A 72,089-nucleotide genomic window follows, 5' to 3' on the forward strand; every position below is an offset into this window, starting at 1 on the left:
AGCGGCAAATTTAGTAGTATTAAGAAACTACACCGCATGGTTTGTTGCGCTGCCTCATGCCTGAAAAGGTATGCAGCATGTAAGCTGCGCTGCCAGTGTGGGACAAATGGGTCTCATTCCAGTACAGAACGTACTGGTTCAAAAATATCAGTGAAATCAGCAATCGCAGAGATTTCTGTTATTCTGTCAACAAGGAGCTCAGATGGAGAGATGACAGGAAAAGATAAAGATGAGCTCCCAGAAGAATCACAAAGCCATATAAAACCCACTGCAGAAACACAAAGTATCCAGGCTCCAACCCCAGTAGAAATGGTTGCAGTTGACATCGTAGGTGAGATACTTGCTAACATGGATTCAAGCAGTGAAGAGCTCTGTGAGAAATGTAACTTACCCAAACCTGCCTTTAATGCAGGCTTAATTATCCACAAGGTGAGACACTTCTTCTCCAAATGTGTGCCATCCACCTCACACGCCAGGCTCAAAGCACGCAAACACAACTTTTCCATGTTTGCAAAAAAACAATTTGAAAAAATGAAAACAGAGCTGAAAAAAAGAATAAAGGCAAACAGGAAACATTTTGTTTGTCTACAAAACATTTGCAATCACCCCAAGAAGGAAACTGCGCCCTCCAATGAAAGTATAGTTTTCATTCTCCCAGGGTCAGTACCTGAAACGGCTGCTCCCCAGAGTACAGAGGCTCATCGCTCCCCTTCTCCACATACGGCAAGCCTGGGAACCGCAATTAAACGTTCTTCTTCAGTCGACTTTAACGTCATTAGATCAGACGTTAATCAGTTATTTGACAAATTAACAAAGAAAGAAGAACTCTTCCTCATCGATAAGACCTTGGGGGACTTTAAAAATAGTGGGCATATCAGGAATTTTACGGAGGACTTAGTGGCAAACCTGTTTGATCTACTTACGGTGGATCGAGGCTATCAAATCCCCATACCTCTAATGGGTAGGTCCCTCTCAGACACGGTCATCTCCAGGACTCCGAAATCAGTACAGGGCTCAAAGCGTCGCATTTCTGCTGAAGTCCTCTATGTCCTCATAGATGACACAGTAGAAAGGTTTTTGCAGAAGCTTTTACTCTTCTGCAATGAAGAGAAAGATCAAATGATTCAAATGGACAAGATTTCTGGGGCCCTGGAAGACATCCACAACTTTATTAAAAGAGCACAGACCACAACACAGGAAAAAAGCCCTGATTCAGATGGCAGAGGAAAAGAATCTGGTGCATCACTTCCAACACCAAAACCTGGGAGCATTTCTCCAGATAAATGCTCTGTAGCATCTGACAAGTCACCTCGAACGCCACAACCTGGGAGCATTTCTCCAGATAAATGCTCTGTGGCATCTGACAAGTCACCTCAAATGCCACAACCTGGGAGCATTTCTCCAGATAAATCATCTGGAGCCTTGAGCCTGAAACACTCTCTCAAAGATTCCTCCAAAATATCAGAGATGGATTCTGTGTCAGGTTCATCTTGTGATGTTGAGAAAATTTCCAATGACCTTGCGTTGCTCCTTATCATGAGAGTCATCTATAAATCTAAACCTGAGACCCAAAAGTTTGCTGCTCGGATCGCAACTACTACAAAAGAAATAGACACGGTCATCAACCGTCTGAGCAATCTAATGCAGCCTGAACTCAGCAGCACAGCGTCTGCCACAAGTCTGACAAATGACAAGACAAAGTTCATCAAGAAAATAGCCAAACGCCTCATCAAGGAGTTTGGCTCCCCAGACAATGTCTTAAAGGCTTTGATGGCAAATGATTCATCTTTTGATGAGGCTCTGATTAGACATCTAAAAATCACTCTCGGAGTCATCCCGGGTCCCCCAAAGACGTCCAAAATATCCAGGTTTTTTTCTGCGGTGGGAAAAACATTGCTAAAACCCTTCAGGTGGTTCACTAAAGCCAGAGATCATTAAAATGACCATTTTGGCTTTTCCCACTGCCCTGCTTCTTTTAAAATCTTGAAGCAGACTTTTAGCACCAAATCCTTTTTTTAAAAACATCACCATAAAATTTTGGGATCAGCCCTCAAATCCAAATTTTAGAACTGTAGTTCACGCCATCTCGTCTCCTTTTGATTTCCATCCCCCCAACCGGTCGCAGCGGATGGCCGTCCCTTCTGAGCCCGGTTCCGTTGGAAGTTTCTTCCTGTTAAAGGGAGTTTTTCTTCCCCACAGTCGCCTCGCGCTTGCTCAGAGGGGGATCATTTGATTGTTGGGGTTCTCTGTAGTACAGTAGGGCTTTGACCTTACAGTACAAACAGGGAGGAGACTTTGGCTTGATTTTTAAAATATCTAATTCGGCATGAAATAAAAAAAATCCAAATTAAAAATGCATTCCAAGTTTGTTTGTGTTTTTCTTCTGTTGTCAAATATGTAGAAAGTGTTACACGTGTGATTTTAGTCATTTTGCATCAGTTTGTAGCCGACGTGTCTGTTTGTGATCATCCTGCATCTGTTTTTGTCTGATTTGTGTCTTAGTTTGGTCAATTTACATCACTTTTGTGGCCCAATTTAGTTGTTTTGCATGTATTTGTGGCAAAATGTGTGGACGCTGTTTGACGTTGCTATGTTTTGTCTTAATGCTTCACTTTGGTTGTTTATGTATGTGCTCATTTTGATTCTAGATGTAGACCTGACATCTGAAAATTAGCACCTAGTCCACTTCGAACATTTTTTTTAGTCCAAATAAAAAAATTTGGACTAATAAAAGTCCAAATAAAAAAATGTTAATACATTTTTTTTTATTTCGCCAACCTTGTAGAGCAGTGGTTCCCAAACCTTTTTTGCTAGGCCCCCCTTTGTTTTACAAGAAAAATGTTCGCTAAAAAATATTATTAGCCAAAGCTTTCACTGGAAGTCAGTTACTGGTGTCAGGCCAGCTCCCACTTCTTCTTTTGTGTTACTTCTGCATATAAGTATACACAAAGAGACATTGAGACCTGAATCACAAATAAAAGCCACCTTCAAGATTAACAAACACTGTTTAAAGAGCTCCGTATAAACTTCTGTGTGCAACAAGGCCTCTGTAGCATCCAGACCACACTGATCTAGGTCTTCTTGGTAGAAGAAGGTGTTTCCTTTTTCCAGATGTTTAAATGCCAGCCTCCCCAGATTCAGAAGAAATTTCCTTTCAGCCACCTCACTTGTTTCATGTCCCCCCACATGTTTGTTCCCCTTCTTCATCTGAACCAACAAGAAGTGTGAGTACATGTCAGTCAGGGTCTTGGGCAGCTCTCCTCTCTGCTCTGTAGTCAACATGTGCTCCAGAACTGTAGCAGTGATCCAGCAGAAGACTGGGATTCTACACATGATGTGGAGGCTCCTGGATGTCTTCATGTGGGAGATGATTCTGGACAGCTCTTCATCACTGAATCTCCTCCTGAAGTACTCCTCCTTCTGGGCATCAGTGAAGCCTCGTACTTCTGTTACCCTGTCAACACGTCTAGGAGGGATCTGATTGGCTGCTGCAGGTCGGGGAGTTATCCAGACGAGAGCCGAGGGAAGCAGATTCCCCTGGATGAGGTTTGTCAGCAGCTGGCTGACTGATGACTTCTCTGTGACATCAGACAGCAGCTTCCCGTTGGTGAAATCCAATGATCCAAGTCTGCTTTCATCCAGGCCGTCAAAGATGAACAAAAGTTTACAGACAGCGAGCTTCTCTGCTGTGACCTTCTGTAATGTTGGATGGAAAACATGGAGCAGCTCCAGAAGACTGTACTGCTCGTCTCTGATCAGCGACGCTGTTGGTCAGAACCACTCTGATGGGTCTCTGTTGGTCAGGTAAGGCTTTAAAGGTGTCGTGACACCTGACTGTAATGTCATCAAGAGCCTCCATCTTGGAAGCTGTCTCCAGCTGCATCACCTCATGTTGGTTATGAACGTCTTCATTCTGTCCCTCTGTGATGTAGAGCTCAGTGTAGATCCTGTTCGGGAGGGTTCCACTTACTGTATTATCAGTTTCTTCAGTCACACTTTCAAACCTCCTCCTCAGACTGATCTTATATTCTTCTAAAACCTCTTCCAGACTCGCATCTGCTGATTGACAACAAGAAACCAAAAAGAATGAAATGTCTTTAGTGTGTGAAACTGCATGAAAAACAGACTTTTATCTTTTGACGGGAGGGATGGGAATGGTGTTAAGCATTGTAAATTGTAAATAAGCTTCAGAAAATAGTAAATCGTGTAACATGACATTTTCGGCATTAAGTTATAACCAGTGTGTGACTTATTTAAAACATTTTGATTCATAATCAGAACCTTTTTTTGTCACAGCAGAGACAAGAAGCAACTGTTAAAAATGTTCCTAATGAGACATTTTAAGAGGAGGGAAAATCCCCCTCATACTGGCTTCACATCATTGGCTCCCTGTTAAATCCAGAGCTGAATTCAAAATGCTTCTCACATAAAAAGGGCCATAATAAAACAGCCCCATCTTATCTGAGAGGCCTCACAGTATCATATCAGATAGATGGAGCACTTTGCTCTCAGCCTGCAGGTTTTATCCTGCCCTCCTCCCCTCATTCCAACCAGTCGTGGTGGATGGCGGCCCGTCACTGAACCTGGTTCCGTCTCAGTGTTCGACTGTACAAAGAGAGAGTTTTTCTTTCTTAATGTCTCCAAGTCGTTGCTCGTAGGGAGTTGTCTGAGGCTTTATTACTGAGGCTTTACCTAACACTATAAAGTGCCTTAAGGTGGCTGTTGTGACTTGGTGCTATATGAATAAAATTTAAGCGATAGCAGAAAAGCAACAAAAACTGTTAACCCAAGAAAATAATGGAAGGAAATAGTTCTGAATATGCTTAATACGCGAATCCTCATCTTATATAGTTCATGTAATCTGCTACATGTAATTTCATTCAGTGTGATGTTATATGTAATCTGTGTGGGAAAAACGAGTTATTGTCGTCTTAGTGAGCTCTGTGGGTCAGACGTTTCTGGCTCTGTACGAAGAGAGGGCTCGTGAGCGCGCTCCATTTGTTCTCCATGTGGTCCTTTACTCTCTCTGTGCTACTGCGTCTCTTTGCCTGCTGTGCTACACCCTGGGATTACTGTTGCTGTTGTTTGGCCATTTACATGATTCTGTTCTTGTTGTACAGTAGCTGCTTAATAAAGTGTGTACATGAACTCTGCTCTTCTTTAGATGATCTTTTGTTGAGTGTTTTTTTTTGTTTTTTATTTCATCTAAAAATCTACAAATGACCAGCTAAACTTTTGGCCCAGCAGCACACGCAGCCATACAAACTATTTCATTTTGAGCTGCTGCTATGAAATCAGAGCCAAATGGAAAAGCCTGCTGCAGCGTTTTTTACTCTGATTTTCTGTTTGTATTTGGATTCAGCCAGTATCCAGTATTTTGATCATTTATTTCCAACAAACAATTGAATCCTTTCGTTTCTAACACATCACCCAGTTTGCATCAGTATTGATCTCCAGCATGTTTTTCTCCGCGCGAGAGCCATTATGTTTTCAGTGTGTTCCTCTGATTGTTTTGAGTAGTATATATTGAGGATTGCCTGATATTGTGAGCAGGTGGGGAACATGACAGCTGAACTTTAGCAAACCAGGTGAAAAATAATTAAGACAATCACAAAGCAGGAAGTAAAACTAACGTGAGACATGAAAGGAAACAACATTCAAAGTAAAACAGGAAAAAAACCTATACCATAAAAAATCGAATGAAATCTTTTTCATGCACCTACAAAACAAGAAGTCAAGTTTTCAAAAATGTGTTCATCAGCACACGGATACCGACTCTTACTTTGGACAGAGATGCCACAACTGGTAGCGACTGAATCCTCTGAGACATCTTGACCCAAAGCACAGCAGGACAACTGCTCCTCCTCCTCCACACCAACATCACTGTTCTCTCTGAGGACACAAAGGGAAAATTATTATTACCAGTGCAACTGTCAAAGTGACCAAAGTGACTCACACGCAGGTGTTTACAGTGCATTCATCTGTAGTGAATAGTGAAGCACAGTTCAAAAAGACAACAGGACGAGTTGATGCAGGAACTTGCCTTAGTTAAAGGTACAGCTGCACAAACTAAGTTCAAACCTGATCCTTTTCTATGCAGAGCTCTTCTCTAAGGTCAAAAGTGTTCTCCTCAAGGTTTCCCACCCAATGACTGCTTTCAGTTTGTCACGTTAGGTGCAGTGTGGAAGATTATTCCACGATCAATGGTGTTGGTTATATTGTAGTGGTTTTCTTATGGGGAGGGTTTTGTTTCCCTTTGGTTTGCTGACCCCCAGACTTGGTCTATTCCAGATGCTCACCTGAATCAGGTAGAGTATAACAGGAAGCCATTTGCTTTTCAGAAGGGTTGGATTCTTTGCTGTATCACCATGTGTTCTCATTAATAAAGTACATTTTACTCCAGTCTCGTGCTATTTTAGTGGAAGTGACCCATGACCGTCGGCCAAAACTGACAATATGACTATTAAAAGTCTGAGTAATACTGTAATTTTCTGCTGCTCATTCCTGTGCAATATCCCATCTGACCTCCCGTCATATTTCTTTTCAAGATTTTCTTATTTAATCACTAGTGTACATATATTTATAGATACATATATATATATATATATTTAGTCATCTTTTCTCTTTTACCACGTCTTTCAAATATTTTGCTCTTTACTATTTTTCTATTTTTTATTTTATTTTATTATATTTTATTATATTTTCTTCTACTGTACCATGCTGCTGAGTGACTGCTGCTCGTCAAACACATTTCATTGCAATGTTGACCCTGTGCTAACTTGCATATGACAAATAAAACTGAAAACTGATAAAACTGAAAACAGTAAAGGCAAAGGGAACACATCAAGTAAGGATTTCACACTCCCACTCACAACGGCACTTTCAAAGCATAAAGCCAAATGCTTCAAAATGAAATTTTGAAGCATTTTAAAAATGAATGTGTTTGAGTTTCATTGCTCCAAAGCAATGTTTTCATATAAGCAAGATAACAACCAGTTTGCAACCATGTAAGTACAGTCCTCTATTGTGAACAGACGTGTTGGCAATCTGTCTGCGTTTATAAATTAGACAACAGTTATTTGCAGATCTTCATCAATCTGCCTGAGAGTGATTGCAGTCGGTCTGAGTTGGACTGCAACTGTTTTGAGTCAGGTTGCCTCCAAGGAGGCAGTTTATTATTTTCCTTTCCTAGTTGGACAGATGGCTGTTGTTTTGTTTTTACTGTAGTGTGCTGGGCCATTAATGGCTCAGGGGCTGCAGCGTATCCGCGCCAACACCTAAGGCCAACGTGGAATCACCGGTCAGACTAACATAAAGAAAGAATCTGTTAAATTACACATTTGTATTCATTAAGTCACAGACAATGAAAACAAGCAGAAATCAAGATGTAATATTTTTATAATTTTATTGATGTTAAATTAAAGTCCCAGCTTAGTTATGTTATCAGTGCAAGTCACTTCAATCTGTATAGCACCAAAGGAAACAATGGTGTTTTCAAGGTGCTTCACACTGTAAGGTAACAACTTACAGTATTAAAAAGAAAACCCCAAAAGAACAAACCCCTCTGAGCAAGCACGAGGCGACAGTGGGAAGGAAAAACTCCCTTTTAAGAGGAAGAAACCTTCGACAGAACCAGGCTCAGGGCGGGGTGGCCATCTGCCGCGACCATTCCTGGGGATTTCAAAAATGACTTGATCTGATCTAAATGTAAAACTAGCTCATTTAAAGTGTCCAGTGAGTTTTAGAAAATATTTTGCTGTTGATATCACGATGTCACTATAAAGTGGAAACTTTGTTTCTTCCCTTACACCTCCCAAAAAATGCCCGCACCGATGAGAAGCACTTAGATATGCAACTTGGTTCTGTGAATATCTTTCTTTTGAAAGTTTTAACAATATCTTCATCAAGATCTTGGAAGTTTAATTGCCAGAATGTCACCAAAGATGCATGCTTCCATCTTTTACAGAGGGATTTGAAAACCCTCTCGCTGAGTTTCTTGAACTTCTCTGGTGGGATTTTGTCGTATCTGGCCCTGATTTCAGTCCAGATTTTCATGGTAAGCCGGTTGGAGATAGCTTCAGCACTTTCAATGCTGAAGACTGTGCCTGATTTTTTTGAAACCTGGGAAATCAGTCCTTCCACAAAGATTTCCACTGAAAATCTGCATCTTTCTTTCTTTTCATATGATTCCAGTCTATCAGTAACTGTTACTGCCAACAGGTGTTCTTGGAATACTGAAGTAGTTATGATATTAAATATTGGTTGTTCCATTAAATTCATTGAATCCTCCTCCCCACTCCTCCCCATTTTCAATGATATTAGTGACAATTTATGTAATTTGTCACAAATATCAGTGAAAATCGCATTAGCAATGCAGTCAAAATAATTCTGCACTTTTCGGTCTAAATGCAAATCCATCCCCTTGAATTTGTCCAAGAGTAGATCCAACAAACGTTTTTGGTGAGAATGAGGGCACTTTAAAAGTTTACCAAGCTTTGAAAGCACAGCCTGAATTAATGTCTCTAACCATCTTTCAAAGTCTAAGGTTTTTTCAGGTGGCTCACAGTCTACAGAAGATCTGTGATGCTGTATCTTTTTATATGACTCCGTTTGACTTACGTTTGTTAACGGTGGGATGCTGGCTTCATGTTCAACACAGGATTTCTGCTGCTGGGGATCTGGAATTGGATTGTTTTCTGGTTTTGCAGCACTGTGTTGGTCAGCATTTTGACAGCTTTCTTCTGTGTTAGCTGTTTCTTGGCTGTTAGCATCTATATTCTGTGCTGTATCAAACTCCTGCTCAGCAGAATCGTCCAAAAATTTCACACGTGACAAAACCGTTTTGCCAGTAGTGGTGTGGACAGAACAGTTTTCATGTACAGGGGACTTCTGGGAAGACCTCAGTGGTGATACTGCTACTGACTGTGCACACAGGTCCATTACGTCCTCTACAAAACCTACAAGCCGCTTAGCAGTGAAGCAATCCGGATAGCCTGAGATAAGCTCTCCCCACTGCTTGATCGAATAACTACTGAACAAGTTATTCAAGAGGGATACCAAAGCATGTACTGTAGAATTATCCCCATTGGTCTGAACTGTTTCATCATTTGTCATTGTGTTACAGTTCGAGCTTGCCATTTCACTTTTTTGTTTTTTATGTCTAAAATGTTGTTTTGTGTTAAACTCCGTGTTTGAACGTTTAAAGCGCTGCTGTCCCGCTGTGTGAATGCGTTTCAACTGAACAGCCAGGTCTATATATAAGGTCGGTTTAAGGTTTCTTTGTAACGTCACCTGACGTTTCTTTGTAACGTCACCAGTCAAAGGACTGGCCCGCCCCGTCATAACGAAAGGGGCGGGACAAATCTGTTGCTTAGCAACTGAAAAAAAGGCACACCGCGCTGAATGTGTTGCACCCTCAGAGAGACATGACTCCATTCTCCTTTTTCTTGCAACTTTATTCTCCTCAGTTCAGGTTTGGAGTTTACAGGCAGAATAGCGTATCATCAGCAAAACATCGCTCCCTCACGTCTCAGACACTGTTTGTTTTTTTTTTTCTCTGCGCTTACTGATGACATCACACATCTGAACTCTGACCTCCTGGAGCCAATAAACTACAAAAATTAACTAGAAATGTGTCCAAAAACAAAACACAATTAAATAAGAATAGTCTTTAAAGATTTTCCCCACAATTCAGAAAAATTTAAGTTTTATAACTACTTTTAGAGCGCAACACCCTCCCCCACAAAAGAAAAATGTTGCCACACATTTTCTTTCTAATCTTTGACAATTTACCAAAAATAGAACATTTAACCAAAGATGAGTGAGCAAACAAGTATTTTCACACATATTACACATTACTGGGTGAGAGGCTATACCATCTCTTAGTATCTCAGGACAAGTCTCTCATGGTCACGATACAAAACTAAATGTTCATAGTCCTTTTGTACTGAAGGGACAGCTGGAGCTTCAACCTCCTCCTCCAAACTGCGTCTCTCCTCCACCTGTTCCTCTTCAGGATGCCCCTCTGCTCTGAAAGCAGGCTCAGACTTCTCTCCGAGTGCGTCACTCCGGGGGCAGAAATCCTCTGTTTCTGGATTGAGGGGTGGATCAGCATATCTGAGTGCTGTCCACATGTGACAGTCGTCTTCACTAGAACTGCCTGTGTCTGTTTGGTCAGTATCGGGCTTGGTCTGATGTCTTCTTGCTGACTGTCTCCGTTTGTTTCCACGGCTTTTCTCTTTCAGGCTGCTTTCACACACCCCAGACTCTTCAACCAGGTAAGGACACGGCAACAGTAGGTTACGGTGTAACACTCGTCTTCTTCCTGTTCCCTGCAATGGCTCAACCACATACACTGGACTATCAGGACCTTTCCTCTCGGTGATGACATGAATCATATCCTCCCAATAGCTGCGCAGTTTCCCAGGACCTCCTCTGGGTGTGAGATTTCTCACCAAGACATGGTCACCTGGCTGAAGCACAGAGCTCCATGCACGTCGATTGTAGTTTTTCTGTCCCCTTCTTGCACTCTTTCTCATGTTCTGCCTCGCAATTGTATATGCCTCTTGCATAACTCCTCTCCATTTCTCTGCATAGCCACTGTGTGACTGACTCTTCTCTTCTTCTCTTTTTGGGAAGAGCAGGTCGACAGGCAAGGTTGGTTCACGGCCAAAGAGAAGGAAGAATGGAGAAAATCCTGTTGCTTCGTGCACAGTCGAGTTGTAGGCATGAACTACTTTGTTCAAATGGTCTTTCCATCTTGACTTCTGAGATTCATCAAGTGTCCGGAGCATACCTAGGAGGGTCCTATTGAAGCGCTCTGCGGGATTGGCCTGTGGGTGGTACGGGGAGGTACGAGAATGGCTGATACCGCAGTAGCCTTGAAGCTTGCGGAAAAGATTGTTCTCAAATTCTTTCCCCTGGTCATGGTGTATTTTGGATGGGAAACCGAAGCGCATGATAAAGTCATCAAAGAGCTTTCTTGCCGCAGTCTTCCCAGACTTGTCCCTTGTCGCATATGCCTGGGCATATTTGGTGAAATGATCCACAACTACGAGTATGTATTCTTCACCTCCTGTGCACTTGTCCAAATGCAGATAGTCAATGGATATCATCTCAAACGGCGCAGAGGTTTCAATGCTCTGAATTGGTGTTCTGGTTATTCTGTTAGGCTTCTTCTTCTTTATACAGCGACACACCTGAGTGACATAGTGCTCCATTTCCTGCCTCATTTTAGGCCAGAAGAAGCGCTCCCTGGCGAGAGCAACCATCCTGTCTGCTCCTAAATGTCCCATCTCCTCATGTAGATGTTTATAGACCATGGGCTTTAATGAGTCAGGAACAACAAACTGTTTTCTCCTGGTGGTCTCACGCCTCAGAATGCCATCTCCATCAATCTGCAAATGGGGCCACTGCCGAAGAAGGTACCTAACTGCCTCACTCTCCGCCATCTTTTCTTTATGCTTCAGGTAGGTGTGTGTTCTTTTCAGGGACAAAACTCGGTTTATGGCTATGTCTGCATCCTGGGCGTCTCTGATGTCGTCAACTGCAAACGGCTGAATTGGTTCTGAGACGATGCATCCCTCTGGCAGCGCGTTGACATTACAGGTGACAGCTGAGATCCAGTTCATTTCTCCTGTTTTCTCTCTCTCTAGGGCTTTCCCAATACATTCAATGTCATCTTGCTGATATTCCTCTGTGCATTCCTGCATGATGTCTTCAATGGGCTTTCCTCTTCTTGATAAGAAATCTGCATCTCGATTCGCTGCCCCTGGCCTGTACTTAAGAGTGAACCGATAATCTGCCAACTCCGCCACCCAGCGGTGTCCAGCTGCATTAAGTTTCGCTGACTTCATGACGTATGTCAGCGGGTTATTGTCACTGTACACAGTAAAATGAGGCGCATGAAACAGATAATCACGAAAGCGTTCTGTTATGGCCCATTTCAGTGCCAGGAATTCCAGCTTGCCTGAATGTAGCTTGTAGTTTTTTTCTGCAGCTGTCAGTGTCCGTGATCCATAGCCTATGACTCTCAGGGCAGTCCCTTGACGCTGGTACAAGACTGCACCCAAACCATCCTCAGAGGCATCTACATGAAGAACAAATGGCTTCTCTAGATCTGGATATGCCATGATTGGTGGGTTTGTCAGCTGGTTTACTATTTTGTCCAATGTCTCTTTGTGAACTGTCATCCACTGGATTGGGTGGGATGGTGGCAGCTGGGCAGATTTGCGGTGGCACTCCTTACCCTTTCCACGCTGCTTGTGTTCAGACTTAGGCTTTGCTAAGAGTTCATAGAGGGGTTTGGCTGCCCTTGAGAAGTCCTGTATGTAGGGTCTGTAGTAGCTAAGGAAACCCATCAACTTTCTCACCTCTCTCACGGTCGATGGTTTCTCCTGTTTCAGTGCTTGCACTGCTTCAACTTCTTTGGGGTTCATCTTGTATCCCTTTGCTGAAACCACTCGCCCCACATAGCAGACTTCACGTTTGAAAAAGTCACACTTCTGTGGCCTTAATTTGATACCACATTCTCTTTGTCGCTGTAGCACTCTCCTCACATTTTGGATGTGTTGTTCGAAGCTTGAGCTAAAGACGAGTACATCATCCAAATATGGGACACACATTTCATCCCTGAGGTCTCCCAGGCATCCCTCCATGTAGCGCTGGAATGCTGCTGGGGCATTAGTAAGGCCGAATGGGACCCTCACCCACTCATAGAGTCCCCATGGTGTTATAAATGCAGTACAGGGTCTGCTGTTCTCACTCATGAAACCCTGGTGATAAGCCTTTCCCTGGTCCAATACTGTGAACCAGGAGTTGCCCCCAAGGTTTTCCAGGATCTCCTGTATTCTTGGGATGGGATGTCTGTCGGACAGTGTCTTTGCATTCAGGAGCCTATAGTCTACACACAAGCGAAGGCCACCATCTTTCTTCCTGACGCATACCACAGGCGAAGAATATGAAGAACAAGATTTTTGGATCCAGCCCTGATTCAGTAAGTCTTGTATGTGTGCTTTTACCTCCTGATAAAGGTGTCTGGGGATTGCATTATATGTCTTTTGCACAGGCACTTTGTCTTTTAGCTGTATCTCCAGCTCTAGATCTTTAATGCATCCTGTGTCCCAGTCATCTTTTGCAAAAACATTGCATTCCTCCCTCAGCATCTGTTTTACCTGCTGCTGTTGGTCACTTGTCAGATGGCTCAAATCCACTGGTGGGTCCCAGGGCTCAGTTTTTGTTGTCTGACTGGACTGCACTGTGGGTAAGGAAGTACTTGCATCTGATGTCTTAGAAAGCTCACCCTCCATACATTTTACATGTGGCATGTAGATAGCATCAACATTGTGCAGCCACCCCAGTGTAGTGCGACCATAGAGGGTGATATCATGGTCAGTCATGTTTTCCACAGTCACTGCAACTTTAGCATCACCTTCTGAGGGGAGCTGAATTAGCTGTTCTCTAACAACTAGGCCTGCTGGCCATGGTGTCTCACAGTTCGGCTCCAACACTGCATGTGACCCACTCAACACACTCTTATTTAGCCAACCACATTGCACTGTCATCATGTTACGCTTCGGGATGGTCACAGGTCGCCTTCCTACTCGGGCTATGTGGGGATGGCTGTCAGGCGTTTGTTTCTTTAGGACAGACAGGACAGCTCTTGCAGTTTTGCGCCCCACCTCGAATGCTGAGCACAATCTGTCCAGCATATGCCCTGGGGGGATACAGTCTTTGCTGGTGTCATTTCTCAAAGCTAATTCTTCTATCACATTAAAGCCGATGATGGGACATTCAATGTCACCGCTGGCGACTAGGATTGGAACTTGGACGGGCCTGTTGGTCATCCCAGCAACAGCATTTTTGGACAGGCTGAACTCAGTCTCTATCCATCCTTCATATGGAATACTGGTCCCATTAGCAGCTGAGAGCTCTAAAGCTCCCTCTTCGAGCAGCTCTTCCACTGACCTCATTTCAGCATCAGGCAGGTGTTTCTTTCTCCAGTTCGTCCCCACTATCGATACTTGTGAGCCGGTGTCCCACAATATTGTGGTGTCCACACCTCCTAAGAAGCCACGGACCTGGCATCTTTTGCCTACCAGCTTCGCCATTTGTTGTTGTTTACCAGTGAGGGGTGCTTTGAGGCTGAATGGGTCGGTTTGGTGCTTCTCCCCTTCAGGGTTAAGTATGATTTCGATCTTACTTGAATTAGCTGAGCACTTTTTCCTACGACAACCTGCTGCCCAATGTTCCGTACTGCCACATTTGTAACAGTGGTCACATTTGTTTCCTGTATTGGATGATTGACACTGCTGGCACTGTCTAACGTTTGTGCTCCTAGGTTGTGATTGGTATTTCCGGTCAGGTGGTTCGGCCATTCTCATGTGCTGAGGCTTAACGGTCTGCTGGAGGCTAGCAATGTGAGTGGTGAGGTTCTGCAGAGCCTCACATATAGCCTTGTTGCCTTGATCAACTTTATCCATTAATGTGTCTCGTTTGACCGCTCCACCTTGCTTGATCTTACTTTCTGATGTGTGCATACTGCTTTCTTTCTCCACCTCTTGATCTTCCCCACTTACTGCTGCAACTTTGATAATCTTTGCTCTTGATGCAGCTGACAGCTTATTCTTTCTTTCCATTTCCAGACTGTATGCCGCAGTCATTTTTTCCAGAAGAACCTCATCTGTGATTTTAGGATTTTGCAGGTATAGCTTCACATCAGCTCGGATGGTGTCATCATGGAGGCCAGTGAGTACTGTCTGAAGAAACTGATTTTGGATCAGCTCCGAACTGTACTCTGAAGCAAGAACAAGTTGTTGTCTCAAATCCATTGCTCGCATCAAAAACTGGATTGGAGTTTCTTTTGGCTCCTGTACAGCACGTGTGAGCGAGTGATACAACTCTGTGGCATCTTTCTCAATGTAATGAGTCCGTAATATTTGCCTGAGAGCTTGCAAAGTCAAATCTACTCTACTCTCAAGGTAGCTTTTCAGTTTTGTTCCTGGGGTTATAGCTTGAATGATGGCTTCAACAATGTCTCCTTCATCATATCCCCTCTTCAATGCCCTCTGGATTTGTCTTTCCAAGCTAGTGTATGTTAATTTGTCCTTTTGGTTTGGTTCTCCAATTTGTCCCATTATTTTCAGATCCCGTCGGTACAGTGGGTGTACAAAAGGGACACTTTGAGTAGCGACAGGGGTGACTCGTGTAGCATTCAGATGAGAAACAGTTTCTCTCTGCTCGTCTGAATTACTGGGTGCTATCACATTTTCAGCCACAAGGTGGTGCTCTTGTACCACTTGTTGAGACAACGGGGCATTACTTTCGCATCTCTTTTGCTTCACTTCATTAATTTTGTCATCTAATCCCAACAACAGAGACATTCCTTCATCTTCTCGTGCAGTAACATCCTCTCCCTCTAAGTACTGCAGAATACGCCACCTCAGTTTACGAGGTAAGTCTTTTTCACTTTCATCCACGGCTAAACTGAGGGCAGCACAAATCTCATTCAAATCCGGTGCTAGCAGTGTAAGTAACTTTTCCTCTATCTCCTCAAGAAGTTGCTCCCAATCAGGAGACATCTGCTGTACTTTAGACATGACGAAAAACTTTTACCTTCACTGCCTTTTCTTGGAGGGATGGCACTGCGGTATGAGTTCAGGTGGGGGGTAATGAGCGAGGCTAGTCACATGTAGCTCGTCCTTCTTTGCGGTATAAACTCCAAACCGGGCGGAAACACCAAGATTATGTTGCACCCTCAGAGAGACATGACTCCATTCTCCTTTTTCTTGCAACTTTATTCTCCTCAGTTCAGGTTTGGAGTTTACAGGCAGAATAGCGTATCATCAGCAAAACATCGCTCCCTCACGTCTCAGACACTGTTTGTTTTTTTTTTTCTCTGCGCTTACTGATGACATCACACATCTGAACTCTGACCTCCTGGAGCCAATAAACTACAAAAATTAACTAGAAATGTGTCCAAAAACAAAACACAATTAAATAAGAATAGTCTTTAAAGATTTTCCCCACAATTCAGAAAAATTTAAGTTTTATAACTACTTTTAGAGCGCAACAAATGCTACATCCGGCCTGCGACGGTACACCGCCTCCGCACCACCGTTTAAACATGAAGTGTGGATGTTAGAAGATCCCAAATATGGTGAGCTACTGGGAAATTACTCACGTTTTTGTTCTTGAGAGTGAGCGATAATAAGCGACATTTTATTGAGAAATTACAGTAGTCTGTCTACAAAAACTACAAAAATGACCTAAATAAGACAGAAGTACACATTCATTTTTATCGTTTTGTCAACAACAGGGCGCATGAGGTTTGTTCAGTATTTGTTGTGTCTACAAGGCTCAGGCGCCCCCATGAAGTGTCTTATTTGTATAGTTGAAAGCATTATAAAGGAACGCAAAACTAAATTACATATAATTATAATTCTTGGCACTTTCTGGTGTGTGTGAGTTAGTGTTTCTCTTTTATGATTTGTGGGTCCAGCATCAAATTCAGAATCCTTCCCATCACACATGAGGTCTTGAATAATCATCTTATTTTAAAGACCTCGTAGTTTGATAGTTTGCTCTCAGACTGTGGGCTTCCTTGTGGTTTTTAGGATATTTAGAAGTAGAAGGGGATCATCCTTCTGTGGAACCAGCTCCCAGTTTGAATGCAGGAGACGGACACTATCTCTACTTTTAAGATTAAGTTTCAAAGTTACCTTTTTGCCAACGCATATAGCTAGGGCTGAATCAGGTGACCATGAATCCTCCCTTAGTTACCCTGGGACTACCCTGCTGGGGGATTCCCACCATGTGTTTATACACCTCTCTGCATTCAATAATTAGTTCTTGTTCATCTCTGGCTCTCGTCCACAGTGTGTCTTTTGTCCCCTTTTTCGTCTCCTCATCCCCAAAGGGTCGCAGCGGGCTGCCCCTCCCTGACCGTGGTTCTGCCAGAGGGTGCTTCCTGTTAAAAGTGAGTTGTTCCTTCCCACTGTATTGAGGTTTTTTCTTTTTAATTGTAGACTTTCTACCTTACAATCTATACCACCTCGAGGAGACTGTTGTTGTGATTCAGCTCTGCATAAATACAATTAAATCGAATTAAGTGGGTTCAGCTGTTTTGTGAAATAAATGTGAGTGACATGGTAAGTAATAGCCTGCATGTAACTCATGGTAAGAAGAGCAATATCGCCCCCTCCTGGTTCAACCTTTTTTTCTTTGCAGTAATCTTTCCAATAATAATACATATGCACTAACCTCATGCTTGCTGTTAACAATAGCCTAAAGACACAAAATCAAGTTTAGTTTTTTCCTTAAGTTTATGTTTTTTTTTTATATGGTTGGCATTTATTTTGTTTCTTTTTAATAATTCTATTGATTCTATTGATTGTTTGCCAAGCACTGAGGTCTCTGCTTAGACTGTGCTACTGGGATCACTGATTTAAAAATGAGGCAAAAGCACCAAAGTTGTGCTCAAAAATAGTACAGTGAGCTACAACCTGTTGCTGTAGTAATTCTAACACACTTATTGTTTTTAAATACATACATGTTTAGTTCTTTTAAACCTAATTATTATTATTTTTTTTGCAAAAGTGTCACCTAAACACCCAAATATACGTAATTCAAAACTTACTTTAATTATTACCCATTTGGCTGGTAACATGGACCCAGTCTGATGGATAGTTACTGAACAGATAGTCTTTTCTTTAAAGGCTGCATTCAGAGCAAATCATTGTAAAAACAAGACAAGTCAATAAAAAACAAGTAATAACTATAATACTAAACTACAATAGAGAGAAAATCCAGTAAATATAATTATATTATGTAAAAAATATACAAATATTTACCTCTAATTTAAAAAGACATTACAAGGGTACTAGTTTCATTTTAATCTAAACATAATCTAAATTGACACTAAATCAGTTTAAATATTACAGCTGAAGGTGATTTTAATAAATGTACTGCTGCTTGACTTTGTTTTACTACTGCAGTATAATTTATCATGTACAAAAGCTCCAAATGTTGTTTCTCTGACTTAATGTTCTGATGACGTTTGTGTTACTTTGCAGGAAATAGTCAGGACCCAGATGAACCTGTGCTGGAATTCAGTGTGGGTGAGTAATATGAGCATTTATGAAGGCTGTCCATGACCTGTAATTAAATTTAGCGTCATTAGTGCCACTCATTGCAAGTGACAGTGCACATGCTTTCAGCATGGAGTCTGCTCTTATGGTAGCAAAATAAATTCAGAAAATCTCCATCAAAAAGCAGCTCAGCAGCAGAAATATATATGGTCAGCTGGTTGTGAGTTAATGAGCATGTGAAATCAGTGTGAACATTTTGAAACAACAACTCTCCAACCTCGTAATTGTAAGACTGCCTGTGCAGCCACAGGAGCCTTCAGAGAGTCTTCCTGCTTGTCTCTTGGGTTGATTTGCTCGTGTTTTCTCACCCAGTCAATGACTGTAAAAGGGCTGGACTAATTGGAGGCAGGTGTAATTGATTGCACTGATATGCTAGTCTACTTATAGCCCACATTACAAACACTGCTGTGTTATTTTGTCTCTCAGTGCAGGTATGTAATGTGACAAAACCTCTAATGATCTGATATGTTTGGGATGGATGGGCTGTGAATTATATAGTGAATTGTCTTATTTTGTCGCTCTGTGCAGGCTTTCTACTTACAGGGTGGTGGGTCTCAGAGGACAATTGCTACCCCTGTTGAAGTGAACAACGTGTGGAGTGCAACTGGCTTTGTGGCATAGCTGGCTCTGGCCTTGGACTGTGTGTTTTTACTTTGTACCTAAATGGGACACTGGACTTTTAACTACTATTCATTGTGTTTATAAATAAAATTTTAGAATTTTATTGACTGTCATCTTTTTGCCCATGGTTGGTGAGACCTAGAATCTCTTTGTGTGTGTGTGTGTGTGTGTGTGTGTAACATCAACAGGGTTTTGCATAAAAGAGTGTGAGCAGGTCAAAAGGTCAATTCATTTATTGTAGTTTTATGGCAGCACCCTCTAGTGGCCTTGAAGCAAACAGTCTCCTAACTAAGCCATGGCATCTCTGGTCTCTCCTACTTTTGTGTGCTCTGCTGGAGGAGCAGCATTGGATCTAGTGATACTGAGTAAGCTGATTAGGACAGGCCTGGAGAAATGTGGTTTGCATGAAGTATCAGGAAAAAAACAACCTTGTATTGTAAAATAATAATACACGAATAATAAATACTTTTCATGACATTCAGATTTCTGGACTCACGAGTTCATAGAACATTAATGTTACGAAACATTGAGAAGTCTTAAAACTACATTGTATACTTATTATTTATTTACTTTAATCAGATTTGACTGGTATTTTTAAACATTAAGTTTTTGTTCCTTCAACTATTGTATTTAAGCTTATGACTCACTCACAGTATGTTTATATAACTGCCTAAAAAACGGTGAGGATGTGGCCGCAGTGGCTGAGAAGCAAGAACTTTGCTTTTTCTTTTTTTTTTTCTTTTTTTAATTGGGAAGCATAAATGAACATACCAGAAAACCCTGCACGAAGGAGCCATATTTGTTTTTTGTGTGTGCATAAGATGAAGCTTTAGTATTATTACACATATGATAAGGATGTTAGCATGCAACACACAAACTCAAGTGGTGTTGCCAAGATAGTTGCTGACTGGCAAGAAACTTCTAGAAGAAATCTGGTGACAGTCCAAAGCACAAATGAACATGTTTAATACTCGTGCAAGACCCTGTGGGAAGGTGCCAGATTGCTGTATTTTGTGTGAATCAGGAAAAGTGCACGGTGATGACTAAAGCTTATAAAACATCTCTCTCCTTATGTGTGCATATATGAGAAAGAAAATTCTGCCAAAGCAACTTTAGCTTCTTGCAAGCATCAGTACACAAAGGATGCTAACACAAAGCTAGCCAAGAACCAAGAGTGATTTTAAAGTTGAACGTATGCCGACCCCAGCAGCCAAAGGGAGCTCCGGGGAGAGCTTCTTGGGGTCCAGTGATGTGTCCTGAAGAGACGACATGAGCTCTCCCTCCTGTAGGCCCACCCCAGCAGTAGGTGCTGTCTGTCTCATTCCGAGTTAACTGCTACTCCTCTACATCTAAACGAGCCAGTTGAGGAGGTTCAGGCATCTGACAAGGGTGCCTCTTGAACACCTCCTGGGTGAGATGTTCCAGGCATGTCCCACCAGGACAGACAGGACACACCCAGGACATGTTGGGGAGATCACAGCACTCAGCAGAGAATGCCTCAGTGTCCCCCAAATAATGGAGGAGCTGGCTCGGGAGAGTAAGGTCTGGGTCTTCTCTGCTTATGCTACTGCCACCGAAACTGGACACCAGATAAGCTCAGAAAAATGAACAACCTGTTTAAATAAAGGTTAATTTAAAAAAAATTTTTGTCATTAGCTAGTCTGTGTACATGTACTTCTTCTCCAGTGTTGAAAATGTTAAACTCACAACCTGCACATTTTCTGGTTGCATCATCAAATAAATACCCCCAAAAGTAGTCTGAGTACTTTTACACTGGTTTTATGCTGCGATATTTTCAAAGTCTTTCACTGAACACATTCAGTCACACATTGTTCATCATTTATTGGAAGTTTATTGTTTAATGTCCTGTCTAAATAACTTCAGTCACCATTTGTATTCATTAATGAATAACTGACTTCTAATATTAAAAGAAATAGAAACTGTTGTGCTGTTGTTCACGTAGAAGGGCCTGCTGCTGGATGTCCAGACTTTGTGCGTCAGCAGGAGGGTCAGGGTACAGGGTTCGAACCTCCTCATGAGATGTCGTATCTGCTGGATAAAAGCAAGCTACATCACATCTGGGATTGTCCTAGAGCTGCCCTACAGTAACAATCAACTGACTAATATATGAAATACTTGCAGTAGCACAATAATAAACACAAAGCAAAAAAGTGTTTAGTGAAGATAAAAAACCCCATCAAAGTTTTAGTTTGGATAAAGGGAGACAGAGCACCAATCTAAACAAGTCTAAACCATCTGGCACCTCCACACTTGTAAGAACAGCATGACCAAAGTGATTGTAGGAGGAAACAACCTTGACTTCCTTTACATAGCTTAGTACTGAGAATAAAAGAAAAGCATGATTAGAATTATTTGTGCTTCTTCTTCTTTCGGCTGCTCCCTTTAGAGGTCGCTACAGTGGATCATCCGCCTCCATCTCTCTATTTCTAGCATCCTCCTCAGTCACACCAACCCCCTGCATGTCCACCTTCACTACATCCACAAATCCTTTCTGTGGTTGTCTGAAAACATCATCCACGGAGACTCTTGCCTGATCTCATCTGTCAGCCTCTCCATCACCAGTGCAAACAAGAAGGGGCTCAGAGCCTCTCTCTGATGTAATCTCAACCCATCACATACTTCTCTGCCCCTCAGGACTTTCTTATGCAGCACCACAGTTACTCTCTTCGCACCTTATCATAGCCTTCACTCCTACCCTCTCTATGCCTCCCGTCTCCATCCTCTTCAGAGTTGCCTCACTTCCTTCTCTAATTCAATTTTCGTCCAAAGTACTCCTTCTCCCTTCTCAACACACTTTCTTCACATTAGCACATTTCCATCTCTATACTTGGTTACTCTCTTCCAGCACAATTTATGTGCCTTGCCATTCATTAAAAATCATTTTCTCCTTAGTGTCCAGCCTCACATACAACTCACTACTCAGCTGTAACTTTATTAATCCCTCGGGAGGGGTCCTCTGGGGTTTTCACAAAGCTGAATAAACGTCAAACAGAAAACTGATTAAACAAAGTGTGAGACGGTGGAGAATTGACGCCAGCGCCCGGTTACATTTTAGACAGCAAGGAGCAGACGCAGTTTCACTCCACCGAGGGAGCTCGTGACGTACTACGCGGCTTTCTTTAGACCGCGAAGGCGGGTCCTCAGGTGGAAGCAGCCTCTGAATTTGGACACCCCCGCTGTTTCCGGCCAGCCAATAATAACGGTGACATTTAACGTATTTTGTCGAATAAATAAACACTGTAAAATATATTTGCCCCCCCCCCCCAAACAGCCCTTTGAATGTTGGCAAGTATGAACCGTCTGCTCGGTGTTTCCTAAAACGTTAAAGCACGTTTGGCTTCACACCGACAAACAGACCCAGCTTCGGCACAAACCTAAACTAATATGACACCGGAGCGGAAAGGCTGATTATGTTTCCAAGATGGTTTGTGTTTTTTAAAAGGAAGGAAACCTTCCTCAAAGCGGGCAGAGCAGTGGAGCCGCCGAGGGAAAAGCACACGATACAAAAACTGTAGAATTAAAAATATAATTTATTATGTTTAAATAGTTAAAAATATAAAATGAATTAAAACAACCTTGGCCAAGGGAAGACACAATAAAAATCAATAACACACAACATTAGAAGTCCAGTGGAATCCACCACGGCCTAAAAGTCACAGAAAACTAAGAGGTCCAGCGTAGTATTAAAAGAGGGAAACCCAGCGGAGTCCTCGCCTTCCTCCCCGCATTCCACGTCCTGGTGCACTGAAGAAAGGGAGGGAGCGGCAGTCACTATTCCTTTGGCAGTTTACTTTATAAAAAGGATAAGTCAAAGACTTACCCGGGTGGGCAGAGCTCTCAACTCCGCCCGCCGCTTCCTCAAACTGCAATCGGCACCGCGGTCTCACTGCTTCGGTTCTCCCGCAGTGCACGAGCTGGCTCTTGTCGTTATTGCCACCAGACTGCCGCTACGCGTCCCTAGTCGCTGGTCATCTGCCTTTTTTTCCTCTGATCGTTTCCCCTTTCCAGTCGCTGGTAATCTCTCTTCCCAGTCGCTGGTCGTCTGCTCCATCTGATCATCTCTACTCTCTGATCGTCTCTCGCTCTCCCCTCTGATCGTCTGTGTCTTTCCTCTGTCTGTCTCGCATTCTCCGTGTTACATTTTTGTTGAACACCGGCTCCAAACCTCTTATGTGTCCTTGAGCACTCTGTAAATTACCTTTTCTTTTCTCTCAGGTGTGTCCAATTAGTAAAAACGGGGGAAAAGGCGGAGTCTCTCCAGGACAATTTGCCGGCAACTAAAAACATGCAAACTAAATAAAACACTGCACAAAATACATGCAATATAAAAAATAAATATATACACTTCACATAAAAATACAGCACAGCAAAACAACGTCCGTCTTCCCTGGATGACACTAACTAACCGACCAAAGAGCCGCGTTAAGTGGCGATATCACTAACGTCACGTAACTTAGCCGAAGGTTAGCTAAATTTGACTTTGTAAGACTTTTTCATTACGCTAACATTTGTGATATGACTGCACTATGCTGCTGTTGTTGACTCCACTTAATTCTACAATTCTTTCATTATGCTAACATGTGTCCTGGTGTATATATGAAGTGGGATAAAAACCCAGAACTAACTTTTAAGAGTTTATTTCTTCTCCGCTTCGACCGTCGGCCATTTCCCCAAAACGTCCTCCAACCTATGATTCCAATGAATCCTGGTGGGTCAGGAACTGCTTTTAAGCATCTTGTAATCGTCGTTCCAACACAGCGTGTTTGTTTTGATTCGTAGACCCCGAAAATGGTGCCGGGCTCCCACAATGCATTGCGGCGTGCCGTCAACTCCAAAGCGTCATTCAAATCTGTGAGCGCGCAAGGAACGCCGCCTCTCCGCGTGCGTTTCTTGTGACGTCACTGGCAGATCAAAGGCGTTCGCGCTGGTCTGTCAGTAACGTCACAGACAACCGAGCCTATAAATAACGGCTCTCAGACAGAAAAATCAGAACTCGATGCTCATGTGTTTGCAAAACGTTCAGCAGTCGGCGCTCTGTAATACAAGAAAATTCTCACACGCTCAAACGGAGAAAATCTAATTTGTGACACAACAATGGAAACCATCAACGAAAATTCAATCGTGGTCACACCAGACCAGATTATCCCGCCAATCAACAGGTGCTTTGAAAGGCTCTCTGAAGTTCAGTGGAGCATTATAGAAAATGGAAAATGCGACTCCAGCGTCCATGCCGTGCTCGCTGATATGATTTCTGAAATCATTCAGATCGCCTCTGCCAGCATCCTGAGGATTGCCCTTTCTGTTATTCAGGAACCCATGATAAGGGAAGAGTTTATGGATGAGGGGAAAATAAGGGTGTCCCTCGGAGACTCGATCTCAGCTGCCATCGCCGGCGCTCTTAATGTCTCAAAACAGCAAGATAAGAGCGCTGACAAGCTGACGCTGATGGTTGAGGAAGAGATCTCAGAAAAGGTCAGCTCAACCATTGCACTGATTGAAAAAAGCCCTGATTTCCCAGTAGACCCTGCCGTTTATGTTAGCGGCAAATTTAGTAGTATTAAGAAACTACACCGCATGGTTTGTTGCGCTGCCTCATGCCTGAAAAGGTATGCAGCATGTAAGCTGCGCTGCCAGTGTGGGACAAATGGGTCTCATTCCAGTACAGAACGTACTGGTTCAAAAATATCAGTGAAATCAGCAATCGCAGAGATTTCTGTTATTCTGTCAACAAGGAGCTCAGATGGAGAGATGACAGGAAAAGATAAAGATGAGCTCCCAGAAGAATCACAAAGCCATATAAAACCCACTGCAGAAACACAAAGTATCCAGGCTCCAACCCCAGTAGAAATGGTTGCAGTTGACATCGTAGGTGAGATACTTGCTAACATGGATTCAAGCAGTGAAGAGCTCTGTGAGAAATGTAACTTACCCAAACCTGCCTTTAATGCAGGCTTAATTATCCACAAGGTGAGACACTTCTTCTCCAAATGTGTGCCATCCACCTCACACGCCAGGCTCAAAGCACGCAAACACAACTTTTCCATGTTTGCAAAAAAACAATTTGAAAAAATGAAAACAGAGCTGAAAAAAAGAATAAAGGCAAACAGGAAACATTTTGTTTGTCTACAAAACATTTGCAATCACCCCAAGAAGGAAACTGCGCCCTCCAATGAAAGTATAGTTTTCATTCTCCCAGGGTCAGTACCTGAAACGGCTGCTCCCCAGAGTACAGAGGCTCATCGCTCCCCTTCTCCACATACGGCAAGCCTGGGAACCGCAATTAAACGTTCTTCTTCAGTCGACTTTAACGTCATTAGATCAGACGTTAATCAGTTATTTGACAAATTAACAAAGAAAGAAGAACTCTTCCTCATCGATAAGACCTTGGGGGACTTTAAAAATAGTGGGCATATCAGGAATTTTACGGAGGACTTAGTGGCAAACCTGTTTGATCTACTTACGGTGGATCGAGGCTATCAAATCCCCATACCTCTAATGGGTAGGTCCCTCTCAGACACGGTCATCTCCAGGACTCCGAAATCAGTACAGGGCTCAAAGCGTCGCATTTCTGCTGAAGTCCTCTATGTCCTCATAGATGACACAGTAGAAAGGTTTTTGCAGAAGCTTTTACTCTTCTGCAATGAAGAGAAAGATCAAATGATTCAAATGGACAAGATTTCTGGGGCCCTGGAAGACATCCACAACTTTATTAAAAGAGCACAGACCACAACACAGGAAAAAAGCCCTGATTCAGATGGCAGAGGAAAAGAATCTGGTGCATCACTTCCAACACCAAAACCTGGGAGCATTTCTCCAGATAAATGCTCTGTGGCATCTGACAAGTCACCTCGAACGCCACAACCTGGGAGCATTTCTCCAGATAAATGCTCTGTGGCATCTGACAAGTCACCTCGAACGCCACAACCTGGGAGCATTTCTCCAGATAAATCATCTGGAGCCTTGAGCCTGAAACACTCTCTCAAAGATTCCTCCAAAATATCAGAGATGGATTCTGTGTCAGGTTCATCTTGTGATGTTGAGAAAATTTCCAATGACCTTGCGTTGCTCCTTATCATGAGAGTCATCTATAAATCTAAACCTGAGACCCAAAAGTTTGCTGCTCGGATCGCAACTACTACAAAAGAAATAGACACGGTCATCAACCGTCTGAGCAATCTAATGCAGCCTGAACTCAGCAGCACAGCGTCTGCCACAAGTCTGACAAATGACAAGACAAAGTTCATCAAGAAAATAGCCAAACGCCTCATCAAGGAGTTTGGCTCCCCAGACAATGTCTTAAAGGCTTTGATGGCAAATGATTCATCTTTTGATGAGGCTCTGATTAGACATCTAAAAATCACTCTCGGAGTCATCCCGGGTCCCCCAAAGACGTCCAAAATATCCAGGTTTTTTTCTGCGGTGGGAAAAACATTGCTAAAACCCTTCAGGTGGTTCACTAAAGCCAGAGATCATTAAAATGACCATTTTGGCTTTTCCCACTGCCCTGCTTCTTTTAAAATCTTGAAGCAGACTTTTAGCACCAAATCCTTTTTTTAAAAACATCACCATAAAATTTTGGGATCAGCCCTCAAATCCAAATTTTAGAACTGTAGTTCACGCCATCTCGTCTCCTTTTGATTTCCATCCCCCCAACCGGTCGCAGCGGATGGCCGTCCCTTCTGAGCCCGGTTCCGTTGGAAGTTTCTTCCTGTTAAAGGGAGTTTTTCTTCCCCACAGTCGCCTCGCGCTTGCTCAGAGGGGGATCATTTGATTGTTGGGGTTCTCTGTAGTACAGTAGGGCTTTGACCTTACAGTACAAACAGGGAGGAGACTTTGGCTTGATTTTTAAAATATCTAATTCGGCATGAAATAAAAAAAATCCAAATTAAAAATGCATTCCAAGTTTGTTTGTGTTTTTCTTCTGTTGTCAAATATGTAGAAAGTGTTACACGTGTGATTTTAGTCATTTTGCATCAGTTTGTAGCCGACGTGTCTGTTTGTGATCATCCTGCATCTGTTTTTGTCTGATTCGTGTCTTAGTTTGGTCAATTTACATCACTTTTGTGGCCCAATTTAGTTGTTTTGCATGTATTTGTGGCAAAATGTGTGGACGCTGTTTGACGTTGCTATGTTTTGTCTTAATGCTTCACTTTGGTTGTTTATGTATGTGCTCATTTTGATTCTAGATGTAGACCTGACATCTGAAAATTAGCACCTAGTCCACTTCGAACATTTTTTTTAGTCCAAATAAAAAAATTTGGACTAATAAAAGTCCAAATAAAAAAATGTTAATACATTTTTTTTTATTTCGCCAACCTTGTAGAGCAGTGGTTCCCAAACCTTTTTTGCTAGGCCCCCCTTTGTTTTACAAGAAAAATGTTCGCTAAAAAATATTATTAGCCAAAGCTTTCACTGGAAGTCAGTTACTGGTGTCAGGCCAGCTCCCACTTCTTCTTTTGTGTTACTTCTGCATATAAGTATACACAAAGAGACATTGAGACCTGAATCACAAATAAAAGCCACCTTCAAGATTAACAAACACTGTTTAAAGAGCTCCGTATAAACTTCTGTGTGCAACAAGGCCTCTGTAGCATCCAGACCACACTGATCTAGGTCTTCTTGGTAGAAGAAGGTGTTTCCTTTTTCCAGATGTTTAAATGCCAGCCTCCCCAGATTCAGAAGAAATTTCCTTTCAGCCATCTCACTTGTTTCATGTCCCCCCACATGTTTGTTCCCCTTCTTCATCTGAACCAACAAGAAGTGTGAGTACATGTCAGTCAGGGTCTTGGGCAGCTCTCCTCTCTGCTCTGTAGTCAACATGTGCTCCAGAACTGTAGCAGTGATCCAGCAGAAGACTGGGATTCTACACATGATGTGGAGGCTCCTGGATGTCTTCATGTGGGAGATGATTCTGGACAGCTCTTCATCACTGAATCTCCTCCTGAAGTACTCCTCCTTCTGGGCATCAGTGAAGCCTCGTACTTCTGTTACCCTGTCAACACGTCTAGGAGGGATCTGATTGGCTGCTGCAGGTCGGGGAGTTATCCAGACGAGAGCCGAGGGAAGCAGATTCCCCTGGATGAGGTTTGTCAGCAGCTGGCTGACTGATGACTTCTCTGTGACATCAGACAGCAGCTTCCCGTTGGTGAAATCCAATGATCCAAGTCTGCTTTCATCCAGGCCGTCAAAGATGAACAAAAGTTTACAGACAGCGAGCTTCTCTGCTGTGACCTTCTGTAATGTTGGATGGAAAACATGGAGCAGCTCCAGAAGACTGTACTGCTCGTCTCTGATCAGCGACGCTGTTGGTCAGAACCACTCTGATGGGTCTCTGTTGGTCAGGTAAGGCTTTAAAGGTGTCGTGACACCTGACTGTAATGTCATCAAGAGCCTCCATCTTGGAAGCTGTCTCCAGCTGCATCACCTCATGTTGGTTATGAACGTCTTCATTCTGTCCCTCTGTGATGTAGAGCTCAGTGTAGATCCTGTTCGGGAGGGTTCCACTTCCTGTATTATCAGTTTCTTCAGTCACACTTTCAAACCTCCTCCTCAGACTGATCTTATATTCTTCTAAAACCTCTTCCAGACTCGCATCTGCTGATTGACAACAAGAAACCAAAAAGAATGAAATGTCTTTAGTGTGTGAAACTGCATGAAAAACAGACTTTTATCTTTTGACGGGAGGGATGGGAATGGTGTTAAGCATTGTAAATTGTAAATAAGCTTCAGAAAATAGTAAATCGTGTAACATGACATTTTCGGCATTAAGTTATAACCAGTGTGTGACTTATTTAAAACATTTTGATTCATAATCAGAACCCTTTTTTGTCACAGCAGAGACAAGAAGCAACTGTTAAAAATGTTCCTAATGAGACATTTTAAGAGGAGGGAAAATCCCCCTCATACTGGCTTCACATCATTGGCTCCCTGTTAAATCCAGAGCTGAATTCAAAATGCTTCTCACATAAAAAGGGCCATAATAAAACAGCCCCATCTTATCTGAGAGGCCTCACAGTATCATATCAGATAGATGGAGCACTTTGCTCTCAGCCTGCAGGTTTTATCCTGCCCTCCTCCCCTCATTCCAACCAGTCGTGGTGGATGGCGGCCCGTCACTGAACCTGGTTCCGTCTCAGTGTTCGACTGTACAAAGAGAGAGTTTTTCTTTCTTAATGTCTCCAAGTCGTTGCTCGTAGGGAGTTGTCTGAGGCTTTATTACTGAGGCTTTACCTAACACTATAAAGTGCCTTAAGGTGGCTGTTGTGACTTGGTGCTATATGAATAAAATTTAAGCGATAGCAGAAAAGCAACAAAAACTGTTAACCCAAGAAAATAATGGAAGGAAATAGTTCTGAATATGCTTAATACGCGAATCCTCATCTTATATAGTTCATGTAATCTGCTACATGTAATTTCATTCAGTGTGATGTTATATGTAATCTGTGTGGGAAAAACGAGTTATTGTCGTCTTAGTGAGCTCTGTGGGTCAGACGTTTCTGGCTCTGTACGAAGAGAGGGCTCGTGAGCGCGCTCCATTTGTTCTCCATGTGATCCTTTACTCTCTCTGTGCTACTGCGTCTCTTTGCCTGCTGTGCTACACCCTGGGATTACTGTTGCTGTTGTTTGGCCATTTACATGATTCTGTTCTTGTTGTACAGTAGCTGCTTAATAAAGTGTGTACATGAACTCTGCTCTTCTTTAGATGATCTTTTGTTGAGTGTTTTTTTTGTTTTTTATTTCATCTAAAAATCTACAAATGACCAGCTAAACTTTTGGCCCAGCAGCACACGCAGCCATACAAACTATTTCATTTTGAGCTGCTGCTATGAAATCAGAGCCAAATGGAAAAGCCTGCTGCAGCGTTTTTTACTCTGATTTTCTGTTTGTATTTGGATTCAGCCAGTATCCAGTATTTTGATCATTTATTTCCAACAAACAATTGAATCCTTTCGTTTCTAACACATCACCCAGTTTGCATCAGTATTGATCTCCAGCATGTTTTTCTCCGCGCGAGAGCCATTATGTTTTCAGTGTGTTCCTCTGATTGTTTTGAGTAGTATATATTGAGGATTGCCTGATATTGTGAGCAGGTGGGGAACATGACAGCTGAACTTTAGCAAACCAGGTGAAAAATAATTAAGACAATCACAAAGCAGGAAGTAAAACTAACGTGAGACATGAAAGGAAACAACATTCAAAGTAAAACAGGAAAAAAACCTATACCATAAAAAATCGAATGAAATCTTTTTCATGCACCTACAAAACAAGAAGTCAAGTTTTCAAAAATGTGTTCATCAGCACACGGATACCAACTCTTACTTTGGACAGAGATGCCACAACTGGTAGCGACTGAATCCTCTGAGACATCTTGACCCAAAGCACAGCAGGACAACTGCTCCTCCTCCTCCACACCAACATCACTGTTCTCTCTGAGGACACAAAGGGAAAATTATTATTACCAGTGCAACTGTCAAAGTGACCAAAGTGACTCACACGCAGGTGTTTACAGTGCATTCATCTGTAGTGAATAGTGAAGCACAGTTCAAAAAGAACAGGACGAGTTGATGCAGGAACTTGCCTTAGTTAAAGGTACAGCTGCACAAACTAAGTTCAAACCTGATCCTTTTCTATGCAGAGCTCTTCTCTAAGGTCAAAAGTGTTCTCCTCAAGGTTTCCCACCCAATGACTGCTTTCAGTTTGTCACGTTAGGTGCAGTGTGGAAGATTATTCCACGATCAATGGTCTTTGATCAATGATTGTTGATCAATGGTCATGACAATTTGCATATTCATGATCAAGGAACTGACGTCACAGCCAGTGGGCTGGTTTCAGTCATTGTACAAATGTACTGTTTATAAGACTGGAAAGCTGCAGTCAGCTGTGTGTGACCACCCAACAATTTATCGTTGATGGAGTTCATCTTGTTCCAGAACAAGGAAGGGAAAATGCAGCTTTTTCCCTTCTGCTGTCTTTCTCGAACTGAGCAAAACTACGACGTGGGAGAAGTGGAACTGCTAGCTGGCGGGAGGGAGCAGAACACCTGCTCATTGTTCATCGTTTGACTGACCACAAGCATCTTGCATATCTCACAGCAGCCACTCAAGACAAACCAGGTGGGCCCTCTCCTTTGCTTGGTTCAACTGTGTTATGATCTATAGACCCGGCAACCCAAAACGAGAAAGCCAACACTTTGTCCCGTCAATTCTCAACTTCTGATGCCACGGCAGAGGAGACCATTATTTTCCCGCCCTCCTGCATTGTTTGTTTGCTGTACTAAGAGATTGAGTCATTTTCTGCAATGCATAGCGGGACACATGTCCCAGATGTTGAACTTCACATCATATCATGCTTTGTAGATACTTGCAAATCTCTATAATATTAAAGCTTGGCATTCTACACAAAAAAGCTATGAAACCCTGAAAAAGAACCAGCTGTTTTTCTGTGTTCTTTAAATTAATATATTGACCATTATTAGCTGCAAAGGCCTTCGAAACGGATTTGCACAGGGCAGATGTATTCAGGTGAAAATGTATGACTATATTATGCCAAGCTTTTGAGGATCTTAATGTCTTTTTCCTTTTTGGCAGTTTTGTTCGCTGACTGTGGCAGATCAATACTGAACTACAGGTTAAAAGTCTTCATATAACAGGAAAATTTTTCAGCTGCATTATTCACTTGGAAACTCAATCTCTGATTTTCAGAATCCATTTGTTCCATTCCAATCATATTACCAAATCATACACTTTTGTTGTTGTTATAAATGTTATTTTGGTTTTAGCGACAGCAATTCTTCGCTTCTTTTTGACTTTTTAAAGATGCATCTTGTGGGCTTCAAGTATTTGGAGTTTCCATCCAAACTTCTACATTCTGAAGCCTCTACAGCTCTGAAGATATTCAGAGATGCTGAACCAAACAACCAACCGTGTCTTCTAAGCCTACATTTTATTTCTTTTTAGTTTGATGACAAAAAGTAGCCCCTCACTCAGCCGTACATCTCTGGGCTCAACTCTAAAGTCCAACCTCCTCCTTAGGTTTGTCCTTAAGGCTAAACGTCCAAATTCTTGAGACGTAACAAAATTCAGTTAAAATGAAGTCTTTATTTTAAACTAATCTTACAAACCAATACCAACTAAAAATTGGCAACTAATATTACCAAAGTCACTTTGACTATTCTCATAAACTGATCGGACTGCATTCATTTTATATATAAAGCTCCAGTCACCTCAAAGTGTTACTGGGCACTGCGCTGGTATGGAATGAGTGATAAACGTCTGTACAGGTGTTTTTGAAGTAATAATCATCATAATCTCAAACTTCCAGGAGTAAACTCCACTGACACCAAGTCCACCTGTTTGTCCACATTCTTTTAAAGATTTCAAAGTGAAACTTTTTGCACGGATACTGTGGAATTTTCTCTTCTTCCTGTTAAACCAGTCCTCTCCCACTCAATCTTACTTGTCCTTTTAAACTTGTAATTGTTTCTACATACTGATTTCACCTATGTTCTCTATTTCCTTCGTGTACATTAGAGACAGTATCTTACTTTGTGTCGGTCACAGACAGACGGCTGGATCCTGGAGACTCCAGATCACTCATCTTCAGTCAGTCTGAGAGAGAAACCAGCAGTACTGACTGTGAAAGGAGAACCAGAATCATGGTGAATCTCTTTTCAGGAGTCACATCCAAGACTGACAGAACAAAAAATGAAACACACTCATGGTCTCGTAAAAAGTGACTGTGAGGAGAAGGAGGCAGGCCTTCATCAACACAAATCAAACAATTATTAATTAATTCGATTTTTGATGGAAACGGAAACAAGCAAAATACGCACTTACTTTGACAGTTAATGATAATTATACTACTGTTTAACACCGCGTGTTTCCGTTTGAGTTAATCTAATTATGGTTCTGTGAAATAACACTCAGTGATTTTCAGAGTTCAGTCAGACTGATCTCAGAGTTATGTCCGTGATCACCACTGTATGAAAGCTTTAGTCACATTTAAGGGCAATATCACCAAAATACAGTAAAAGATCTCCTCCTTGAATGTTTCAGATAAAATGGAAAACAGACTCATGCAGTAAATATTCTTTTATTGGAGAGAAAACTGTGCAGTATAATTTACTCGAGATGTTGAAGATATGAGAGCATTAAACAGGCTGATGTTTGGAAGAGGCTCTGACAGGAGAGAGATGATACAGAAACATGGCATCCTTATAAAATACTGACACACTTTATGAACGGACAACTTTTCACAGCTCTTTGAACATTTAAATGAGCTGCATACTTTCCCCACTGAAACCAGCACAATCCCTCTGTGATGGAAACAATATTTGAACTAAATGTACTGTGGATAAATCAAAGCATTATCAAAGTTGTCCGTGGTTCCCTTATTTTTCCTTCTTTCCCTGTCAGATCCTGTCCTGCAGGATAAACATGACTGAGTGGTTCCCTGCATGCAGCTGTTACAGTTTGTGTTGGAGATACTTCTGCAAATACAGGAAGCAAATATCTAAAAACTGTTTTCAATGTTTTTAACCAGTCTGTCAACTACAGAGAGCTGTCTGTTGTCCCCCTGTTCTCCTCTATATCTCTCAGCTGATGCTGGCTCCTTTAAATGTAACTTTATTAATCCCTCGGGAGGGGTCCTCTGGGGTTTTCACAAAGCTGAATAAACGTCAAACAGAAAACTGATTAAACAAAGTGTGAGACGGTGGAGAATTGACGCCAGCGCCCGGTTACATTTTAGACAGCAAGGAGCAGACGCAGTTTCACTCCACCGAGGGAGCTCGTGACGTACTACGCGGCTTTCTTTAGACCGCGAAGGCGGGTCCTCAGGTGGAAGCAGCCTCTGAATTTGGACACCCCCGCTGTTTCCGGCCAGCCAATAATAACGGTGACATTTAACGTATTTTGTCGAATAAATAAACACTGTAAAATATATTTGCCAAACTGATCCATTTTATCATTAGGCTAGTATATATGTGTATCGTCACACCTATCTTCCATTTGACAGTCCTCATATTCTCAATTAAAAACTAAAACAGACATTGAAAATAACAAAAGCTAAACATTTAAAGAGGAAACAAAAATGTAAACTAATAAAAAAAAATAAAACGCAAATTCTGCTCTACATTATCTTTATGTGAACCATAAAGACTCAACAAGAGCGGCACACTCAAGTGAAAGAATAAATAGATCTTTATTGGTCTCAGGGTCATGATTGTACAGAGCATGTGCAGAACATACAAAAGAAACGATGGCACTTGGAATGTTCCATTGTAAAAATGTTTTTAAAAAAGCACAGTTCATAGCAATATACAGACTCACAAAGTAAGAACAAATATTCAAAGTTTGTTTCAAGGCTTTAGTGTCATCATGTCATCATCACAGTAAAAAGTATGGATGCTTTGCCCTTTGTAAAATACTAAACCCAAACTTTTTTGGACCAAGGAAATAAAAACAAACACAATGTTAAATAGTGTAACATAGGAAAGCACATTGAAAGACATGAAACTGTCGCTATAAATATAATGATAGGGCCACTTATCATTACCCTTTTGTTAGAGATACCAAGGAAATTTCATTAACCAGGTAAAAATGTGATCATGTACCTGAAAACATCCATTTCAACAGTTAAAGAGCAGTTATTATTGCTACAAAAATGTATACTCTGTATGTGCCTAATGCATTTCTTGGGGAGTCAAAAAACATACAGTATGGTCCCACAAATTCACTGTAATCAGGCCATGAAGCAGAAAACGACAGAAGATAAAAACGTAAGGCATGAATCACCTTTCTTTCCTTTAGTGATAAGCAGCTGGTAGCCAATGTCCCACAGCCCTCTGACTATGATCCTTCACATTCAACTTTCAACATTTGATAAAGTATCTAATAAAGTGCCCTAATGCTTAATGGGCACATTGTCTACCATACAGTATCACATAATACATAACCACATCTGGAATGCTACTCAAAGTTAAAGACTTCTATTATTCAGTATAATGCAGTGCTTTAGTGAAAATACAATAATGCTTAAATACTTGAACAGCTTGGGGTCGACTGGCGATTTACTTTGTGAACTCTGTAAACATCTCCCAGATGAGTTCATGCTGTCAGCCACCTTTTTCTAGTCTTATGAGATAAACATGATGCTCACTTTCTAAACCATGATCCCCATGAGAGTCATAAGGGAGATGAAGCAGGGTAATACCTTAAGCGTGTGGGTACCCTGTAAGTAAACTCAGTTTTTCAGAGAGATCCATCCCTCATTGTCATGTCCAGTTCGAAAACATCAAGACGGTGTCAGTAAAAATCCCTCATAATTTAAATCTTACTAAACAATTTACGGGACTTTTCCCTCTTAGCACCGCAACACTGTTGTTTTTGGCAGCTAGAACAACCTAAAGACAAAACGGATCTGCAAACATGAAAACATTTTACTGGCAGAAAGTAACTTCAATAAAAACATGTTTCTCTTTTCAGGAAATTTGTGCTTGGATGTAAAACACACAAAATTCTGTCGGGAAAACGTAGGACCTTTTTTCATTTAGGAGTTTTAAAAGCACCTTTATACTAAAAACCAAATAAATAAATAAGAAAAAGTTTCAGTGCATTATAATAAATACTTTTGCATAAGGTTTACACATTTAGTGTATGACTTGTTAAGGTTCATGTTGTGAAGTAAAGCTTTGAAAGAAACTTAATTTGGACTCGTTCCAAATTTGGTGCATGAACTTGTTGTGCGCCATAATGTTTGCTCTGTTGACTTCGTTATGAAATATAAATTCTTTCGGTAATTTTTTTTTTAACCAAAGTTAAAATTTCATTCTCGATGGGCTCCAGAGCGCTCTTAGTGGTAAACAGTGCAAAGAAATCTCTAAAAAAATCCCAGCCAATCTATCACGTGACATATATACGGCCAGCATTAGAAAACATATGACAAAGGCACAAATCAAAGTGGTTCCGAGCCGAACCACAATCTGAATTTGCTTAATGTAGGTTAAACGATAAATGGATCCGAGCTTCTATTATTCTACTCTAATTAACTTCTCTGTGCTTTTCACTACAAGCCACACCTCAGCTTTTAACTGTCATTTTAAGTTTTAGATGTTTGGAATAAATTTGAGGGTCTTTCTAATTTAGACATGCTGAGATGTTGATGTCATTTCATAGTGGGGGGAAGCTGAGGATCCAATGTTAGTTTGGCACCTAATATAGATTAAGAGAATACCAGCCACCAGAATGATCCCTGCAATAACTGACAGTGACACAATGAGACCAAGATGGTTTCTTCCTGTAGCTGCGCCACTGCTGACTCCATTCCTGCTTCCTTCATCTGTCGAGAAAAAAAAATGCATTGGTGTGAATTGTCAGGAGTCAAGGAGGTGAAAACTCTTTTAAAGTGTCATCATTTGACATGAGCACAAACTCACCTGACTGACTGACATTCAGGTTTACGATGCTGAGGATTTCAGAGTCCATCCCTGGTCTTCTCTGGAAGGCTATACACTCGTATGTTCCAATGTCAGCAGTCGTCATGTTCATCAGTATCATTGAGAAATCCCCATTCTGCATGTGGGTATTGGTCAGGTTTACCCGGCCCGTATAAGACGGATCCTGGTCGTCTGGATCAAGTTGGTCATCACGATAGTGCAGCACGTATTCTGTCAGGTCACGTCTGGACCACTGCATGGCGAGGACTACCATATTTCCAGGAGCATTACATGGCAGAATGACCTGCTGGCCAAGTGAACATATGATGTTTTTGCAGTCTGAAGGACAAAAGAAACAAGACAGAGGTTTAAGAATAAAAATATACATCAGAAATGCATGTACTAAACAAGAAGCACTCCAAGAGCGCAAACCTCCACCAAGGGAGCTCACTGTCTAGCCAGTATTTACTTTTAAGGGAATACTATCACATTTCTTTCATATATTTAAGTTGTTTTCTGAGTGCAGTTGTTTGCAGTGCAGTAAAAGTTGATTTTCTAAATCGATACATATAATATCCCACAGCCATAGCAGGGAATGAGCAAGAGAAGAAGAGAGGTGTGAGGAATACGAGGGTGAAGGAAGAAATGACTTTATAACCTATTAATACAGTCAGTTATAACTAATCTTGTTCTCAGTTATAGCAATCTAATGTAACCGAGGATTTAACAGTAGTTTACAAACTTTTTAGCAAAACCTACTTACCCACAGCGTCAACTATTGAAGTAAGCGCCAAAGAAAGCCATATGCAGATTTGAAGACACATCCTGAAGAAACAATAAAGACAGAGGGATACATCCTTTAAATCACAAAGTGTTTCCTGGGTAAAGTTATTTGCTAGAAAAGCTGGTTTATTCTGCCTCAAAAGAACTTTCAAACTAACAGTTTTGAAAACTTTCAGACATATGACAACTCTAATACTAAGTCTATCACAATAAATAACTTACTTCGAGAGGTTTTTGCACGATCTTTGTGGTGACAGGATTGAACGGGCTGTGAAAATCATCTTCTTCCTCTTGAGTGGTTATTGGCAGCTGAGGTGTGGAAATGGAGCATGGGCACAAGTGTCAGACTGCAGGAAATAAGAGAAAAAACGGTTTCATGTAAAATAATACAAATATCTGCGGTTTTCAGGAGACAAAACAATGAAAAATCAGAGTGTCTTCCAAATGACTAAAACAGCTGATTTGTCCGTTTCCTATTTTTTTTGGCAGTAGTACAATGTTAAACTCTTTCTTCTTGGCTACCTGCCTGGTTTTTAATTTGAGACTCAGATGTTATATCCGTTAACACTATAGGGAGGGAAGCAGGAAGTTTAAATGATGGACCTTACATTACTCTGTGCTTTATGCCAGCTCATCCCAAACTCATTAAATTTGATAGATCTGGCAAGTACAGTCTGCTGTGATGCCGAGTGAATATCCATAATGCCAAAATCAGCGAGCAACACATCACAAAAGGACCATCAAGAAAACGCTCAGCATCTGTGCAACAGTTCCTAATATAATGACACCGATGAGTCACATCAAGTGATTTAGCAGTGATTACTCCCAGTACAGTCTTGTATACGATACGAGCTCTGTGCAGCAAACTCTCCGGTGCTCTTCAACACAAACACTGCGTCACACAGCGAGCCACCACTGCCACCACAGATATGCGGCGTGTACTTAGCATTTACACAGCACATAATGAGCGCACGTTTTCTTTGTACAATTACGGAAATCGACACCGTTGAATATAAGTTGGCATCTTGGCTGGCTTCAGACGGTCAGGTCAGACGAGCTAACGTGTCACTGTACTACTGTACGGTCATTTGCTGTTACCGGTTACACAAATACTACCCAAATGTAGGAAGCTAAAGCTAGCAGACTCAGCAACTGGTTCATAGAACTTACTCAGAAGTGCATATCCGAGAAGAAAGTCCTTCAATAAATACAGGAAGAAACCCGCCACACAGACCACTTCCAATCCGAATGATGACACCCTGGACTCAGGTTGCTTCACCCCCTTCGGACAGAAAACCATAGGGGCGTGCTGATTGGTCGGTTGAGTACGAGCCCTGTTTTTGCTCGTACCCTCATTGGCTCGTACTCAACTCACGCGGTGTTTCACGAAGTTTCTGTGTTTTTATCCTTAAATTCCAATATCTTTCCTTATGTTGGCAGAAATCACCGGTTTTCCGAGTATATTTATGACTCAGCATTATTGTACGGACCTTGTATTCTACTTATAATCAGTCAAGTCATTTTTAGAAACTGTCATGTTATATTTGTTGCAATTTAAGTCATTTTTAGAAACTGTCATGTTATATTTGTTGCAATTTCTGACTCTTTCTCTGTTAGTGACAGTTTTTACTGGATAAATGCCAAAACCTGTTGCAGCTTGTACCTTTTTAAGGTAATGTACTTTCTGTCTGTTATGAACCAAATAGGGCCAGGCAATGACATGAGTGAGGCACTCGCCGTCACTTACATGAACAAACTCAGGTGCAGTACACACACTGTCTAGTTGGGTGCTTACCTATCAGCTGCAGCACCTGTGTGTCCTACCCCGAGACAAATGATTTCTTCTACTCCACTCCTACCCACTCCTCCCACAACCAACATGTTTTTCAATGTTGTATAGATGCTTTCCTGTATCACTGATGTCTCAGTACTCCTGCCATGATCTGTAGGTTTAAGTTCAGCTTTGCCTAATGGTATCTGTAAATTAAATGACTGTAATTTCACCTAATGTTTTGGTAATATGTACAAATCCTCATTTCCTTCTACACTTACATATGCAGGAACCCCAAAATCCAACATTTACACCCCCATTTCACAATCTTTGCGAACTTTGATATATTTCCTATATAATATCTAATCTATGTGATTTACCAAATCTAAGACCCATCAGTGCTTATAAACTACCAGATGACTTCTGCTGCTTCTTCTATGTGTCCAGAGAATGCATGGCAAACACCCAAGGAGGGACTGTCGGACAACACTGTAAGCCTAGATGTTCACTCTTTATATATGAAACCAGCAATGAATGGAATTTGCATGCATTCACATTCATTTACTCTGTTGGAGCTCCAGCCACTAGAAAGCAGATCAGCGTGTAGGCTAATTATTAGCAATAATATCACTCAATAAAAAGAGAAGTTCACTTTGATCTGTTGACAAACTGCAGCGATTGCCTTTGTTTACTTTATGAAGCTACAGGACAGAATCAGTGGAGGGGTGGCGATTCGGACACCTTGCAGTCACTGAGATGACCATGAACATCTCTGCACACCAAAGTATTCTACAGTCAAATCTGAGGCCATGTGCATGACAGCTAGAGTTTGACCAAAATGGGTCAGGAAACAGGACAATGATCCGAAGCACAGCAGCAAATCTCCATAAGAAGAGCTTAAAGAGAATCAAAGTGCTGCAGCGATCCAGTCAAAGTCCAGAACTCAACCCGACTGAAAAGTGGGTCCACCATGTGCCATGCTACAGGTTTCTTCAATGTGTTACGTTCTTAGTCTAGGCGTGTATTGAACGCAACAACAAATTGGCCCCACTCACGCACCACCCAAGAAAGAACACAAACAGTAGTATCTTTTAAAGCGCTAAGAAGCCATTTATTTGCTTCAGCAGTGAGCAGTGCCAAAAATAACAAACAAAACTCCCTAATGGTCCCTACACTTTCCTACACAAAATGAAAACCAACCAAAAGACAATTCACTTACCTAACTTTCTAAACGAAAAACAGGAGAAAACTTAATCAACAAAAATGGTTTGTCACGCCTACTAGGCTGCTGCAGTGAACAATATATACAAGGTGAACAAAATACACAATTGCTATTTTACAAATCTCCTGATTGGTTTTGCCTGCTCTGCCGCCGTTGCCGTGTGCACGGTCGGCCTCCGGAACTGTCTTGGTCCTTGTGTTGTCGACCCCCGTGTCGACCCCCTGAACTTTTCTCGGACTCTTGTTGAGCTCTGGTTTTGTTTTTGATCTGTTGTCCTGTGTTCTTGGACTGTTTTCTTGTGTTTTTGGTTTACTCTGGACTCTTGTGCTCCTTGTTTTTTGTTTCGGACGCTCCTTCCTGGATCCCCTCCGCCCACCCTGGTCTGGTGCTCGGTTTTGTTTTGGGTTTTTGTTTAGAGCTGTCGGGAGCCAGCCCTTGGAGGGGGGGTACTGTCACGGTTCTGGGTCAGTTTCGAACCAGTATTTTGAGTTTTGATTGTTAGTTTATTTTTGAATGATTGTTGTGGTTTTGGGTGCTATGATGATTATTATTAGAGTTCCATGTTTCTATTTATTTGTGTTCTCATGTTTTGTGTGGGTTTAGTTCCATGTGTCATTTTCTGTCTGTCTCTCAGTGTCGAGTCTGCGTCTTTGTGTAGTGTTCTTGTTTCCTGTTTTATTGTGAAGGTCTGCGTCTCGTGTGTGTGTGTTCAGTTTTACCTCTGTCTCGTCTTGTTGATTACTCCCAGCTGTGTTCCCTACCTGTGTGTAATCTCCCTGTGTTCTCTGTGTGTATTTAAGTCGCGTCTTCTGTCATTGTAGTTGGTCCGTCTATGTATCCACCATGTTTCATCTGTGTGTTTTTTTTCTACAATTTTGCTTTGAGCGCTTCAAAGCTACACAGTTAAATTCACCTCTGCCGCTTTTAAACTGTAACCGTAATCAAGACCAAATCTGTCTGTGTGGATAAATACATGCACAGAAAAGTAGACCTAAGCTTTCTAAGTAAAGTAAAAATGAGTTAACTTCTTCTCTGCAGTGACAGCCTGTGACTGGCTCTGTTTCTGCTGGAACTGCCTCTTATTGTAACGTCATAAATAATTCATTCCTGTAAAAACATAAGCTCTAACAGTCCTGCTGTTGTTTAGCATCAAACCTCAAATGAAACGTGACGTATTATTTAACATCTGTTTGTCCTCCAGGCGACATTTAGAAATAATTTCCTTAATTTACTCAGTGATAAAGCAGCTTTAGAAACCACAGAACAGCATAAGGCTGGTACGGCTGTTTGATTTTATTCACTCGCTGCTTCGCTCGTGAGTCAGCACCGCCCCTCTCCTCGGCGTTAGTTGTCGGTGTTTGTCGTCAATACAATACTGTTAATTGTACTCTCTGCAGTGTTTAAATGCTTACATATACACACAGTTACTGTCCCTCCACACATACGACTCGGTTCTGCTTCTATGCCCCAGCTTTGTTTACTTTTTCCCACCGAGGCTTCTAGACTTCTGATTGGCCAACATTTCCGCACGGTTAGGAATCTAGCGCCACCTGCTGCTTTGGCATGTTCATAGCAGCGTTTTCCTTCATTTCTGCCTTTATGTGTGGACGGGATTATTTTTTTAAACGAAAACGGAAAATCTCCGTTTTCAAAAATACCCGTGTACGTGTGGACGTAGCCTCAGTCTCTGACTGGAAGCGCTAATTCGTCATTCGGCTTTTGTCAGACTAAAGTAACTGTTAAAACTGTTTGAAAAGCTCAGCTATACAACAAGGAGAGATTGAGAATTTCCTTTTAGTTCTCAGTTTATTTGATATTGACAAAAGTTAGTCAGTTTTGTCTGTTCTTCTGTAAAACAAACTAAGATTTATTTTTAGAATAAGTGGAATTGACAATTTAGTCTGTTTCGTTTGTTCTATTTTGAAACTTAAACGCTTTAGCGGCTGCCTTTTGTGTAGTTTGCAATATTTGCCTTTATTTATCTGAAAAAGTCTCATGTTCCTTAAGTACATCTACCCTGTTGAACTTATTATGGGAAATAAATATTTAAATAAAAACAAGCTGCTGATTATTTCACATTTTACTTGTGAGCAACGGCACATTTAAATCTTACAAATATAGTTATTTGGCTTATATCGTGATAGATATCGTTATCGCCTGAAATGAAAAAAAAAACATATCGTGATATGAAAAAATCTCATATCGCCCAGCTCTAGGTCATGGTACTGCCTATTGGACCTTAACTTCCTCTTGAGGTGTTGCAAACGAGCTTCAGCCAGTCGCTTGTTGTTTGGCAGCATGGGTGGAGAGCTGCCCTTGAAAGGAAGTGGCATCTCATAGTGTCCATCCTTCCTTTTTGTGATTGTGCTGCCGAGGAGTTTTACAAAATGAACATCATCTTGAGAAACATATTTATCTTGATAGTTTCTTTCGCTGAAATCCATTTCTAGGACCTTTAACACATCATTGACCGGAGGCAATGGCATTTCCTTTACTGCCACTCTGTGTACAAAGCTTTGATGTTCCTTTCTATCAAGATATGGATTTGCTGATCCTATGATGCTCCAGCCAAGCACGGTTCTTTGAGCAAATGGATGGTTTTCTGACCCTACAATGACTTCTAGAGGGGCCAGTGCTGATGGGCAATCATAGCCAATCAGCAATCCCACTTCACAGTCTTGAAGTGGCTGCAGCTTGTTTGCCAGTTGCCTCAGATGTGGCCACTGAAGTGCGGTGTCCTTTGTAGGAATGTGAGACTTATCGACTGGGATGAAATCCCTTGTGTATGCCTGGCGTAGCTGAACATGCGACTCACTATGGAGCCCACGAACTTGCAATCCACAAGCCACTTTGCTAGCTATGACTGTGTCTACTGCTGTCATTGTACTGAGCCTTAATTGCACTGGCTGAGTCTTCACATTTAGTGCAGAGACCAGATCTCCCAAGATGAAAGTTGAATCGCTCTGTGTGTCGAGCAGAGCATATGTGAGAATCTCACTGTGGGGGTCTTCTGTCAATGACACAAAAACTGGAACAATGCTAGACGTAGCTGAGGAGTATCTTGTCAATGTGTGTGACATGACATTACGGACTTCCTTTGTCTCATTTCCTGCAGATGGTGAATCACTGTTTAACATTTCACTGGCTCCCTCAATTCTCTCTATGTGCAAGCAAGTTGGATGATTTCGACCACATATAGTGCATGTGTGCCTTCTTTTGCATTCTTTACTAGTGTGGCCCTTTCTTAAACAGCCGAAGCAAAGACGGTTTTCACGAATGAAAGCTCTCTTTTCATCAGGAAGCCTTGTGGCAAAGGTTGGGCACTTGGCGACACCGTGTGTTTCATCGTTGCAGACGAAGCATGGTGGTCTTGGCTTTGAAATTAAGGTCCCTGGTTTACCTGCAGAGTGCTTAGCTTGAGCATTGGTGCTGAGTGCCTTGGTTCTCTTAGGAAGCCTTTCATCTGTTACTTTAGTGGTTAATAAGAAGGGAGAAGCAATGGGGTTGCAGGCTATTCTAGCTTCCCTTTGTAGAAATCTGGTGAAATGAGCAAATGGTGGATACTCTTGACATCTGTCTAGTTCATCCACAACAACGCGACCCCATCTGCGTACCAGCCATTCGGGTAGTTTTTTGAGAAGTTTATGATTTTCTTCACAATCATTTAGAATTGCCAGCCCTTTAACATGAGGGATGGCCTCGGCACAACTTTGAAGGAAATCTGAAAACTCTCTGAGGGCTACTGGGTCATTGGGAGCTATTTTTGGCCATTTCATCAGTTTATCCCTGAAAGCCTTTTGGACGACAAATTAACTTCCATACCTCTCCTGAAGAATCTCCCAGGCACCCTGATATGCATCTTCTGAGTTTCGATAGAAGAATCCTTCGACCGCCTTCCGTGCCTCACCTGCAAGATAACTTTTCAAGTACAACATTTTTTCTCCTGCGGGGAGGGGTTTGTGGCCAATCAATGCCATAAAGGATATCTTCCAGTGTATAAACTTTAAAGGGTTACCAGTGAACACTGTGGGTTCAGGTGCAGGCAGACGGTTGGAGACGAACAAGCTTGCAAGCTCCTGTGTTAAGCTGACCTCCTGTTGCTTTTGCAAAATCTCAGGTGGTGCACACTGAGGTCGAAATGATTCAGCCTGTGGATTCAATGGATTCTGAGATTCAATGATTTGGCTATCAAGTTGTGATTTGTCATCTGCTTCATACTTAAGGCTTTCCAATCCATCGTAGTTGTTGTAAGCTCTCACTCTGGCTGCTGCTACTTTTACCTCATTTTCTGCCTGTAGCTGTTGCAGTTTAGTTCTCTCTTCCTCTAGCTTTGCTGTCATTTCTGCAATCATTTGTGCTTCCTTGATTTTCCACTCATGCTCTAAGCTACTCAACTTGGCTTGCTGTTCATGTATTCGTTGCATTGCCTTCGCCTGTTCTAGTTTAGCTGCAAGGTCAGCTTCGGCATCCACACGTTTGCTAGAAGTCGTAGAGGTGGCTCCAGAGTATGAATCTGAGCCCTTTGAATGCTCTGAAATAACTGTTTCTGTTTTCCCAAAAACAGATCCATACTCCTCCTTACTTAATATCATCCTTACACGCTCCTTCTCGAGCCTGTCATTAAAAGTCTTATCTATATCTTCTAGTCGTTTACTAATGAGATCACAAATTTCTGTTGTTAGGGCAACACACGCATTTTCTTGACAACATCTGGAGTAGAAGTATGATTACGTCGGATAGGCTCATACAGTTCATGCATTAATACTTCTTTAGCCTTAATGTCCGTTTGTGTTCTAACAAGGTCTTCGTTTGAGCAGAAACCTTTCAGCTTTGTTCTAACTCCTCTTGCAAACTCCTTCCAGGACTCATATGCCTTGCTAAATGACCTTTCATTTTTCTTGGCTTCCTGTTCATGCATCTCCTGCCCCTTTTCTGTGAGTCTTCGCTCTATGGAGCTGGACCTGGCCTCTTGTGCCTCTGTAGATTTGTCTATTTCTTCAACAGGGGACAACATTATTATTAATTTTATTTTTGGCTTGTTGCACCTGCCCTTTTAAGTGTATATATCTGAACTCAAATGGGTTGAGTGGTGGTTTCAAACTTATTAATGTCACACAGTGGAAAATTGTGTTTTTATATTTTGTTTTGGATCAGACTGTGTTGGTACAGGGTGTCGATTTTATTTGCATGATTTTATTGTAATAGTGATATTGCATGTTTGTTTATTGATATTCCTATTGCATGATTTTATCTCCATATTTATAGTGTGTGTTTAGTGTTGATTGAACAATATGTTTTTTATTATTCCACTGTGGATTAAGCGGACAATTGTAGGCACCTGTGAGGTGGGGGCGTTCCCCGTGGTGGCCTATCAGCCACCAAACTGACTTAAGGGAGATAGTGAGCGCAAAGACTAAAAAGAGAGAGACACACGAAAAGTGGAGAGCTGGAAAACAAAACGTGTGCAAGCCAGCATATGAGAAGAAGGACCTCTGGCCTGACTGTGGGGCGCCACGAGACATTCGGCGATCGGCCAGCACAACCCGGCGATCCAGTCCCGACGGACAGAATAGCGACCGTGGGAGGCGACGCGTGAAATCCACAGTAGGGCAGGGGTACGCCTCTGCCTGCATCTGGCGGAGCTACGAGGGAGGCCGTGCGCGGAGGTGGAGAGTAGCTGGACTGCACGATTGCGCACAGTCAGGTGGAGATAGGAGCCTCCTCCCTGGTCTTCTGCTGGCGAGAGTCCACATCCCAGAAGAGGAGTTCCTCTCCTGTCTCTCTCAGCTCAGGAGAATTTGCCCGTGTGTTGCGGGACTGGGAGAATTAGGACCCTGGGGGGGAGTTTTTAGTATAGGGAAAAACATTAATTTAGCTTTGTGTTTTTAGCGTTTAATCATTCCTGCCGGCAGGGTTTTTAGCGGGTTGTAAACACTATTTTTATTGTATACGGGGATTTTAGCTTGTATTTGGGGTTCTGACTGTGTTTTATCCTGAAAATAAATGGTGTGTTTGAAGCCAGCTAAATTTCTGTCCTCTGAGCTCTGACCCACTCACTCCCCTTTCTGCTTGTATAGGCGTGGTGGTGAAGATTTAGTTCCACCAGTTTAGCGGCTACATAATTTTGGCGTTTGTCGACAGGATACACGTTTGGGGAGCAGTGTTCCGCACCTGGAGTGCAGATATAGAGATGATGATGCCGGTGTATCCGGGTGCCCCTTGGGTACCAAAATATAAGGGTCCTGAAGCAGATGTTTCATATGGAGATTGGAAAGAACAAATACAAGGTTTATTGAATGCTCAAGAAATAGCTGAGGCCCGGAAAGTAGAAATTTTAATTGGGGCTTTAAGCGGTGAGGCAAAGCGTCAAGTAAGCGTGTTAGAAGAAAAAGATAGAGACCAGATTAGGAAAATATTCGCATATCTAGATTCTCTATATGGTGACAATAACTCCCTAGCGGTTTTGAGGTCGCAGTTTTTTAGCTGTATACAAAAACAAAATGAGTCGGTAAAATCTTTTACCTTAAGGTTGAGGGAGTTGCACTGCAGGCTACAACAGCGCAATCCAAATCAAGCACCTACTGAAAAGTGTTTACAGGACCAGATGCTGTTGGGCCTGCGGGAGGGCCCGTTGTCACAAACCCTGCGAGCCTACGTGCGTCACCATCCAGAAGAGGATTTTGCAACAGTCCATTGGGAGGCGTTGCTCCTAGAGGAGGAACAGTTGGGACACCAGGGATTGCAAACTACGTGCTTGGCAGTGGGTGAGTCCAGGTGTGTTAAGCCACCTTATGAACCAGACTGGAAAGAGACATTTAAAAAAGAAATTATGGAGGATGTCAAGGGTCAAATGCGAGATCTCGTCAAAGATGTTGTTAATGAAATTAAACCGCTCTTGCCACAGCAAAGCCCAGCCGGCTCAGCTTTTAATAAATCAAGGTTTAAGCCAAAGTGTTCTGGATATGCTAATAACTGGACCCGAGAGGGAGAACCCATTTGCCATCGTTGTAATCAAGCTGGGCATATTGCCAGATTCTGTCAGAGCACACTAGACCAACAACCACCTTTAAACTAATAAACCCCGCTGCCGAGGCCCAGGCGGTGGGGACAAGGGACTATTCAAACAATCAGGGGGCCAGTACAGCTTTTGTGGGAGAATGTCCACTCATTGAGGTGTGTATGGGAGGGGTCAAGATGACGGGATTATTAGACACAGGCTCTCAGGTTACACTAGTGCAAAAGCAGGTAATGGATCTCCATTTCCCTGAAGTGAATAAAACTGACACACCCCTGTTGTTCGCCTTAAAGGCAGCCAATGGACTTGAGATACCATACTCAGGCTATGCGGTCATGGATTTTGAGGTAGAAGGGGTGGAGATACCAGGAAAAGGGGTTGTGGTTGTGAGAAATGACTGTTCCACGCACCCTTTAATTATTGGTATGAATGTTATTAGTGCATGCTGGGATGATGTTTTTGCCGAAGGCAAGTCTGCTTTTCATCCTCAAAAGCTGAAGTCCCGCAGAGCATGGAAAGAGGCGTTTGCCGTCTGTCAACAGACTGCTACCACCAAGACTGATGGCTTTCTAGGCTATGTTCGACCTGCTAGCCGCAGAGGAGTCAAGGTGCCCCCGAACTGTGAAGTGATGGTCTGGGGCCGGACGTGTAAAGGTAAGGGTGGGACAGAACGCTTGGCACTAGTGGAGGCCTTACCTGATGCTGGACCCTGGGGGGTAGCCCGAACCCTGTCAGTAGTCAAAGGAGGGAGGCTCCCTATCCGGGTCTGTAACCCTAATCCATACGAAGTGACTATAGGACGCTACCAGAAGATGGGCCAGTTGTACCAGGTGGAGGAGTCGGACGTGGAGATGGACAGTGATCTTAGCCTGACAATGGGATCCGATGGTGTGATCGAGGTGGGCGTAGTTGAAGCAGCTGGGCCCGAAGAGCCTGCGATCCCTGAAGAGGAGGTGAGTCAACTGCTTAACGGCATAGACTTGACCCCCCAGCAGAAGGTCGAGCTCCAGACCCTGCTGCAGAGGTGGCGAAAGGTGTTTGCTGTGAATGAGGAGGATTACGGAAGAACTGATTTGGTCCAACACTAGGTGATACACCACCCATTAAACAAAAATATCGCCCTTTACCACCACTGATGTACAAAGAGATTAAGATACTTCTAGCAGATATGCTGAAAAAAGGTGTCATTCGGGAGAGTAGCAGTCCCTGGGCAGCCCCCATTGTGTTGGTGAGGAAAAAGGACGGCAGTTGGCGATTTTGTGTAGACTACAGAAAATTAAACGCAGTAACTCATAAAGATGCGTTCCCGCTCCCCCGAATTGAAGAGACTTTAACATGTCTGACCAGAGCTGAGTGGTTTTCCACACTGGATCTTGCCAGTGGATACTGGCAAGTGGAAATGGATCCTAAGGATCGGGAGAAAACTGCATTTACCACTCCTCTGGGTTTGTTTGAGTTTGATCGCATGCCTTTTGGACTCTGTAATGCCCCTGCCACCTTCCAGCGCCTGATGCAGCGGTGTCTAAGTAGTCACCTTTCTGAATCTGTTTTGGTATATCTGGATGATATAATAATCTACTCACCTGACTTCTCTACTCATCTACAGCAATTGGAGAATGTCCTGCAGAAGCTGTGGCAACATGGTCTGAAGCTGAGGCTGGACAAATGTAAGCTGTTCCACTGTCAGGTGAAGTTCATGGGGCATCTTGTCGACCAACAAGGGGTAAGACCGGACCCTGAGAAAATCCAAGCTGTCCAGAACTGGCCTGTTCCCTCGACCACCCGTCAGGTCAGAGCTTTCCTTGGCCTGGCAGGTTATTACAGGCGATTTGTCCCAGGGTTTGCTAGGTTGGCTAGACCTTTAAATGCTCTGCTCGTGGGAATTTCTAGCAGGTCAAGCATGCAGGTCCAGTGGTCTGCTGAATGTCAGGAAGCCTTTGACAGCTTGAAATGTGCTCTGACCGAGCCCCCTATTTTGGCTTATGCAGATTTCCTGGAGCCCTTTGCACTTTATACTGATGCCAGCAATCAAGGCTTAGGTGCTGTGTTAGCTCAGGTGCAAGATGGCAAGGAACGGGTGATTGCATATGCCAGCAGGAGCCTACACCCCACCGAACGAAATGACAAAAACTATAGTTCCTTCAAACTGGAACTTTTAGCTCTAAAATGGGCCATTACTGAGAAGTTCAAGGATTACTTGACAGGTGCCAAGTTTGTCGTGTATACCGACAACAATCCTGTGGCCCACTTACAGAATGCTAGACTTGGGGCAACAGAGCAACGCTGGGTGGCACAGCTGGCATCCTTTGACTTCGAGGTTAAGTACAGGGCTGGAAAAGAGAATGCTAATGCTGATGCTCTCTCTAGATTTCCCACAGACTGTCAAACAGCTTACATAAACACCACGAGTGCTCCACGTCGGGATGCACAGGGGCTGGTGCCGCAGATGAATGACTGGAAGGAGGCTCAAGAAAAGGACATGGATCTGCTCATCCTGAGGGAGTATGTGGAACAGGGAATCCCCCCTGATGCACCAACGAGGAGATCCCTACCTAGCCCTGTACAGAAGTTATTACAGCAATGGAGAAGGCTGCAGGTTTGCGAGGATACGCTGTGCAGAGAGGTAACATCACCCTGCGCGCCACCTTTTCCATCTGCTGCCCTCAGGGAGAAGGTACAGGTCTATACAGGCCAGAACATCCAGACTGGCCAACAGCCTGTATCCACAGGCTGTGAGGCTCCTGAACTCTCTGCCCCCCTCTCACGGACAATAACCATATCCAACTTCTTAATAGCAATGAACTGGTCTGCATTGGTGCATCATATCTTGATTCTCTTCCCCCTCCTCCCCCCCCCCCCCCCCCCCTCTTTCTTAAATAGATAACTATCATATCTGATATCATATCTCACAGTACAATAATATTGAATGGGTTGCATTGTTGTATTTTGTCATGTTTCTCAGGTCTTTGTCTGAATTTCTACGAACATTATTGCTAAGGATTGTCTTATTGCATTGGAGTCACACTGGGTTAAATATGTACACTTGGGTTTTAAGGGGTATTTATTATTTTCTTCTTTTTTTTGGGTTGTATGGAAGCCCCAAACGCAATTTCATTGTTCTTGACAATGACAATAAATAAATAAATACTAAATACTAAGGGACCCTAACACTAACGAAATGTACCTTCAGATTCTATGTCCTGCAGAGAGACACAAGGAGGTGTGGGAGAAGTATCACGAGGCAGCGGCACATGCGGGAGTGGAAAAGACACTGTCCAGGATACGTCGCTTCTTTTATTGGCCCAGCATGGAAGAGGAGGTGCGCGAATTCCAGCTAGGGTGTGCTGCGTGTGGCCTACGAGATAGAAATAGGCCTAGAGCCCCTTTGGATCCCGTTATTGTGTCCTATCCCCTTGAGGTTGTGGCCCTGGACTTTCTTACATTGGGGAGGCCCACAGACAGGTACCAGAATATTCTGGTTATGACCGATCTTTTCACACGGTACGCCTGGGCAGTTCCTACCAAAGACCAGACTGCTCAGACTGCGGTGCATGCTCTTTGGGCTCACGTGATTCAGACCTTCGGTTGCCCGACCAGGCTACACTCAGATAGAGGTGGTAGTTTTGAGTCTGCCCTGATGTACCAGCTGTGTAAGTGCTATGGCATTACAAAAAGCAAGACCACCCCATACCATCCGGCTGGAAATGGTGGGGTTGAGAGGATGAACCAGACATTGCTGCACATGCTTCGGTCCCTAGAGTCAGAGAGACAACAGAGGTGGCCAGAATATCTCCCAGAGCTCTTACAAGCATATAATAATACTGTCCATAGTGCCACAGGGTATGCGCCGTCGTACCTGATGTTTGGGCGGCATTTGAGGCAGCCAGTGGATTTGAACCTAGGTGTTGAGCGGGATTCTCCATGCCACAACCTGGGAGGGTGGGTTAAGGACCATCACCAGAAACTATCCTTTGCCTATGAGATGGCTAAGAAGAAGATGAGGGCAGCAGCCACGCAAAACAAGAGGGCTTATGACCAAAGTGCACGGGCCCTGCCGTTGGTGCCAGGCGAGAGAGTTTGGATAAGGGACAGGAATAGGCAGGGACGAGGCAAGTTGCACCCAGGTTGGAGCTCAGAGCCGTATGTGGTAGTGGAAGAAGTTGGCAATAGTAGTAGTAGAAGTAGTATATAGGGTGCATCCGGAGAAAGGGGGGGGGGGGGAGAAGGTCCTCCATTGGAATGCACTAAAGTTGTGCGTTACCCCTGCAGCAGACTACCACTCAGAGGGGCAGGAAGTCAGCGTTGAGGGAGAGGTGCTAGTTGAGCCTCCATTTTATGGTTTTGTGCCCAGCGCCCCAGCCCAGCAGCCGGGAGAGTTGTCAGAGGTGCGGCGCTCGACAAGGCCTAATTTTGGTCAGCCACCCGCCCGTTACAGGTCGCTTGACTAGGGTGACAGGGGCTGTCACAGGTAAAATGTGGGGGGATGTCACACAGTGGAAAATTGTGTTTTTATATTTTGTTTTGGATCAGACTGTGTTGGTACAGGGTGTCGATTTTATTTGCATGATTTTATTGTAATAGTGATATTGCATGTTTGTTTATTGATATTCCTATTGCATGATTTTATCTCCATATTTATAGTGTGTGTTTAGTGTTGATTGAACAATATGTTTTTTATTATTCCACTGTGGATTAAGCGGACAATTGTAGGCACCTGTGAGGTGGGGGCGTTCCCCGTGGTGGCCTATCAGCCACCAAACTGACTTAAGGGAGATAGTGAGCGCAAAGACTAAAAAGAGAGAGACACACGAAAAGTGGAGAGCTGGAAAACAAAACATGTGCAAGCCAGCATATGAGAAGAAGGACCTCTGGCCTGACTGTGGGGCGCCACGAGACATTCGGCGATTGGCCAGCACAACCCGGCGATCCAGTCCCGACGGACAGAATAGCGACCGTGGGAGGCGACGCGTGAAATCCACAGTAGGGCAGGGGTACGCCTCTGCCTGCATCTGGCGGAGCTACGAGGGAGGCCGTGCGCGGAGGTGGAGAGTAGCTGGACTGCACGATTGCGCACAGTCAGGTGGAGATAGGAGCCTCCTCCCTGGTCTTCTGCTGGCGAGAGTCCACATCCCGGAAGAGGAGTTCCTCTCCTGTCTCTCTCAGCTCAGGAGAATTTGCCCGTGTGTTGCGGGACTGGGAGAATTAGGACCCTGGGGGGGAGTTTTTAGTATAGGGAAAAACATTCATTTAGCTTTGTGTTTTTAGCGTTTAATCATTCCTGCCGGCAGGGTTTTTAGCGGGTTGTAAACACTATTTTTATTGTATACGGGGATTTTAGCTTGTATTTGGGGTTCTGACTGTTTTATCCTGAAAATAAATGGTGTGTTTGAAGCCAGCTAAATTTCTGTGCTCTGAGCGCTGACCCACTCACTCCCCTTTCTGCTTGTATAGGCGTGGTGGTGAAGATTTAGTTCCACCAGTTTAGCGGCTACATTAACACTCAACTTAGATATTTACACCTTTAACCTCACAGACTGGCAACAAAACCCAAATAATACTGATGATGCCCTCAAATCAGACAATTTGCCACTTAAGTTTTTACAGAAGTACAACTGATAGCATAAAGCCCAGATTCAGTCTTAGACATTCTGATGCAAGAAATGTGGGATATTCAGCATCACAACTTTACATGCTACTGTGTTAAATACAGAAGAGGCCTTTCTTTCTTGCATTACTTTAGACTGCCATGTTGAAGATCATTTGCTCACACAGCTTACAAGATGAAGGTGTGCATGACATTGTATTTATAATGTCCTTATTTTGAGTCCTTTACTGATCCAGCAGTCTCTGGATGATGCGATACACTCCTTTACTCACAGTTCGACGAAAGAATAAGATGAGTGTAGATGGCTGCAAGGCAGCGTTGAGTTTTCACTGTAGCAGCCCTTGGCATCAAGAACGACAGAAGAGTCTCTAACGGGTGCAGCCATTTATTTCCTCACCACACACGGCTCATTCTCTGGACGTTGAGCACCGTGAAAACTATAAAATAAGAAAAAAATTGATACCCGTACAGTACTTTTTGAACTATAACAATGAGCAATAACAACAATGAGCTTAAGTTAATTCAGGCAAGTTCAAGCAAGTAATTCTGAGATATACAGTCACAGATTAAATAAAACAAAAGGGGTTACTTCAAACAGCATCAAGGGATTACACAGTTCAGTTAAATAAAATATAACAACAGATTATCTCTCATCACATACCTCGATGAGAGGGTGCAAAAATCCGGTAAACACTTAAACACTTCGGCCCGTTTCTCATGGGGTGCTGCTAGCTTGCATGACACACATGTCTAGCTAAAAAATAGCACATGGATGTAAGTAACGTAAATACAGAATAAAAAGGTTTTCAGATAGCTCACAATCCAAACGCAGCAACATACCTTACATTAGAAACACACTTATCATACTTATCAAAGTATTATCGTAACTTACATGGACTTTGTACAACTTATTCCTGCCGCGACAGACTGCTCTATACGCGTTACGGGGCATGCCTCTGAGCACATCTGTCCTTAGTGCGACTGCGCATACAGTTCCGACAACCCCCGCAAGGATGACTTATGGTACAGATCAGCGGTTCATTACACAAAAACTCAGGTTTATTGCTCAAACAAAACAAAGAATAGAACACAGCTGGTATGAGGGAGAACGTGACACCGGACATAGGGAAACAGAGGGCTTAAATGCACAATACAAAGACGAGGGAACAGAAAACACATGAGGAACACAGCTGAGATGAATTAGACACAGAGAGACCAGGAAAGCAAAACTAAACACACTGAACAAGAAAAGCAAGACTTTCACAATAAAACAGGAAACAAAAGAATGCAGGACTGACACATGAGCTTGGCAGAGGAATGGAGGAAAGGCAGACGGGAGAGGTAGTGAGGGACCAGGGGAGAGAGAGGGGACGAGACATGGCAGGCTGGGGAAACATGGATAAACGTGATAGGTGGGGGGAACATAGAATGTCACACAGGGAAGTGAACATGGGCACAGAAGAGGGAACCAAGACATGAGGACTCACACAAACATATGAGCACCGACACACAAAGAGAAAGAGACAAAGAGGGAGCCTAAACGTACAAGAAGCAAACATAGGTTACAAAAGGGACCTTAAATAATAAAACATAATACAAACTAACACCAAAACACAGGAACGCAAAAACATTGGATCAAAATGACCCAGAACCATGACAACAGCAGCATGTGTTTTGTAAAAATATCATGGAGTAACTGAAACCAGTCAAAATCACTGTGGTTTACTGGACAGAGCTCTTTAACATACAGCAAAAGAAAAAAGTGCAGTGTGGGTTTTCTGCTCTGATTCATGTGTACAATAAACATCAATACATCACATTTTATACTGCAGCTACCTTTTCTATTACATAGCTCATACATATATACACACACTGTAATATTTGAGTAATATGTGCAAACAAAAGCAAACCTTTAGTTTATTATTAAAAAAACACTAAAAGGAATAAAAAACATGATGTGTCAAAATAATATTTCTTTCTCCTCAAGTCATTTTTATTTTTCTGAGAATGATGAAAATAACATAAATAAAATGTTATATCTCCCAAAGGAGCCCTGAAGTTCAAGCAAAGCACTGACAATGCCAACGCTGCGGCTTTGACTCCTGCGAGAATATCTGCAGTCATGTTGGTGGAAACCTGGCAAGCAGTGATATTTCAGAGTGATATTTACCTCTGAAACCGCAGCATTATCCTGACCAGAAGCCAAGAAAAAATAAACACCGTCGTACTCAGAGATCTATTTTAGAACTCACTGAGGAGCGAGCTTTTTCACAGAAACAGAGTTCACACTTTCCGAGACATGTCTGAACATATGACGCTTTCCACATTCCGCTTCAACGTGACACAAAAAATGTGCTCTTTTATGTGTTCAACCTGGTGAAGTCCCTGATTTTTCACTTTTAGGTGTAGAGAAATGGCCCAGTGGCACTGTACTGTAGGGTAGAGTGTAGGGTGAAGAAAACAGCATGATAGTGAAGGACATGGCTAATGCCTGGAGGTGGTCTGCACCTTGAATGCTCACTAAGTATTCAGGCTTTGTGTTTGGTAACACTAGTGAAATCTTTACAGCCTGATCTTATATTCTCACTTTTTCTCATTTTTTTCAGCTCCTGTACTGTCCAGTATCTTTGTACTTCAGCAGGGATGCATCTACAGATTGAAACAGCGCCGTCATGGTCTGAATATGATGACCAGAGTTAAATAGCTGCGCACCTCCCCTCCAAAACCTAAACGCAGACACGCTTCTGACAATCTGTTATTCTACAAAAATGCTTTAAATAAGTTACAGACAGTTTCCTTTAAGAAATACAGAAAACAGTCAGAGGGAAAAACCAGGAAAAAACTTTATGTTCAAAGAGAAACGGCTTCCCAAATTTCCAAGAATTAAAAAAGAAAAGAAAAACTGGTTTTGAAAAAATTGAGAAAGAAAAGACTTCAGCCAAACCAAAGTTTGTTTCCTGAGACCCAAATTGAAAGAAAATGTTTGAATCCATAATCTATTTAAATTTATACATTATAAATATAAATAAATTATCTATAAATTAAGTTAACCCACCTTTAAAAACTAATAAGACTAAACTCCATCTGTCCCTGAAATCAGGTCAGATCAGTGTTTGACATCAAAGATTTTAAACCCAGCCCACTGGGTTTATCTTAAAAAAAAAAAAAAAAGATTAAAAACGTCACTGAAACAAACTGAGCCCAGTTTTGATGAGGAAAAATTGGGAGTTCATATTACAGTTTTTTCTGATTGCTTAAGCACATTTTTTGTAACTATTGGCTAATTTTGCAAAACTCTTCACACAAATAAGAAAACCTGTCACCCAATCATCAAAACATTGTAGTTCTCTTGCAAAAGCAAACACAGCTAGATTAACTCTTCACACCTTCGTAAAAGTGGTGTTTCCGTATCAAACAGTACACACAAGCCATCATCTACTAAGCACACAATGCGCCAACTGCACACCGATGGTATGAATACAAAACACATCTGGCGTTTGCCTTCCCTGTGCACAAGGTAGGCTATGTCAGTTTGAGCTCATACTTCTGTCATAGATCCATAAGCATAGAGGGATCCAAACTTCAAGTACTGGTGTTTATTCAAACACATCAAAACAAACACAAGTGTTTATTTCCAAGTATAGGATTATTTGCAATCGCCATAATGACTATATGGGTTACGTGGTCTGCAGTGAACATGCTTCCTCTGCCCCCTCCTCGTCTTCCTCTTGCTCCTCCTTGTCCTTGTCGTCCTCTTCATCCTACTTCTTCACCTCCACGTCCTCTTCCTCGGCCTCCTCTACTTTTCACTCTTTCTGCTCCCACCATTGTACTCCGCACACACAGCTTACCTGTATTATAGTGCTTAGGCTGATTGCAAAGTGAACGAATTATCTAAGAAAGTTTTCACATGTGAAAGTGTGCCAGACAGTTGGCAAATTAGTGTTAATGATAGCCATACATGTGTATACTTTTGCTAGGGGTGTGTTGGAAATTTGGAAATTGAGTGTTGTGCAGTGAATTGTGCCTACAGTCTTGCAAAGTGTGTGTTACAAAATTGCAAACTGAGTGCAAAGCAGTTTTTGTGCTTTTAGTTTTGCACACTCAGTGAGTGGTTTTGCTATAAGTCTGAATAGTTTTAGAGATTGTGCTACAGGAATCACAGTTAGGGTTTAAGCATTCGGTAAAAACTGTAATAAAGTTGTGGTCATAAAGTGTTTAATGTGCACCAAGACTCTTACACTTGCAGGATTTTTCAGCTGCAAATAACTTTGACTAAGAATAAATGTGAAACTATTTAAGGTCAAATGAGAATATTATAACCCACAGTAATAATAACTGTCACAATAAGCCATGGTTGTTGTGAATGCTTTGTAATGCCTCGCATGTAATTATGACATTTGGCGCTAGATGGCAGCACTCTGCAGACAATCGCCATCCATACTGTAACATTAAAGCAGGTATTCTTCACGATGTTTAAATAGGCCTATGTGCAACCTCACAGGTTCACACCACCTGTGTGTGTGTGTGTGTGTGTGTGTGTGTGTGTGTGTGTGTGTGTGTGTGTGTGTGTGTGTGTGTGTGTGTGTGTGTGTGTGTGCTCCAGCTTTTAAAACCTTCCTTCTTGTTAATTCTTGTTTCATTTCAAACAGCATTCGCTTCAGACAAGATTGAGAATGTAATTTGACTTTGTTCATAGATACAAGAATACAAATAGCAACACCACAGAGTTTGTAGATGCAGATCATAGCTTAGTTATTTTCTCTTTCAGTGCTCTAACCTGTAGGTTTATTTAAAACCTGAGAATTTTTTTGTCCTGTTTGGCTTCTTTTCAATTTGGTGTGTTGCGAGTAACTGTGTAACAGAGATAAATAATGAACAAAACTAAAAATGTAAGAACTGTGCAGTCCTATCTTATGTTAGGATGATTAAGCCTGACCTCGTCTCAAATATCTTTAACTTGAATTTAAGGTCAGTCGCTGCTGCATGAAGCAACTATAACAGGAATCTGTACCGCCCATGGATTCACCTCTGTATAGACAACAGCCCACCAGCAGTTTAACTGCACTGCTGAGCGCGCGCGCACACACACACACAAACTGTTGGTTCACAAAGATAACCCTGTGGGCGAAGCACATTCTCCACAGTGACTCGAAACCTCTTCCCAGAACAGTTCGCAGCCCAGCAGCAGCCCTCCGTATCTGATGTGTGTGTTTGCATTGTCGGCTCTGCACCTTTAGCATGAAGAGGAAGAGTGTTTAATTGGGAAATGCACAACAAGTATGCCAGTCACCTGACCTGTCACTCTGTCCCACCTGCCCACACCCCACAGAAATCCAGTTTTTTTGTAGTTGCTATATTTTAATCTTTTTTTCTAAATGAATCACTGTGTTTGTGGTTCTGGGCACTCTGTTAGGTTAATTTTCATTTCTAAATTAACTGTGAATTATTGTCTGTTTCTATGTATCAGTCCTGTGATGGACAGGGTGTACCTCACCTCTCACCTAAAGTGGACTGAGTATCTGAAAACTTAAATGAAAACTTTCTCAGAACTATTTTGAAGCTAAAAAAATAATCTAGTTGTGAAGGAAGAGCTAGCTAAACTGTAGCTGGAGATCCGGATCAAGGCACGGTTCCTGGAATTTTATTCAGTTTCTTGAACAATGACATTGCGGGATATGGCTTGGCGGAGGTACGTGCTCTCTGAGGCTCTTCTAGGTTTGTGTTGTTCTTAGAGGATTGGTTTTTCACTCGTAAACTTAAATTAGCCCATCCATCAAAATAAAATCCAACAAAATGAGGCTACAGCACTTCTGTCTGAGATATTAAACCTTCTCTCTTCTCGTCTTTATGAGCTTCTCCATTGTTTTCACAGCAGAGCAGAAAAAAAAGAGACCGATCCACATGAAGTCACGGAGTCAGATCCACCCATGTGTGTTATTACTTCTGCCTGTTGTGTACAGTGAAGCAGCCCAGCCAACAGCCTGCCGCCTCTGATCTCCGTTATGGCGGTCTTGGAGGCCCGTAACCGCATCCTCGCCCCTCTGACGTCAAACCCCGACCGGTTGGTCCACCGTGACCGAACGCGGAGGGGACCGCAGACAAAACAGAGGCGAAAGAAGTCCCAGACCTCGATGTCTTTCACCATCTGTCCTCCTCCACCTCTGAGTCTGGACACAGGTCTCCCAGGGGAGCACAGCCGCCGATGCATTGAGCTCAAGGAGGGCTTGGCAGCCATCTTGTTTTTGCAGCCTCTCCATCTACTGGAGTTTAAACCACATGACCTCAGCTTATAGCTCCACTGAAAACGATAAAACCAGGACCAAAAATGGGCACCGTGGGGTTATAGCTGACGACAACTTAGGCAACATCCCAACAAAATAGCTCACCTCGTGTGAAAACATCACCTGCATGTTGGTGATGATGAGCAGCAGGAGGAGAAAGATAACACAGTCCTCTTGGTGTCACCTGTAGACTCGTCTGTTTCCCATATTTGAGCTTTTCCATGCACAATAGAACAAGTATCATCCCATCACTGTTCATTACAATCCACCTACTCTTAACTTGTCACTGCAGCGCTGGCGGGTTATAAATCAGTCACAGGATTCAGTGTCTAGTAAACACTGTGCATGTTTTTCCAGGTGTAAAAAAAAGGTTTTGTCTAATAAATCAAACCTACAACAACTTTTCTCAATCACACATTGATTAGATACTTAGATTAGTATTGGTCTTTCAGGACACATCACTCAGAATTCTGGAATTACATCTAGTCTAACTGAGTTTTTAACACAACAAACCAAATCACACACCTCCTTACCTTTAATCACTTTTTATACATGACACACTCATACGCGCTTATGAATGCATAGAAACACTTGAACGTACAGACCGAAGGAGCTAGATATTAAACCGGTGTTGTAGATTTCACATTGTTGAAAATGCAGCAGCAAGACTTCTTACAAGGACCAAGAAAAGCCAACATATTGCTGATTTTAATAACGCAGCTCTGACTTCCCATTTCTTTGAGCTTCTTCTAAGTGCTTTAAAGACCTTCCCTCTTTTAAACTGCAGTATATTATTCTAGTAACAGAGGCAAGTAGAATGACGAGAGAAAATTACAGTCTGTAGAGACACAAACTTGAATCTTCAAGCAAATGATTCACAGACAGCAACAAACTGTGGCGTGCGAGCCGCACCTATTTAAAAACAATGGAGTTTATTTTAAAAGTTTAAAATAAATCATTCAGTGTGTCTGTAAAGTTTCCACTACACTCGTTAAATACTATATTTTGACATGGTCATTGTTATGAAGGTTAGATGTATGAAATGACAGAAGCACAAAGAAAATTCATGTTAATAAAAAAGAAAAACAATGAAACAAACTGCAGAGAATAAAGCGCAGATCTCACTTAAATCCTTTATTTTATTTATTTGTTTTTAAGTCAACTGTTTTCTTATGTTGGCTCATAAATTTTCCACATTTTGAAGTTTTAGAGAGAGCTATCTTTATGTTTAAACAAGGCTCCTTTTTTAAGTGTTTTGGTGTCTAATTAATGGGAATGTGGCAGATTTTGAATGTTCACACTCTACATAAGCCTGCCTCTTCCAGCACATGGATAAAAGAATAAAATCCAATTCTTCAGACTTCTGCAGGAGAGCTTCTCTCATGAATTCAGACTGATGATACATAGCTGCAAATGTCAGAAAATCCTCAGTGGGACTATTTCTTTGCGTGGTTGGACATTCTCCATGAGCGATGGCGTGATGATCTTGGCTATTTTCACATGCCTGCCCCTCGTCTGACACACCAAAGCGTCCCCGAGCTGCTGTAACTCATCTCAGAGGAGATTTATGAGACTGTGCTGTCGGGCCTACGCTCTGCTTTGGAAGCTGAAATTGTTTATGAAGAGTCAGGAAAAGATGCTTTTCTGATCGGAGTTTTACGTTTTAACTCCGTTTTCCTTTCTGCACAGCAGATGTCTTTGTTCAGCTGTAGCTTGAACACGCCGTCTTCTTCCTGGTTCACAAATTTAACAAGTCGGACATGAGTGACCTGTGGAAACAGAGTAACTGGCCTCTGTGGACCCAGTTTCAGGTTCGGCAGGGTGGGTGGTCCATCCGCATTTCTCCATTACACATCGCTCTACAACGCCTGCAGAAAGATATCTGCAGAGGAGTCCGGCACTAAGGGGAGAGTGAGAGTTAGTGTGAGGGCAGTTTTATGTGGGCTTTGTGGTGTCACCTACGTCTTTTACATTTTAATAATCGTGTTGAATGACTGTACATGTTAAAGCCACGAAGTCAGCTTTGCGAGGAGGGCGTGGTGGATGGATGGGTGTTCAAAAGTGCTGAACTTCAACGCAGAAGAAGAATTCTGATGTGGCACTTTCTGTTTCAAGTTTTTGTTTTCTTGTTGTTTTTTACCCAGCATAGCAACCACTCAGGTTAAGCTCAGGATACAACAAGTTCTGTTGTGAGGCTGCTGTTCCTCTCTGTATGAGCATGATAGTTGGAAAAGTTTTGAATGTATTCTGATAAAACTTTGTAGGGGTGTAGACCGGGGTCATATTAACAATCCATTTAAATTTGGCCGAGGTTTCAATGTCAGCTTTATAATTTGTTGGTCATAAATTGACAAAAAGCCTTATACCTAACTGTGGTGTGCATTATTAACATATAGAAAAGATTTAAAATATGTCACATTTGACCTCTGACCTCTCCTTTGAGGTAAAGATTGATCTGAAGGTCAAACTGATAATAAAGCTATATAGAGCTATTCTTTTAAACAAAATAACTTGTGATCAAACACTTTTTTTCACTTCATATTTATTACTAAATATTCGAATAAACATAATAGAAGTGAAAGGAGCTTCACTGGTCACGTACACAATCATACAGAATACAACATGTAGTGAACTGTGTCGTGTCCGAGCTGTGGACAGGCTGCAGACGTAGCCGCGCCATTCCAGGGTTTGGTGTTTGGCATGGGGGCCTAGCCAGGACCCTTACGGGATACTGGGAGGGAATTCAACGTGTGACTTTCACTCCAAAGGTGTGTGGTCTTACCACTACACTATTCAGCTGCCTCAAAACAATGAAATGGATGCTACACATGCACTAAATCCTCATAAATAAATAAAACAGTAACAGTACTCAAAACTAAGTACTGTATACAAAAATGGGTTTCAACTAAAAACTTATTAAACTATGTTTGAAATGAGCAAAGAAAACAAAATGAATATACTGTATACAAATACAACACAAATTAAACACAATTAGAGCATTCATCCACTGCTCTCGCTCAAATTTGAGCCACAGGTTGTCTGAACAGCAGTTTAATTCCACCAAAGCTACATTTTTGCTCACTGGTCACTTCCTTCAGTATCCAGTCAGGCATGACAGTGACTCAGACAGAGTCTTCTTCACCGTGTCTGCCTGAAGTTCAAACTGAGCATCAGAAATATGGAAGAAACATGTTTTAAGTGACTTTTAACATGGCATCGTTGTCAGTACCAGATGAGCTGGTCTCACTATTCCAGATGATGTACTCTGACTTTCACTCACAACTCTCTGCAGAGACTTAAAAAGCAAGTGACAGTTCTCTGCTGGCTCTTATATTATGTCAATTAGTCTTCCAAGTCTATATGTTGTCATTCTAATGATAAAATCTGTATTTTTAGGTTTAATTTTTGTGGCCTGTTGAAATCTAGTACTTTGATGTTTCTACCTGGAACAATTTAAGGTTTCAGTGCATTTTTTGTACAGCATCAGCAAAGCCATGCCTCCATGTGTGTTGGAGCTGCTTTGGTCTTGCACCTACAGTATTGGTTCATTAATGAGACAACTTACTTGTTGTTGCACTGGAAACATTCAGTCACAAGGATGCTGGTACAACGCTTGATCTGATTGGAAATCCGATATTTAACTTGCGCATTCAGGTGTTTCAACCGACAGCAACCAAGACTTTATATTAAATTCATCTGGAATACAAGATTATCAGAAAACCCTTTATTTCTGTTTTGTTTTGAGATACCAGCTGCAGTTTTCATTCCCAGTTGCAGTGCATACACTCGGAGACATTACATCCACCCACAGGTCCAGTGTTTGGTTACTGTCCTGCTGATTTATGAGATAAATGGCGCCGTGTTTCCGGGCTTCACTCGCCTTTGTAAAACCGGCTACATGCGACGTCAGATCAGAGCGTCAGCGACCTCATCTGCTGTTGATCAGTCGTCTCCTTTAATGTTGGACCACAGGTTTACTGCAGGCCTCCACCCTGCAGAGCCTCAAGGAGTCAAGTTCAACAGGATGCTGCCTGTAAGCAGGTAGAGAGTGTATATATGAAGACATAAAAGTGCAGAAGGGTTAACAAGGCCCGGCTATAAAAGCTGAACCTCACTGCAAGAGTAACAAAAGCAAAGACTTGAAATATGTCCTACACAAACTGTTTGCCATTATGAAATCTGACTTGTATCATTCGCTTCAGTCGTATCAGTGGGTACAGTGTTTAGAATTATACTGAGATGAAATGATGGTGTTTGACCTTTGCAACAACAAAATGTGTAAATGTTTTGTGTTTTACAGGAAGACTCCAATCATGTGTTATAGCTACTTTTATATTGGTTATGTATGTTGATAAGTCAGCCATAATTTTGAGGAGTAAATTATTAATACAAAGAATTTAAAATAAGTTATTTTGTGTGTAGGCTCTGTTTTGCCGTGAGTGCCAAACCCTGTGAAGTTATGAATGCACCTTTCCACCTGTTAAGAGTTGATTAAAGTTCGTTTTCTGTCACCAGACATGATGGAAACGTGAGTGTTGAAAAAGCTGCCGCGAGTCCCCCACACATCAGCATTTCTGCAGCTAATCAATCAGTCAACCTTTATTTATACAGCACCTGTCAAACTAATCAAATGCAATTCAAAAAGTAAATAAAAAAATTACGCATGAACACACACACACAAAAGAGAAAATTAAGGGCTGCAAAAATAAAAGATATGAAATCAATAAAATTGGCAAACAATAAATATTACACGAAAAACTGAATAGTGAAAATGTCAAGTGTTGATGAAACAAAACAGAATAAAGACAAGAAATAAGAAAGGTATACTGAAATAAGAAAGGTATACTGAAAACATGTCGGAGCATGGTGGTTAGAAAAAAGCAAAAAAAGAATCAAATGAATAAAAATTGTTTGAAATGTTTGCACAAAATAAAGTATATTAAACAAATACATTTATTCAAAAGAAACCTAAGAGAAAATAAAATTAAGAGTTACAAATTAATCATCAATAACTGAAAAACAGAATAAAGATAGATAAAGATAAAAAGAAATTACTGAAGTGTTTTATAACTATCAAACAAGCAAACAATAAGATTATTTCAAAACTGTCTGTAAACATTGCATTAATAAATTATAGCATAACATCATTAAACTTATAAAAAATCATTGTTAATATATTTACAGACCAGTTACATTTTTCTTAACATTAACCACTAACAAAAAAATGTATATAATTTTTCTAACCTAAACATCCGAACAATCAATTGGGCAGGGAGTGAGAAATATAGAAAAGATATGAAAAGGAAGAAAAATGTAAGATGTTTATTAAATGTATATAAATGTTTATTTATTATAACATTCATTTTTAAATGTTATAATAAATAAACAGTTGAAATACAAGGTAAATACTGAAAACAGTAAAGCTCATCTCGACATGTTCCTCTGACAACCCTCTATAGAAAGCTGCTCCTGCAGTTTGAGCAGATCTGAGGGACCTGAGTGAGAGCTAGTCTGAAGCAGTACAGCGGCTTTTAAAGCCAATCCAGAATCTAACAGGTAGCCCCTTTAAAGGCCCAGTTTAGGTGCAATTTGCGCTCCTCTATTGATGTAAGTCAGCATCCATGCAGCATAATTCTGGATGAATTGCGACTGATTTATTGCACTCTTCAGTAACCCAGAGAGCAGGGCGGGACAGGAGTCTGGCCTCCTGTTATAAAGCGTGTTTCACTCGCTCTGATGCGTGCTATTATAACCTGCAGCAAAGCCACTGCACCGCTTTAGTGCAGGTGAGGAATTTTTACTGTTTTTCCAGACTTTAGATCAAGGTGACAATATTTTCATGCCAAAGAGAGCAGGACACATTTTGATGTCGTTACCTGAGACGGAGATTTGCTTTAATCTCACAGATATTACAGACTTTCATATATTTTAATTATTTATTAATTATTTCTTTTTTATATTTTAAAGTTCTGAACGGCAGTTGTTTTACTCGTGATGCTCTACACATATGTAACAAATCTGCACTGGAGCTGGATGAGAACGTGTTTCTTTGCCTTTCAGTGTGATTCTAGCTTTCAGCAGCAGATTCACTGGTCCCGTGTTAAAATGTCAGCTTAAAAGCTGAAACAGAAGCTTAAAAGGCTTCGTTAGGGAGCTGCTTTCTGTTTTGGTGAGTAAAATTCTATTTTATTAGTCTGTTGGACAATGGAGTCCAGAAATCAGTGAGTGAAATCATGGAAACATTAAATAGAAAATCAATTTTATTTTAATTAAATGGCAGAACCCTGAATCTCACTTGTGCAAGTAGTCAGAAGCAATTCGTGGCACAGGAAAAGTTTTTGTTTTGAGTGAGTCCAAAAAGAGATTTCTCTTCTTAAGTGGTTACATATTTACATAGTTACATGGATACACAGAAAGGAGCCCATTGAGGTGTTTTGGGTACGTTCAACTGGGAGGAGACACTGGGGTAGACCCGGGAAGAGGTCTTTGTTGTTTCTTGGAAATGAGCTGACCTCCTCTCAGAAGAGTTGGTGGAGTGGCTGGGAGAGGGAGGCCTGGGCATCTCTGCTTAGACCATAGGTGTCCAACTCCAGGCCTGAAGGGCCGGTGTCCTGCAGGTTTTAGATGTGTCCTTGATCCAACACAGCTGATTTAAATGGCTAAATTGCCTCCTCAACATGTCTTGAAGTTCTCTAGAGGCGTGGTAATGAACTAATCATTTAATTCAGGTGTGTTGACCCAGGGTGATATCTAAAACCTGCAGGATCCTGGTTCTTGAGGCCTGGAGTTGGACACCCCTGGCTTAGACTGCTGCTCCAACACCCACATAAGCGTCAGAAAATGGGTGGATGGATAACCACATGTCAACGACACATCAGGGATAGTTTCTGGGTTCGATTCTTGTCCAAGTGGACTTTAGCATGCAGACTTTAGGAGTGGTGTCTCTTACACAGGTCAGAAAAAGAGGAAGAAGAAAAGGTTTTGTCTTTTGTACAAAGAGACAAGTGGTGGAGGAAATGATCAGATGTTTTCCAGGATCACAAATGTTTCAGCACCTTCAGCCTCTGCATTCATCTCTAAGCATAAGTCTTTTTCTCAGGTTAGCGGCACAGAAACAAATGCCTCTGAAAACAAACGGCTGATGTTAAACAGGAGCCGAGGGACTCTCCACATTAGAAACTCATAAAGAAACTCTCTGACATCTGTTTCATTCCCCACAGTGACTCCTAGAAGGTCACAGGGGGGTCATGAGCACCAGTAGGGGTCACACATTGGGGAAACACTACCAAAAGTATAGACCACCCATCAGAAGGCTGCAGGTTGATGGGAAAACCAGGTTTAAGTGTTAATCTAAATGGTTTTCTATGTGAGGCTTTTTTTTTTTTTTTAATTTTCAGAGTTTGTCATTGAGTACAGGCAGAAGTCAATTTCTTAGATATGTCATTGGATACGTTTGTTACTCCCAGTCTGATTAAACATCAACCAGGAGGTTCCAGAACAAGGCTGAGCTACACAGGACCCACCCCACAGGACCTTCAGGATCCGATCCCTTGTCCCTGCACGACAGATTAGAGCTATTTTGGGGCAGCATGATGCCCAAAAGAACATCTGGCAGGTGTTGTGGTTCATCGGTAGTCTCATTAATGTAACAAAACATTTTCTACAAGCTTTACTAATGTTTTAAACAGGTGTTCCTATCATCATCTATGCTGCCCAACCTCAGTCTCAACATTTCCACAAAATTTAAACACATTTTAAGCTAAAAGACTGGAAATAAAAATGCAAACAAATGAATCAATAAAAATCAGGCTTGCTTTATGTTCCTACTGCAATAACAGTAACTTTGTAGCATCACTGCATAAAATCGTTTTTTCTTTTCAGCAGCTGAGCTTTTTATAAAATGTTACATTCGAACCAAACTTGCTGCATTGATGAAATGCAATAAAGATGATAACAAGTATCCTGCCCCAGAGGGCTTGAAAATGTTTATTGATTAGATAGTTTCTCAGTGATTCCAACCCTGACATGTAAAACTGAAAACTTGCCATATTATTAACAGTACAAGTTGAATAGCATTATTTTTGCAGAGCTTTCTCAGACTCTTTGATTTTATTTGGAGCAACATTAAAACACAGTTATGGCTCTCTGGACCTCCAGAAATCAGAGAAAAAACCTATTTGGGGGTTGAAAAGATCCAAAAGACCATGAACACTGAGAGGAAGGAAGCTGGCATGGCAGGTTTGGATACTGAAAGTGAGAAAGTGCAATTACTTGGAAGACTTTGTAAGTTTAATGCTATAATAAAGAAGAATTTTGAACGGTTTTCTGTGTCAAGCTGATGTAACCTTGAGTAAAACCAAAAATCTTCCATGCAGCTGCCTCCTGATTCTGAATAAACCTAACATCTTATTTTCAATCGTCTCTTACAAGCATGTTTCTTTTCATAATTAAAATAAGGCTCACTGGTTAAACTAAGCTCTTACTGTAGATAACAGGAGTGTGTTTGGGTTCTTGAGGCCATTTTTAGCGATGCGCTGCTTCCTGAACTCGTCTTCCTCTGCTGGGAGCATTTAAACACCGGACACACTGACACGAAGCCCTGTGTGGTCCAGAACTGAGAAGATGTGGGTGAAAGGTTGGGGTTCTCCCAGTGGTGAACAGCTTCATTTTTCTGTTTACTACAACTTTCACAGCTAACTTTACCATGATGTTATGTCTTTATTTAAAAATCCGAACTATTCCTTTAAGCTCCCCATTTGTCACTCGACTGCTTTTACTTCCATCGCTCCGGCGTTTTCTCTCTGCACCATCCAGGTGTTTAATCCTTGTATATTTCAATGGACCCACATTCAGATACGGGTTGTTTCATCTTGTGGGTTTTCCATTCAGTCCTTTCAGGGCTGCTGAGGCGGGCGGAAGGGCCACGTGATGTAATCTGCCACGACGTGACCGCAGATCTGTCAGTGCCCAACTCACGTCTTTCTAAACTCCCTGACAAGATCGTTTCATGCAGCCTGCAAGGCACATTTACAGATACACTTACAAAAATAAAGGTGCTAACTGGATCCTTGACATAGAGCTATATAGAAGTGGTGTCAAACATCTGGCATGGGGGCCAAACCCTGGCCACCAAAGGGTCCAGTGAGGTCACAAACTACTCCAAATTTTCATTGAAATATATTCTTCATTTTTACTGGTGATGCTAGCCTCACAGCACATTTTATTTTTAGAGCTAGACAAGTTGTTTAAATCATAAAGATGGAAGATATTGATGGTTATTTACAAGAAAAGGGAAAAGAAGACTTTTTTAAAAAGAAGAAACAGTGATCAGGATGCTTTTCTACTCTGGGCGATTTTTAAAAATATTTAGTTATTTACACTTGAGATCGGTTTGTGACCCGTGGCCTAAAATGAGTTTAAATAAAGAAATATGAGAATAAATAAAGAAAAAGGTTACTTAAAGAGACATTTTCAATAAAGTCCCAGCAAACACTGGCATTTATGTCCCAGGTCATTGATTTTGATTAGTTTTTACAATCCAATCAAATCATTCCTTACAAAGTAGGAGATATCAATCAAATTATTGCAATAAAGAATTTAAATTTGTTTTTTATTAACACAGACACTGAACATCCTCTACACACGCTTGTATCACAGGAGCTGTTAAAGGAATGATGAGCAGCACTTGAGTCATCCATAGAGTTTTCAGGATTTTCTAATTCTTATCTCAGTCAATTCACTTCAGTTTGATTCATACAGCATCAAATCACAACAACAGATTTACATTGTAAGGTATTAAACTTACAATGATGCAGAGAAATCGCTGACAAGAGCCAGAGATTCATTATAATTAATGATTAGATGCAGAGTGTTGTCAGATTGTTTGCAGTATTTAATTTAATTTAATTTTGTTCTAATCCATAAAAAGATTTCATAAAACATGTTTTCAACACAATTCCTCTAATGTTGAACTTTGGAGCAAAAACAACAACAAAAAGTCAACTAACTGCTGTGGTTCCTAACACTTCCCCTTTGCAATAATCCCACTTACAGTTGATTGTGGAAGCTAGGAGAGAGAAAAACCTCACTCATTGCATCCAGAGTACCAGGCTCAAATTCAGTGAGCTCATTCGAACATTCTTTACAAATGTTTCTAAAGGCAGACTGCATAGGTGTTGAAAACACGTGAATTCAAAGATTAAGAGGTGTGACCTGGTGCTTTTGTCCATGTAATGTATCTGTGCTTGTGTATTAAACCTTGCCATCTAAGCTAGCAAGTCTTACAGTCCTCTTGTTGTCCAAATATGCACAAGCAAACCAACATCATAATAGCCAAAATGCTTTAAAATGTCCAAAACCAGTCAAACCTCATTCTGAGTTCATCCAACTTTTATACAAAGTCTGTAGTCACCAGTTTATCACAGAGCTTCACTTACAGTCACTCCTTCTGTAAATCACAGTCAACAATTAACCTGACATCTTCAGAAGCTCGTACAGGTTAAACTGGGCCGACCAAACACTGTTAGACCTGACTGGCTTTGAATGCTTCAGTAGAAAGACTATATGCTGATCAGCGACAACGTTCAGAGTCTTAGTCCCTGGTTTCATGTGGCTCTTAATTTGACACTTACCACTCACATAAAGTAAAGACCCCACAAGAGCTGATGGTGCAATATGGCAGCCACGCTTCTGTCAGTCTGCCCCAGGGCAGCTGTGGCTACAACTGTAGCTGCCTCCACCAGTGTGTGAATGTGAGAGTGAATGAATAGTGGAATTTTACAGCGCTTTGAGGGCCCCAAAAAGCGCTATATAAATGCAATCCATCATTATTATTATTATTATTATTATTATTATTATTATTATTATTATTATTATTATTATTATTATTACTACTATTAATCCAGCGAAACAGTCCAACAATCCAAGGACTCTGTGTGAGCACTTCTACCTTGAAAACCACCTGCTGTTACCACCAGGTGTCGCCCAACCAACAAGGAACAACTCTAAACAGATTTTTACCTTTCCATCTGATTCTTTTGGAGATTATAGATTAGATGAGATTGATAGATGCTGTCTTGTGCTTTGAAATGTGTGTTTTTCTTTTAAAAAAGAAAAAGAAAAACACAAGACACATAAAAGCAAGCCTGCAAACAACACAAAGTCACCACAAAACTGCTCAGTTATGGAACATAAATGAGCATATTTCACTTTCTTTTCCATGGCCTCCAAACCAGCTGCAACATGCCTGGCGAGCATCGGCGCACAGCAGCAGCTCGGCACGCTTCACTGGACCTTTAAAGAGGAAACCTGTGCAGGTGAAAAAAAGTCTTAACTCTCGTTGGAACAGTTGAAAATGTCAGGAACAAGACACAACAATGCACAGTCTCTCAACCTGTACGTATGCTAGTTACTAGTTAAACTGGTGAAATAAAGTTATTACAGACACAGGTCACAGTTTATGATATGTCAGCAGCATGGCATCTTTAACCAACAGGGGGAAGGTCCGTCACCTCCATTTTACCGTGAAACCCGAGATTTTCATTTAGCCTGAAAAACTGCTTCATCTCCACCTCCTCCTCTCTCCTCAACTATTTTAAAAGCCTTTCGATGTTAACCCAAAGGTCAAATATTGTGAGAGTTTCTGTTGATGTTTCTAAGCCCAGATCCTCCCATTAGATCTAAAGGGGGGATTAACAGATCAGCAGCACAGGTAAAAGATGTGCTGATAGGCAGAGACGCCCAGCAACCCACAGCCCAGGTATTCTAACACTGACTTTAGACCGACTTTACCTAAAGAAAGAAAAGGTGCTTCTTTGTTCATAGTTTAGGATATAATTCCTGTAAGGTATGTGAATATTCTTCTCCCCATTTATTTACCATATAACTGTGAACTTCGAGAAGCTGTTAAAGGTGTTAAAAGTGCGATTAATTTTTGACAAAAAAGTTAACATAATAAATTTATTAGAATAAAAAAATCTAAAATTTAAGAAATAAATGTATGAATTTATGAATTTGTTTTTCAGAAAAAATCTCATAAATCTGGAAAAATCAAGCAGCATAAATAGTAACATCAGTTATAATAGAAATAACACATTTTTTTAATCTCACAAATTTGTGAGCGAAAAAAGTCAAAAATGCATGAGAACAAGTGTAAGCTGTATTGTTTGCGCCAAAGAAAGAGCAACAAAGTGTCAACAATATACAGATACCAAAACCTTCTAAGGATGGCTCAGTTTAATATTCATCTCTGCCTTCCTGCTGGAGACAATAATACTCCATTTGATTGGGCAAGGTACACCCTGGACAGGTCGCCAGTCCTTTACAGGGTCAGCGCCATAGGCTCCATACAAAACTGTGATGTCACGCATTTGTTAGTGAGGTCTCATTATAAAGATTTGAGTGAAGTGTTTTTATTGTCACCGTGTTGGCATTTTTGAAGCGAAACTGAGTGAGAGGTGGATCTGACTGATCTGCACGTACGCATATGGTAGTGACTTGTAGGCCTCTCTTAGGCATACCAGGCATCCTCCTCCTTTATGACTCTGTCTGATCCCAAATTGGCACTAAAGACAAAAACAAAGTGGACAAGTGGAGCGATAGATTATTCCACAGACAGGACTTCCACAGAAATGTCCCAGAGGATTATATACTTGGTGAGTGAGGTGGTTGATTTGGTTTGTCTGTGGATGATAGCTGGAATGGAGCCACTGGTCTGTTTTCACAACCAAGAAAAAACAAACATGTTATATTACAGTAAAGAATTGATTTTGCGAGCACTGAACCATTACTTTATGGCGTGCCAACCAGGTGATGGCTCTATACTGTACAGACTGTATAAAAGCTTCAGGTGTTTGGTTGAAATTATCCATCTTTGCTTCACCAATGCAGCGTTACAGGGCAGGTACACCCTGGACAAGTCGCCAGTAGGGAATTGCAGGGTTATAATAATTGCATTTATATTGTTGTTTTAGCATTCCTACTGTAATCTTCATATATTACTTGAAAATAATTACATGTCCTCACCCAGTTTTCTTGTCTTGACAGGTTCTTGCCTGCTTTTGGCACTGCATGGATAAAAAATGTGCTGTAGTCAACATTTAACTATCATGAACACGAACACTGACCTCTCAGTCACTGTGTGGCCTTTTGCTGCCTTAGCTAAACCTCAACACAAGGTACAAAATACA

General features: G+C 41.8%; 2 protein-coding genes across 4 annotated transcripts; one reads left to right on the plus strand and one right to left on the minus strand.

Moving 5' to 3' along the window:
• The first annotated feature begins 23,691 nt into the window (after nt 1–23,691).
• LOC113006997 (uncharacterized) lies at nt 23,692–26,675 on the plus strand. The gene is made up of 2 exons (XM_026143287.1): nt 23,692–25,668; nt 25,732–26,675. The coding sequence occupies exons 1-2, from the start codon at nt 23,883–23,885 to the stop codon at nt 26,262–26,264; spliced, it is 2,319 nt and encodes a 772-aa protein (XP_025999072.1). The 5' UTR covers nt 23,692–23,882; the 3' UTR covers nt 26,265–26,675.
• Nucleotides 26,676–33,970: 7,295 nt separating this feature from the next.
• LOC113007005 (uncharacterized) lies at nt 33,971–38,371 on the minus strand. Of its 3 annotated transcripts, none has more exons than XM_026143304.1 (5): nt 38,176–38,371; nt 37,228–37,352; nt 36,986–37,047; nt 36,223–36,561; nt 33,971–36,125 (listed from the first exon to the last, which is right to left on the minus strand). In XM_026143304.1, exons 2-5 carry the CDS (start codon nt 37,284–37,286, stop codon nt 35,929–35,931), a joined length of 657 nt encoding a protein of 218 aa, XP_025999089.1. In that variant the 5' UTR covers nt 37,287–37,352; nt 38,176–38,371; the 3' UTR covers nt 33,971–35,928. The 3 variants fall into 3 exon arrangements, with proteins under 3 accessions (XP_025999089.1, XP_025999091.1, XP_025999090.1); XM_026143306.1 differs by lacking the exon at nt 38,176–38,371 and adding an exon at nt 38,010–38,169; XM_026143305.1 differs by lacking the exon at nt 38,176–38,371 and adding an exon at nt 37,979–38,169.
• Nucleotides 38,372–72,089: the final 33,718 nt, after the last annotated feature.

The sequence above is a fragment of the Astatotilapia calliptera genome, chromosome 15 (genome assembly GCF_900246225.1).
Source record: "Astatotilapia calliptera chromosome 15, fAstCal1.2, whole genome shotgun sequence".
In the NCBI taxonomy this organism is placed as follows: Eukaryota; Metazoa; Chordata; class Actinopteri; order Cichliformes; family Cichlidae; genus Astatotilapia; species Astatotilapia calliptera.

What these genes read in the sequence shown, in the direction of transcription:
- LOC113006997 (XM_026143287.1), top strand. Translation starts at nt 23,883, where the DNA reads ATGGAAACCATCAACGAAAATTCAATCGTGGTCACACCAGACCAGATT. An exon ending in ACCTGGGAGCATTTCTCCAG is followed by an intron (nt 25,669 to 25,731) that starts ATAAATGCTCTG and finishes GCATTTCTCCAG; the next exon opens with ATAAATCATCTGGAGCCTTG.
- LOC113007005 (XM_026143304.1), bottom strand. Translation starts at nt 37,286, where the DNA reads ATGATTTTCACAGCCCGTTCAATCCTGTCACCACAAAGATCGTGCAAA. An exon ending in TCGTGCAAAAACCTCTCGAA is followed by an intron (nt 37,048 to 37,227) that starts GTAAGTTATTTA and finishes TTGTTTCTTCAG; the next exon opens with GATGTGTCTTCAAATCTGCA. An exon ending in TTCAATAGTTGACGCTGTGG is followed by an intron (nt 36,562 to 36,985) that starts GTAAGTAGGTTT and finishes TTTGTCCTTCAG; the next exon opens with ACTGCAAAAACATCATATGT.